We start from the raw sequence: 71,577 nt of genomic DNA on the forward strand, positions 1-71,577 counted from the left end.
TATAGAAACAAAAGGGCCGAACAGGCCTCCATTATCGTCGACAGGGCTGAAGTGGAGCGGGTCGAGAGTTTCAAGTTCCTTGGTGTCCACATCACCAATGAACTATCATGGTCCAAACACACCAAAACAGCTGTAAAGAGGGCACAACAACACCTTTTCGCCCTCAGGAGACTGAAAAGATTTGGCATGGGTCCCCAGATCCTCAAAGAGTTCTACAGCTGCACCATTGAGAGCATCCTGACCGGTTGCACACCGCCTGGTATGGCAACTGCTCGGCATCTGACAAGCTGGCCACACAGCTCACGTCAAACTTTGTTATATTTGTGACGCTCAACGCCTGCAAGTCCTGCCTCTCAAACCTCCTCATTGGTTTTTAGAAGCATACACCCACGTGCCATCTCCTCATTAGTTTGTAGGAGCATATACCCACGTGGGTGATTGAAATATGAGGTCCACACTCCAGTCAGTTGTAGTAATGCGCCGTAAAGTTGGTTGCCAACCGCCATATAAAGTCTAAAGAAGAAAAAGAAGCCTGAAGGAAAGTGGAGAGATGATGAGAAACTAATTCGGTTTACCGTTTTATCTGTGGATAAATTGTTGGATTAGAGGACCTTGTGAATTTCAGGTAAAATAACAACCCAATGTTTATATCCCAGGACAAATTAGCTAGCAACAGCAAGCTAGCTATCTAGCTAAATTGCCATAAATGTTTAATGCTTTTTGACCTGTCCCCAAATTAATATAATTGGTTCAGAGTTTGCTTTGATATTTCAACCTGCGTTTCCTGATCACCTCTGGTGTGGGGAGACAAAAATCAAAATGCGCGCGATGGCGCACGCAGACGCACACGAGCGGACTGGTCAGCATGTGACCGTAGGGCGCTACAGATGGTAGTGTGTAAGGCCCAGTACATCATGGAGCCAAGCTTCCTGACATCCAGGACCTATATACTAGGCGATGTCAGAGGAAGGCCCCAAAAATGTTTAAAGACTCCATCACCCAAGTCATAGACTGTTCTCTCTGCTACCGCACGGCATTCAGTACCGGAGTGCCAAATCTAGGACCAAAAGGCTCCTTAACAGCTTCTACCCTCAAGCCATAAGATTGCTGAACAATTAATCAAATGGCCACATGGGCTATTTACATTGACCCCCCAGGCTTTGTTTTTACACTGCTGCTACTTGCTGTTAATTATCTATGCAAAGTGACTTTACAAATTACCTCGACTAACCTGTACCCAGGTACATTGACTCGGTACCGGTACCCCCTGTATATAGCCTCGTTATTGTTATGTAATTTTCTTGTGTTATTTAAAAAATGTTTTACTTTAGTTAATTTACTAAATACTCTATTTATTGAACTGCATTGTTGGTTAAGGGCTTGTACGTAAGCATATTGCTGTAAGGTCTACACCTCTTGTATTCGGAGCATGTGACGAATAACATTTTATTTTATTTTATTTTATTTGACAATGAGCTTACTGACAGTAAGATCATGTCCAAAAGAGGGGGGAAGGCAAATCTTAGCATCATTTCAACGGCATACTCCAAAACTGGTTGGCTGACTTCAGCTTTTCAGCAGTCAGCCTTTATCTCGATTTACACACCCTGCATCTGAACTTCTGAACGGGGAGGGGCAACAGAAACAAATGACTGGAGAAAAAGAAACACTACTTAAGCAGCCATTTTGGATACAGTCACAGACGGTGTACTGTTTCATTGCATAACAGATTTACATTCAAGGAGATATCCATAGACAGACACGATTTAGCTTCCAAATCTCACATCCTGGGACTACGGTAAGGAAATAGCCTAATTTAACACGGAAGGCTTTTGGACAGTTTCCCATGTTTTAACAATGTTGAGCTATGCATGCTGACAGAGTAGCCTTTGTGAAACTGCAGATGACTGCAGTACTTGAGGGCCGTGTTGAATAGTCCTGGTAGCACAGCTAAAGAGGATGAAGAAAATGTATCTTTCTCTCTCCCCAGGTTAAACTACTAGCATGGCTGAGTCTGCAGCCTTGATTTCAGATGGTATGTGACATACTGGCTTTGTGATCAACTCTTAACTCACAAATGATACTGAACTATTTTCATATGGCAAAGGACATAACATTTATCCAAATATTGAATGATTTTATCATGTTTCTCCAAGAATGGTATATGGGAAAAGACAAAGGGAAAAGATTTCACTTTCGCTATTTGATAAAGAGAGGAAGTCCAGCGGCAAAGCAGAGGGAGAAGATGCAGCACGATAAAACTGGGTTGACATTCTGCTTATTTTCTCATAAATGAAACATCGGATCGCGACACAATTTGCCGTTCCCAAAACTAGAATGTGTTATGAACAGAGTGCACAAATTTTTTAGACTTGGGTCATTGCCAAACTCTCTAGAAATAATGTTATTTAGAAGGAGTGCAACGGTAGTTTCAAGTTCTGGCGTACAAACTCATACAGAGAGTAGGCGTTCCCTGAAGTAAATATGCAAATGCATGTTAAAATATGCCAATAGGATATTGCTAGCTCTGAGTGGAGCTTGGCTATGCCCACCTTGCCTCTTTTTCCCACAACATGACAACGATTTCCATTTTAAATAGCCCATATGAACTATCTTGGGTTAGCTGTAAGAATACGTCTATACATTGTAAATACAGTTAAATGCTACCATGTTTTGTACAAAATCAAAGCAATGATTGTCCTTAAAGATTAACGTTGTGCAGTAAACCGTGGGGTGTTGGGTTGAGTGTACAGAGATTAACACAGAGACAGGGAGGTTCTAGTCAGCAAACACGGCTTTACTAGGCAATAAAATACACATAACAACGAAATCACGTAGGTTTGGCTCGGCTCTTCTCAGCATCTGCTCTGTGTCGGTCCCTCTGTTCTCCCCCACAATGCTCCTTTTATGTGCCTCCACGGCTGGTTGGCACTTTCCCGTATTACCTCCACTTGGAGCCATGCGTGTCAGGGTGCCCAGCCCGTGTACTCCCAGCAGAGGGAGCCAACGTCGCAGGACATACCTCCCCTCTATTACCAACCGCCAGGGTAGAGTTCCCGGGGACCACAGTTGTTATAAACTGTCAGGAATGATGCCCTGCAATGTCAATCACAGAGACCATACCAGATACGTTGACAGATGTTTGTAAAGTCATATTTGTGAAACGTGATATTCTAATCTTTAAAGCTTCCCTCCTAGTCCTACCCACTTAGGAGCAGGTTCACAGAGATGATGTGATAACTTGGCTTGATAACTTTGCATCTCTCATATCTAACATCACTCCCAGATGCCCAGTTTGTGGATAAGCACAGGGCTGAGCTCATTCAGAGGATTATCATAGTGATGCCCATAGCAGATGACCTACTCCAGAGGTGCCTGATCCATGAGGAGGTGTACTCTAATATCCATGCTACCAGGACCAGCCAGGAACAAATGAGACTGCTGTATGAGGCCCTGAATTCTGGAGGGGTAAAGGTGAAATCAGCCTTTTACAGGATTCTACTGGAACAACAACCTCAACTAGTCCAAGATCTAGGTAAGATAATCTATCTCCCTCTGTGTGCTGCAGAAATACAATGTATAAAGTTGGGATATCTTGGCTTTTTACACGTTTGCTATTCATCACTGTCCCATGAGTTAAATCAAAGACAGTACCTCAATCGCAGCTCAGCCCAGATGCAATGTCATTGCTGCGGGTTAGGATAATGCTTACCATATGTAAGGATCAGTTGATTATGCATCAATTAAGACACTACAGGCAATGGTAAACAATGCTGAGTCTCTCTACATCCACACCAAAAAACAAAAACACTGATGAGAAGGCATTGGTTACTATTAATGATCTGTTGCTCTCTCATCCCAGGTGAACCCTCTGCAGTCCATGTCAGCACAACTCTGAATTCTAAAGACAAAGGTAAATTACATGAAATATTGGCTTCGCGATCATCAACACTTGATTGACTGACTTCCTACAAGATTAAACTGTGACCTGTGTTAAAATTGTTTAAAACGAACAAATATGTTTTGCGTTATTCACCAATGTTATTATTTTTCAGATGAGAATATTGAAATGTGCCAAACAGAATTGAAATCGTACCTGAAGAGAACATTTGAAAGAATATTTCCAGGAATAGCTACACAAGGACGTCCTACACTCCTAAATAAGATCTACACAGAGCTCTTCATCACAGAGGGTGGAAGTGGTGAGGTCGACAAAGAACATGAGGTGATGAAAATTGAGGCAGTATTAAGAAGACCAGCGACACAAGAGATACCAATCAAGTGCAACGACATCTTTAAACCCTTACCTGGACAGGACATGACTATCAGAACTGTACTCACAAAGGGAGTCGCTGGCATTGGAAAGACAGTCTCAGTGCAGAAATTCATTCTGGACTGGATTGATAGAGATGCTAATCAGGATATACAATTCATATTTCCAATTCCTTTTCGGGAGCTGAATTTGATGAAGGAAAAGACGCTCAGTTTGATTGACCTACTTCATGATTTTTTTGACGACATCAAAGAATCAGGACTTTCCAACTTTAAAAAAGTCAAAGTGTTGTTTATCTTTGATGGGTTGGATGAGTGTCAACTTCCTCTGAATTTCAACAGAAATGAGATCTGCTGTAATGTCACAAAGTCAACCACAGTGGATGTACTTCTGACAAACCTCATAAAGGGGAATCTGCTTCCTTCTGCTCTTCTCTGGATAACTTCACGACCAGCAGCTACCAATCGGATCCCTCCTGAGTGTGTTGACCAGGTGACTGAGGTACGAGGGTTTAGGGATGAACAGAAGGAGAAATACTTCATGAAGACAGTCAGTGATGAGAAACTAGCTGAAAGAATCATTGCACATATAAAGTCATCAAGGAGCCTTGACATCATGTGCCACATACCAGTGTTCTGTTGGATCTCAGCCACTGTTCTAGAGAAACTGTTGAGTAAAGCAGAAAGTGGAGACTTGCCCAAGACTCTGACACAAATGTTCTTACAGTTTCTGATCTTCCAAATAATACAGACAATGAGGAAGTATCATGAAGACCCTGACACAAATCTCCACTGGGATAAAGAGATCATTATGAAACTTGGAAAACTGGCCTTTGAACATCTTGAAAAAGGCAACCTGATCTTCTATGAGAAAGATCTGAAAGAGTTTGGCATTGATATCAGACAAGCTTCTTTGTGCTCAGGAGTGTTCACACAGATGTTAAGAGAAGAGTGTATGTTCCAGGAGGTGGTCTACAGCTTTGTTCATCTGAGCCTTCAGGAGTTCATTGCTGCTTTGTATGTGTTTCTTTCATTTGAAGACAACAATGAGGATGTTATAACACCCCAACTACCATCCTCCTCAACTGGAATTGTCTTGTATGAAGAAATTCGTCCTGACAACATCTACAAGAGCGCAGTGGATAAGGCCTTAACGAGTCAGAGTGGACACCTGGACCTGTTCCTGCGCTTTCTTCTTGGCCTCTCACTGAAGTCCAACCAGACACTCCTTCGAGGCCTACTGACACAGACAGAAGGCAGCTCACAGAGCAACAAGGGCACAGTCGACTTCATTAAGGACAGGATCAGGAAAAATCCCTCTCCAGAGAGGTGCATCAACCTGTTTCACTGTCTGAATGAGCTGAACGACAATTCTCTGGTGGAGGAAATCCAAATCTACTTGAAGTCAGGAGGTGTTTCGGAGGTTGAACTCTCATATTCTCATTGGTCTGCTCTGGCCTTTGTTATGTTGTCCTCAGATGAGGAGCTGGATGTATTTGAGCTGAATAAATTTGTCAGATCAGACGAAGGCGTTATGAGGCTGTTGCCAGTGATCAAAGCCTCTAAAACGGCTCTGTAAGTACTCTGCTTTTTGTCTCTCCCTCCCTCTACTTCCCATAAACATTCAACAAGTGACAGGTAGTCCTATCTCAGATTCAGATACATGTTCAAAACATACAAACCTGGGCTGGGCTATGGACTAAAGTTGAGAAACACTGGACTAAAACAGAGTGGTATTTTCAAATGTTCCTTATTTCCCCAAGGATGAATTCTTGCAATATCACTTGGAGATGTTGTGAGAATCTGGCCTTGTCTTTCGGATCATGTACCTCAAGTTTGAGAAAGCTGGACCTGAGTCACAATGGCCTGACTGATTCAGGGGTGGAACTGCTCTGTCTTGGACTGGGCAATCCACTCTGTAAATTGGAAACACTGAAGTGAGTATTATGACTATTACATGATATTATTGTTATTTAGGTAACACATCTATATCCAATTTATTAATTCTGTCTCGTAAAACAAATTATTGTGTAACTTCTCAGCTATTTGTTGTGTGTCCTGAAAGAGTAAAACCCTTTGTACTTATCTGCAGGCTGTCAGGCTGTAAAGTCCAAGAGGAAGGCTGTGCTTCTCTGGCTTCAGCTCTGAGGTCAAACCCATCACACCTGAGAGAGCTGGATCTGAGTTCCAATAACCTAGGAGATTCAGGAGTGAAGCAGCTCTCTGCTGCGCTGGAGGTTCAACACTGTAAATTGGAGACACTGAGGTAAGTATTCTCTCCACTCAACAGGTTACGTTGTTAACTTTAGAGTAATATTTGATTAAATATACAGGACCAATGTTCTTTTTTCAGTCTGTTTGAGTGCAGCTTAACTGGGACATGTTGTGAAGCCCTGGCCTCAGCTCTGTGCTCAAGCTCTTCAAGTCTGAGAGAGTTGGATCTTAGTCGCAATGACCTGCACAGTATTGGGCTGGAGCTGCTCTCTGCTGGACTGAGAAGCACCAATTGTAACCTAGAAACGCTGAGGTGATAATTATGTTTAATCGTTTGTATTTCATAAATTGTAAACATTGTAAAAAAATCTCTTTTAAATAATTACAGAAGATGATATTTCACAAAGCAGAATGAATGACTCAGTCTAAGATTCTCTTTATTTTAAGCCTTTTCATTAATTATAATTGATTGATTTCTGTACATGACCCTTTCTGTTATTAAACACGATAAACTTGGTTGTGGTAGACATGTTGAGTAAAACAAATTATTGTGTAGCTTCTCAGCTCTTCGGTATGTATGCTGAAAGAGTGGAACTCTTTTCTACTTCTCTGCAGGCTGTCAAACTGTGAAATCGAAGAGAAAGGCTGTGCTTCTCTGGCTTCAGCTCTGAGGTCAAACCCCTCACACCTGAGGGAACTGGACTTGAGCTACAATCATAACCTGCAGGATGCAGGAGTGGCCAATCTTTCTGCTGCACTGGGGAATCCACTTTGTAATCTGGAGTCACTGAGGCAAGTGCTGATAAAGAATAGTGTTGTTAAATCTTGTTCCTGGAGACACCATCTGAGTTTCAGATAGTTGAGATACTGATGGTTGACACTCAAACTGTACAGACTCAGCTGAAACAGAAAAAACATATCCCTCTCTTATCTGAAGGCTTGAAACCTGTGGAGTCACAGAAGAAGGCTTTTCTTCACTAGCCTCTGCTCTGAAGTCCAACCCTTCACACCTGAGACAGCTGGACCTGAGCAGCAATAAAGCAGGAGATACAGGAGCAAAGCTTCTCTCTGCTGCACTGGAGCATCCAGGTTGTGAACTATTGAAATTGAGGTTAGTCTTTTTGTAACAATTTGTAACTAAACAGGAAAGGGGTTTAGATTTTTAGCTAAAGTTACTGTCACAGCTGGTATCAAGATGGAGTGAAGGCCTCTTCCCTTCCTTTGTGCAGGCTGTCATTCTGTCGTGTCCACGGGGACGGTTGCTGTTCCCTAGTTTCAGCTCTGAGGTCAAACCCCACACACCTGAGACAGCTGGACCTGAGTAACAATATCCTAGGAGACTCAGGAGTGAAGCTGCTCTCTGCTTTACTGGAGGACCCACACTGTGAAATCAAGACACTGAGGTACAGTTATACGACTTACAACAATACTTCATTCATATAATTCCTTATTATATTTGGAAAGAGTCAAACTGTGAAGTTCTGTGGCTCTAAGCTATGCGTTTAAAATTAGGATGAGGCTGCGTGACTGAAGTTAATTGCCCTGTTCTTCCTCATCCAGCACCACTGGAAGCATCTTCCTCAGAGCTAAAGAACCAAATTAGAGTCTATGCATGTGTTACGACCATTAAATCGCTATTTAGACTGCCTGTCTGTGTTGAGCTTAGGTTGTAATAGCCCACAGACAAAGAAGTTTGTTGTACAACATGTCGATCGTGTCTTTTGTGCAACATGTCGAAATTTATAGGCTATACCAGACAAAAATGCCTGACCAAAGAAAATGCCCCCGAAGGGGATGGCCACTGTTTTCGGGCTCCTAACCAACTGTGCTATTGTGTTATTTCGCATTGTTTCTAACTTATTTTGTACATAAGGTTGCTGCTACAATCTCTTATGACCCAAAATAGCTTCTGAAAAGCAGAACAGCAATTAATTACCTCGAACTGGACAAAGTGTTTTTCTTTAATGAGTCCACGCAAAGGATATACTGTTTCTCCGAGACCAGGCCCAAATCCCCGCCACTCATGTGAAAAAAAGACGGAGGTACAGGGGGCGGAGATTGGGGTGCCTTATGGGAATTCATCAGCGAGTGGGTAACCCGTCTCTACCATCCGTTCTATTGGCCAACGTGCAATCACTGGAAAATGACCTGGATCAGCTCCTTTCAAGACTATCCTACCAACGGGACATTAAACTGTAACATCTTGTGTTTCACCGAGTCGTGGCTGAATGACGACACAGATAATATGCAGTTGGCTGGGTTTTCCATGCATCCTCAAGACAGAACGTAGATGTTCTGTGTTTATTTGTCAATAACTGCTGGTGCTCAATGTCTAATATTAAGGAAGTGTGGTGGATATTATAATTTAAGGATTTGCTGGAGTCCAAGTCAAACTAAGATTCTATATTTTTCTGAGCTCAGGAGAATAACATAGTTACACTGTGCAGTGCAGTGCAGACATTCTGAATTCCGAAACATTGGGTGATAAGCACAAATCTCTACAGTTCCCTGTTCTTTTGAGGAATTTCAGTTCTCCTTTTATCTATACAAGGACATAGGAGCAAGCTGGTTTGCAACCCAGTTATACTCAGAAAAACAGGAGATTATAATAGTACAGTTTCACAAGGTTAGTCACATACTCAGTTATGTGGACACATACAATTAAAATGTCCCATAACAGAAGTCTTGCGGTATTGCTCGCCTGAGAAAGAGTACCTCATGTTAAGTTGTAGACCACACTATCTACCAAGAGTTTTCATCTATTTTTCTTAGCCGTCTATTTACCACCACAAACCAATGCTGGAACTAGGACCGCACTCAACAAGCTGTATAAGGCCATAAGCAAACAAGAAAATGTTCATCCAGAAGTGGCACTCCTAGTGGCCGGGGACTTTAACCCCTGGTCGGGCTCCGTCCCATATGTGAGATCCAGAGAAAAATCCTATCGCCATTAGCATAACGATTTATTTTTTATTTTTTCAAATATAGGACTATGTTATATCGTTTTTATAGATGCACCTCTCCTGAATCGAACGACGTTGTCCGATTTCAAAAAGGCTTTACAGCAAAAGCAAAACATTAGATTATGTTAGAGGAGTATATCGTAAAAGTAGCCATTTTCCGACCAACCACATGCATCACAAATAACCAAAAAACAGCTAAATGCAGCACTAACCTTTGACAATCTTCATCAGATGACACCCCTAGGACATCATGTTACACAATACATGCATTCTGTTGTTCGATAAAGTTCATATTTATATATAAAAACAGCATTTTACATCGGCGCGTAACGTTGACTAACTATTTCCCCTCAAATGCATCCGGTGAAACAGCGCTACAATTTACTAAATTACTATTCGAAAACATTTTTAAAATGTAATATTGTCATTCTAAGATTTATAGATGAATATCTCTTGAAAGCACCTGTAATGCCAGATTTAAAAATAACTTTACTGGGTAATCACACTTTGCGATACTCAGAAAATAGGCTACCGTTACAGGTCAGCGCCATCTTGGAACAATCGCATATCAAATCTAGTCTTGTATACTATTGTCAATAATCCCTTACCTTTGATTATCTTCATCAGAAAGCACTTCTAGGAATCCCAGGTCCACAACAAATGTATTTTCGTTCGAAAAAGTTAATCCTTTATGTTCCAATAGCTTGTTCTTGTTAGCGCGTTCTGAAGGCTGCACCAAAAGTTCTGTCGTGCGCGGGACTCCACTTTTGAAAAAATGCATTTTTTTTTATTTAGGTTCGTTCAAACATGTCAAACGTTGTATAACGTAAATCTTTAGGGCCTTTTTCAACCAGAGCTCCAATAAGATTCAAGGGGGACGATTGCATTGTGTTTCAAAACGTTTCGAAAGGGGAGGGTAGCCAGGGGCGCCGGCGTCAAAATGGTGATGGCCCTCTCCGTGTGACCACGTTCCACTGCGTCTCATTCATTCAGTTTTCACAGTAGAAGGCTCAAATCACTTTGTAAAGACTGGGGACATCTAGTGGAAGCAATAGGAAATGCTCAATGAACCATTGCTCACTGTGTGATTTACAGGCAAACTGATGAAGTTGAGTCCGCAATTCAGAATTCCACTTCCTGTTACGATCGGTCTCGGGGTTTTGACTGCCATATGAGTTCTGTTATACTCACAGACACCATTCAAACAGTTTTAGAAACTTTAGGGTGTTTTCTATCCACAAGTATTAATTATATGCATATCCTAGCTTCTGAGTTTGAGTAGGAGGCCGTTTAAAATGGGCGCTTTTTTTTTTCAAAAATCGCTGTAGCGCCCCCTATCCTAGGCGAACGACAAGAGGTTAATGCACGCAAACTTAAATCCTTTTTACCTCATTTCTACCAGCATGTCACATGTGCAACCAGAGGGGAAAAAACTCTAGACCACCTTTACACCACACACAGAGACGCATACAAAACTCTCCCCCTCGCCCTCCATTTGGCAAATCTGACCATAATTCTATCCTCCTGATTCCAGCTTACAAGCAAAAACTAAAGCGGGAAGTACCAGTGACACGCTCAATACGGAATTGGTCAGATGAAGCGGATGCTTCACTACAGGACTGTTTTGCTAGCACAGACTGGAATATGTTCCAGGATTCATCCAATGGCATTGAGGAGAATACCACCTCAGTCACCGGCTTCATCCATAACTGCATCGACGACGTCATCCCCACAGTGAACGTACGTACGTATCCCAACCTTGGATTACAGGCAACATCCATACCGAGCTAAATGCTAGAGCTGCTCCTTTCAAGGAGAGGGACACTAATCCGGACGCTTATAAGAAATCCCGCTATGCCCTCAGACGAACCATCAAACAGGTAAACTGTCATTATAGGACTAAGATTGACTCCTACTACACCGGATCTGACGCTCGTCAGATGTGGCAGGGCTTGCAAACTATTACAGACTACAGGCGAAAACCCATCCGCGAGCTGCCCAGTGATGTGAGCCTAACAGACGGACTAAATGCCTTTTATTGTTGCTTCGAGGCAAGCAACACTGAAGCATGCATGAGAGCACCCGCTGTTCCGGACGACTGTGTGATTAAGCTCTCCGTAGCCGATGTGAGCAAGACCTTTAAACAGGTCAACGTTCACAAGGCTGCAGGGCCAGACAGATTATCAAGACGTGTACTCAGAGCATGCGCAGACCAACTGACAAGTGTCTTCACTGACATTTTCTGTAATACCTACAGTTGAAGTCAGAAGTTTACATTCAACTTAGCCAAATACATTTAAACTCAGTTTTTCATAATTCCTGACATTTAATCTGAGTAAAAATTCCCAGTCTTAGGTCAGTTAGTCTCACCACTTTATTTTAAGAATGTGAAATGTCAGAATAATAGTAGAGAGAATGATTTATTTCAGCTTTTATTTCTTTTATCACATTCCCAGTGGGTCTGAAGTTTACATACACTCAATTAGTATTTGGTCGCATTTCCTTTAAATTGTTTAACTTGGGTCAAACATTTTGGGGAGCCTTCCACAAGTTTCCCACAATAAGTTGGGTGAATTTTGGCCCATTCCTCCTGACAGAGCTTGTGTAACTGAGTCAGGTTTGTAGGCCTCCTTGCTCGTACACGCTTTTTCAGTTCTGCATAAATGTTCTATAGGATTGAGGTCAGGGCTTTGTGATGGCCACTCCAATACCTTGACTTTGTTGTCCTTAAGCCATTTTGCCACAACTTTGGAAGTATGCTTGGGTTTATTGTCCATTTGGAAGACCCATTTGCGACCAAGCTTTAACTTACTGACTGATGTCTTGATGTTGCTCTATTTTGTGAAGTGCACCAGTCCCTCCTGCAGCAAAGCACCCCCACAACATGATGCTGCCACCCCCGTGCTTTCACGGTTGGGATGTTGTTCTTCGGCTTGCAAGCCTCCCCCTTTTCCCTCCAAACATAACGATGGTCATTTTGGCCAACAGTTCTATTTTTGTTTCATCAGACCAGAGGACATTTCTCCAAAAAGTATGATCTTTGTCCCCATGTCCAGTTGCAAACCGTAGTCTGGCTTTTTTATGGCGGTTTTGGAGCAGTGGCTACTTCCTTGCTGAGCGGCCTTTCAGGTTATGTCAATATAGGACTCGTTTTACTGTGGATATAGATACTTTTGTTCCTGTTTCCTCCAGCATCTTCACAAGGTCCTTTGCTGTTGTTCTGGGATTGATTTGCACTTTTTGCACCAAAGTACGTCTCTACATCCTGAGTGGTATGATGGCTGCGTGGTCCCATGGTGTTTATACTTCCGTACTATTGTTTGTACAGATGAATGTGGTACCTTCAGGCATTTGGAAATTGCTCCCAAGGATGAACCAGACTTGTGGAGGTCTGCAATTTGTTTTCTGAGGTCTTGGCTGATTTCTTTAGATTTTCCCATGATATCAAGCAAAAAGACACTGAGTTTGAAGGTAGGCCTTGAACTACATCCACAGGTACACCTCCAATTGACTCAAATGATATCAATTAGCCTATCAGAACCTTCTAAAGCCATGACATCTTTTTCTGGAGTTTTCCAAGCTGTTTAAAGGCACAGTCAACTTAGTGTATGTAAACTTCTGACCCACTGGAATTGTGATACAGTGAATTATAAGTCAAATAATCTGTCTGTAAACAACTGTTGTAAAAATTACTTGGTCATGAACAAAGTCGATGTCTTATCCCACTTGTCAAAACTATAGTTTGTTAACAAAAAATTTGTGGAGTGGTTGAAAAACTGTTTTAATGACTCCAACCTAAGTATATGCAAACTTCCGACTTCAACTGTACATGTTTCAAGCAGACCACCATAGTCCCTGTGCCCAAGAAAGCGAAGGTAGCCTGCTTAAATGACTACCGCCCCGTAGCACTCACGTGGGTAGCCATGAAGTGCTTTCAAAGGCTGGTCATGACTCACATCAACACCATCATCCCCTCAGGCGTGCATCCTTAGTACACTCCTGTACTCCCTGTTCACCCACGACTGCGTGGTCAAGCACGACTCCATCACCATCATTAAGTTCGCTGACAACACAACAGTGGTAGACCTGATCACCGACAATGATGAGACAGCCTATAGGGAGGAGGACAGAGACAGGACAACAATGGAGCTGATCGTGGACTACAGGAAAAGGACTGCCGAACACGTCCCCATTCACAGCGATGGGGCTGTAGTGGAGCGGGTCAAGAGTTTCAAGTTCCTTGGTGTCCACAACTCGCCTTTTCCCCCTCAGGAGACTGAAAAGATTTGGCATGGGTCCCCAGATCCTCAAAATGTTCTACAGCTGCACCATCGAGTATTCTCACCGCCTGGTATGGCAACTGCTCGGTGTCTGACCGTAAGGCGCTACAGAGGGCATTGCATATGGCCCAGTACATCACTGGGGCCAAGCTTCCTGCCATGCAGGACCTGTATACTAGGTGGTGTGAGAGGAAGGCCCAAAAAATGGTCAAAGACTCCAGTCACCCAAGTCATGGACTGTTCCCTCTGCTACCGCACGACAACCGGCACCAGAGCGACAAGTCTTTGTCCAAAAGGCCCTTAACAGCTTCTACCCCCAAGACATAAGACCGCTGAACAATTAATCAAATGGCCACACAGACTATTTACATTGATTACCCCCCCCCTTTGTTTTAACTCTGCTGCTACTCGCTGTTTATTATCAATGCATAATCACTTTACCTTTACCTACGTGTTCAAATTACCTTGACTAACCTGTACCCCCGCACATTGACTTGGTACCGGTACTCCCTGTATATACCCTCGCTATTGTTATTTTATTGTGTTCATTTTTATTTTTACTTTCGTTTATTGAGTAAATATTTTCTTAATTATATTTCTTGAACTGCATTCTTGGTTAAGGGCTTGTAAGTAAGCATTTCACGGTAATACCTGTTGTATTCGGCAAATGTGACATACTATTTTATTTTATTTGAATCTGTGTATAGAAAATCCGGCACATGCACAGAAACCTTTTTTCCTATCGGGAAGAGCATTCCAGAGAATTCAGCAATGCAGCCACTCCTTTGACGTTATAACATTATATTTCTTTCTGCAGGCTTACAGACTGTTACATTTCAGAGGAAGCATTTGTTTCTCTGGCTTCAGCCCTGAAATCAAACCCCTCACACCTGAGAGAGCTGGACCTGACCAGGACGTATGGAGGAGACTCAGGAGTGAAGCTGCTCTGTGCTGGACTGAAGGATCCATGCTGTAAACTGGAGAAACTGAGGTGAGTTTTATAATCGGCAGTGTTTAACTAATTACTGTGGTTAAGAGAGAATTCTGTTTCTCATTATCTGTTGACATTTTTACCAGCCTGTTTTGTTGTAAACTGAGTTGGGAATGCTGTGAGGCAATGGCAGCAGCTCTCAGCTCAACCTCAAGTCTGAGAGAGCTGGACCTGAATCACAATTATCTGGGGAATTCAGGAGTGATGATGCTCTCTGCAGGATTAGGCAATCCTCACTGTAAACTGATGATTCTGAGGTATTGGATTTAATTGAACCATTTTTATTGATTTTAAAGTCACCAATTATTTGTCTTATTTTAGATTTTCTCAACCTTTGAATTGAATTTCAGAAATGGCTAAGTGAATTACTTTCATCCTCTGCAGGCTCTGTAATTGTGGTATGAAAGAAGAAGGCTGTGCTTCTCTGGCCACAGCGCTGAGGTTAAATCCCTCTCACCTGAAAGCTCTTGACCTGAGTTCCAATTCTCCAGGAGACCCAGGAATGAATCTGCTCTTTGCTGTGCTAGTGGATCCCTGTTGTAAACTGGAGATTTTGACGTGATTAATCATGACAAACCTTTGTGACATTACAATCACTGCAATTTGCTTATTCCATGTTGTGGGTTTGATTTATTTAACGCTATGGTTATAGATGTATTATACAAACTAGAAAGTCATTCCTATCATATTACAGTTGTCATCCTAAGTTTCAGTGTTTTTGTTTTCCCTCCAGTCTGCATAACTGTAACCTCACCGAGAATTGCTGTGCAGCACTGGCCACTGCTCTCAGCTCAAACTCCTGTAGTCTGAAAAACCTGAACCTGAGTGACAATAACCTATATGATTCAGGAGTACAGCTACTCTCAGCTGGACTGAAGAAAACACAGTGTAAACTGGAGACACTGAAGTAGGTTTACATGGCTTAGCCTTAGCCAATGCAGATTTGGGCTTTATACTGAAAAGTTTTATACAATCATTTTTGATCTGACATGGAATAACTGGATTCTCTTCCTGTAGGGTAGCAAACTGTAAGTTCAAAGAGGATGGCTGTGTTGCTCTGGCCTCAGCTCTAAGCTCCAACCCCTTCCACCTGACAGAGCTCGATCTGAACCAGAACAGGTATGGGCGTGGAAAAGCCTTGCTCAAAGCACTGCAGAAGGATCCACACTGTAAACTAGAGAAAGTGGGGTGAGTGGTATAGTTGTGGTATAGTGTCAAGAGTATCACAAATGTCATTCAATATGTGTTTGTGTTTGTTAATATTGCAAGTCATTGAGTTTCATTGATAATGCAAGGTGACTGAAAACAAATATACCTTAATAGTGGCACAGTAAAATGATAAAGAGCTTGTGTTGCACTCTTTATTACACCGTATGTTTCTTTCCGATGATCCTGTATTTAGCTCTCCTGTATACATACGACTCATTATTGTTCTGCAAAATCCTTTCTTTTTTTAGATTGGTCCCAATGTGAAAGAGCCATCTTCGTACAGGACATAGTAATCAGCCGCATTCTGAAGAGACAGTCAAGAAGTGACGTGGACACAGTGCTCAACCGTTCTTGAAACCACTGAACTGAAAACATGCTGTGTGTAGACCAAATAGACCAAACAGATGCAGCGTAGCATTAAAAACAAGTGAGATTAATACACTTTTTGATTATGCTTTATCATTTTGAAGACGCTCAACACCTACTTTACAAATATAATGCATTTGTATGCAGTACAGTACTGATCTTTGAAAAATATATAGGCGTATGTATTTTCCTGGATATATGTGTACATATTTACAAGGTTTTATACACATTGTATAAGGGGATTGATTGTCAATGTTCTATTTAATGTCATAGGAATAAAATACAATGTTAGAATGGTACATCATTGTGCATATTCTTAGACATCCTCATCAAATGAATATCTTAAGATAGTTTGACGTACATGCGCGCGCACACACACACACACACACAGGTCTGCTGGTTTAAAGGCTTTATTCTCCTGTTTCCATTAGGGGCCTCATTAGTGTCCTCATCCGGGCCCTGTGAAAAAGAGACTGTTTGTATAGTAAGTCCAGTGCAGCTAGATATGTGACCATGTCAATATGTATTTGATTGTGTGAGTGTGTATTCGGCCAGGTGCATATGTGCGTCCATGCGTATGTGCTAGTGTTTGTATATGTGTATATGCTGCTGTGTGTGTGTGTGTGCGTGTGCTGACATTTGCGTGCATTTGATCTTGCCTGTGCTAGATGGTTGTAGGTCTGAGTGTGGGGGGCCGCTGTACCGTCGTAGACCTCTCCAGAACAGGAAGAGAGTCTAGACAGAGGCCAGCAGACACTACTGTGAACATGATAGAGCTGCCCTTGACTATGTACACACCCGCACGCTGAGGGAGACGACGGAGGGAGAAAAAGAAAGGAGGGGGTTATACACAGAGATAGAGACACACGCACATACACAGACAGTACAACACACCTGTTGGTCTGTGTAGAGTGCTGTAGCCTGTGTAGGAATGAGGCTGTAGGCCAGCAGAGCACAGCACCCCAGCAGTAGGCTGAATATGTTCAGGCCTATCAGTGTGGTCAGCTGTTCAACACGTTAACAGAACAGTGAGCATAACTACTTAACTTAAAATAACAAATGGTGAAACACTTCACAATCACAGAAGCAATGAATTTAGCGACTCACTACTAACTGTGGCGAACAACACAAAAGATTCACTAGGGTGAGACTTCAAAATTAGGATAATAAATTCTAAAATATATCATACATTTTTTGATTAATCAGATCGCTCATTGAATAAAGCACTTGTGATATATGCCTAGTTAAATAAAGGTTATATAAAAAATAAATACAACTATATATACTCACATTGAGTTTGTTGGGTTTCTTCTGAACTTCCATTGCCAGCCCTCCAGTGGCCAGATACTGTAACAACACAATAACCAGCCTAGTGACATCATCTATACCAGGGTCGTGTTCAGTGGGCACATCATGGGAAAAACATTTTGAAACAGGTAGTGACAACATAGACAGTGTCAACCGGGGATGCCTAGGCATTACCTCAGTGGGCTAACACAGTCTTGCATAAGATAGTGAAAAGTGAGGTCTCACAAACAGGCCGGACCAGACTGTTGTAGTCAAGGAGACGGAACATTTGAAGCTCACGCAGGCGTAGGTTACTGTGGTTAGGATGGAAGCCAGAGTTTATTGGCAGGATGCATACCCTGGCGTGGTAGATCCCTCCACCAATTCATGGCTCGCTATTGAACAAGATAATACACAACACCTTTCTTCCAGCACTTCTCTTTTCATCAACTAAATCCCCTACAGGTATTACTGCCAACAACTTCATGCAAAAAAAAATCATAAAATTTTTTTATCAAATAAGGAAAACATTCGGTCTTCCGGAGACCTCTGTCTGTACTCCTATTTGCCATAACCATGCCCCCCCCCCCACTAACTGACAATACTTTTCTATAAACTCCCAACACCAACTTATTCAATACAAAGTGATTCACAGACTACACTATTTCACTATTACAAATTACACTCGTTTTACCCCTCGGTCTCTCTGATATGTTACTCAAAAGTATACAGCTGCAGTGGCGATTTTAACATGTAAATCTTTGTGGGTCCAACATTTTTTTTTTACAAACTATGGCGTAAGAGGACAACAAGCGGATAAGAGGCAATCCGTAATTTAAAGAAATTGAACCCTGTGGCACCCCCATAGAGAATGCCAGTCCGGACCTCTGGCAGTCTCTATGGGGGTGCCACAGGGTTCAATTCTCGGGTCGACTCTCTTCTCTGTATACATCAATGATGTCGCTCCCGCTGCTGGTGATTCTCTGATCCACCTCTACGCAGACGACACCATTCTGTATACTTTTGGACCTTTGGCAGTTTCAATGCAATAATTTCAATATTTCAAACATACGACTATTTTACACCATTTGAAAGATAAGACTCTCGTTAATCTAACCACATTGTCCGATTTCAAAAAGGCTTTACAGCGAAAGCAAAACATTAGATTATGTTAGGAGAGTACATAGACACAAATAACCACACAGCCATTTTCCAAGCAAGCATATATGTCACAAAAACCCAAAACACAGCTAAATGCAGCACTAACCTTTGATGATCTTCATCAGATGACACTCCTAGGACATTATGTTATACAATACATGTATGTTTTTTTCAATCAAGTTCATATTTATATCCAAAAACAGCTTTTTACATTGGCGTGTGATGTTCAGAACATGCATTCCCAGCAAAAACTTCCGGTGAATTTACAAAATTACTCATGATAAACATTGACAAAATACATAACAATTATTTTAAGAATTATAGATACATAACTCCTTTATGCAATTGCTATGTCAGATTTTAAAATAGCTTTTCGGCGAAAGCACATTTTGCAATATTCTGAGTACATAGCTCAGCCATCATGGCTAGCTAATTTGACACCCGCCAAGTTCGGGGCACACTAAACTCAGAATTAGTATTAGAAACATTTTATTACCTTTGCTGTTCTTCGTCAGAATGCACTCCCAGGACTGCTACTTCGACAAGAAATGTTGTTTTTGTTCCAAATAATCCGTAGTTATGTCAAAATACCTCAGTTTTGTTTGTGCGTTCAGGTCACTATCCAAAGGGTAACGCGCAAGCGCATATCAAGACAAAAAAAATCTAAATGTTCCATTACCGTACTTAGAAGCATGTGAAACGCTGTTTAAAATCAATTTTTATGGTATTTTTCTCGTAAAATAGCGATAATATTCCAACCGGACAATAGTGTATTCATTCAAAAAGGAAAATAAAAAATGGCGTGGTCTCGTGAATGCGCATTTCCAATCTCTTAGTCACCAGGCAGACCACTGACAAACTGAGTTGATATACTCTGCCCAGAGACAGGAGATGCCTCAATCTGGTTTCAGAAGGCTTTAGAGAGTCAATGGAAGCCTTTGAAAGTGTCACGTAACCCCACAGATCCTGTAGTTTTGATAGAAAAGCAAAAGGAGAACTACAAATTGTCACACAGGCCACTTCCTGCTTGGAATTTTCTCAGGTTTTTGCCTGCCATATGAGTTCTGTTATACTCACAGACACCATTCAAACAGTTTTAGAAACTTCGGAGTGTTTTCTATCCGAATCTACTAATAATATGCATATTCTCGTTTCTGGGCAAGAGTAGTAACCAGTTTAAATCGGGTACCTTTTTTATCCGGCCGTGAAAATACTGCCCCCTAGCCCAGACAGGTTAAGACATTGAGAATTAATGTATGCTTTTGTACAGTCTGATGTGACCATTGTATCTGTGTTGGACAGTAACTTAAAGGTTCATGCGAACTGGAAGTGTGACTTCTTTCCCAAATGATTTCGTAAAGTTTTAGGCATTTCGTCATCAGTTTTTCCATACCAAGAATAGATGAGGCTTGATGGCAACAAAACCACACACAACTGCAATGCAACTAATCAATCACAATGACTATCTGCAGACTAATGTGTCCCTAAAGGCACCCTATATAATGTTCTACTTTGACCGAAGCCCAGTGGGCCATGGTTAAAATGAGTGCAATATCTATTGGGAATAGGGTGCCATTTGGGATGCATCCCGCCTGTCACTGAAGTCCCCTGATGGCTGCATACCGATGGTCCATCTCTCTACTCATGGATTGGTGTAAGCATTGCATTGGTGTAAAGAATCACAATGTATTTCAAGCACTGTAGTTGGTCAGTAAAACATCCAAAGAATGCAGGTAAACAACACCCCCCTCAGGAAAAAAAATATTATATTGAGAACTGTCTGGAATCTGTTGTTTCCCTGTTCGCTACTCAAACATATTTTACTTAGTCATAGACTAAATTAACTACACAGAACCATCGTGGAAAAATGAAAGACCTGTCTCAATAATAATATGTGTCCCAGTGCTCAAACGTCAACATGCCTAGCTCCTCCCACTGGAGCGTTGTTTACATATCACATTTTGCAATAACAGGCACTCATAACATCTTGATCCAGTCGCGAGTTGTCTTATCACATTGGCTGCGCTTGAGAAAAAATACATTTAAAAAGGTTAATCTAAAAATGTACTGGTTATAGCATTGGCCATATGTAGGTCAATCTTGTTGACCCCTAAACTTACACTTAGTTTAAACTGAAGCTGTAAACATTTCTGTGAGTTTTGGAAACTTCCAGATTGGCAGTACATCATGGACCCAATGACATTTGGAAACAAACCAATCAAACGACAGAATCATTCACAGTCAATTTGGCTGGTCATGACTCACATCAACACCACTGTAAACCCTAGACCCACTCCAATTCGCATACCGCCCCAACAGATCCACAGATGACGCAATCTCAATTGCACTCCACACTGCCCTTTCCCACCTGGACAAAATAAACACCTATGTGAAAATGCTGCTCATTGACTACAGCTCAGCGTTCAACACTATAGTTCCCACAAAGCTCATCACTAAGCTAAGGACCCTGGGACTGAACACCTCCCTCTGCAACTGTGTCCTGGACAACCTGACGGGCCGCCCCCAGGTGGTAAGAGTAGGCGACAACACATCTGCCATGCTGATCCTCAACACAGGGGCCCCTCAGGGTGCGTGATTAGTCCCCTCCTGTACTCCCTGTTCACCCACGACTGCGTGGGCAAACACGACTACAACGCCATCATTAAGTATTCTGACGACACAACAGTGGTAGGCCTGATTACCGACAACGATGAGACAGACTATAAGGAGGTCAGAGACCTGGCAGTGTGGTGCCAGGACAACAACCTCTCCCTCAATGTGAGCAAGATTGATCGTGGACTATAGAAACAAAAGGGCCGAACAGGCCTCCATTATCGTCGACAGGGCTGAAGTGGAGCGGGTCGAGAGTTTCAAGTTCCTTGGTGTCCACATCACCAATGAACTATCATGGTCCAAACACACCAAAACAGCTGTAAAGAGGGCACAACAACACCTTTTCGCCCTCAGGAGACTGAAAAGATTTGGCATGGGTCCCCAGATCCTCAAAGAGTTCTACAGCTGCACCATTGAGAGCATCCTGACCGGTTGCACACCGCCTGGTATGGCAACTGCTCGGCATCTGACAAGCTGGCCACACAGCTCACGTCAAACTTTGTTATATTTGTGACGCTCAACGCCTGCAAGTCCTGCCTCTCAAACCTCCTCATTGGTTTTTAGAAGCATACACCCACGTGCCATCTCCTCATTAGTTTGTAGGAGCATATACCCACGTGGGTGATTGAAATATGAGGTCCACACTCCAGTCAGTTGTAGTAATGCGCCGTAAAGTTGGTTGCCAACCGCCATATAAAGTCTAAAGAAGAAAAAGAAGCCTGAAGGAAAGTGGAGAGATGATGAGAAACTAATTTGGTTTACCGTTTTATCTGTGGATAAATTGTTGGATTAGAGGACCTTGTGAATTTCAGGTAAAATAACAACCCAATGTTTATATCCCAGGACAAATTAGCTAGCAACAGCAAGCTAGCTATCTAGCTAAATTGCCATAAATGTTTAATGCTTTTTGACCTGTCCCCAAATTAATATAATTGGTTCAGAGTTTGCTTTGATATTTCAACCTGCGTTTCCTGATCACCTCTGGTGTGGGGAGACAAAAATCAAAATGCGCGCGATGGCGCACGCAGACGCACACGAGCGGACTGGTCAGCATGTGACCGTAGGGCGCTACAGATGGTAGTGTGTAAGGCCCAGTACATCATGGAGCCAAGCTTCCTGACATCCAGGACCTATATACTAGGCGATGTCAGAGGAAGGCCCCAAAAATGTTTAAAGACTCCATCACCCAAGTCATAGACTGTTCTCTCTGCTACCGCACGGCATTCAGTACCGGAGTGCCAAATCTAGGACCAAAAGGCTCCTTAACAGCTTCTACCCTCAAGCCATAAGATTGCTGAACAATTAATCAAATGGCCACATGGGCTATTTACATTGACCCCCCAGGCTTTGTTTTTACACTGCTGCTACTTGCTGTTAATTATCTATGCAAAGTGACTTTACAAATTACCTCGACTAACCTGTACCCAGGTACATTGACTCGGTACCGGTACCCCCTGTATATAGCCTCGTTATTGTTATGTAATTTTCTTGTGTTATTTAAAAAATGTTTTACTTTAGTTAATTTACTAAATACTCTATTTATTGAACTGCATTGTTGGTTAAGGGCTTGTACGTAAGCATATTGCTGTAAGGTCTACACCTCTTGTATTCGGAGCATGTGACGAATAACATTTTATTTTATTTTATTTTATTTGACAATGAGCTTACTGTTGGTAAATGGAATGAGTAGAAGGGAGAGTCGGTCAAGGACTGATTCGGACAAGGCGCTAAATTATATGACAAGCGATAGTTTATTCAGAGTGAAGATATTTGGTACAGCGTGCACGGACTCGTTCCAGTAGCTCTGAGGGAGCCAGCGGAAGAGAGCCCCTAAAACAGTTTGTTTACATGTTTTATACAACACAGAAAGTAGGTTGAGTCTTGAAGTCCTGGTCCTCTGGTTGGCTCAGGTCCAGGTGTTGTCACCGTCGATTGGCTCCATCTGTTCATGCGTCTTCCTGCGATCTTGCGCAATGTTCTGATGATGTTGAGTTTCTATCAAAGCTCTAAATCTGGGTGTGAGTGCCTTGGATAAGCTATGGCATATATGTGTGTGTGTGTGTTCCTGTTTTCACAGGGTCGAGCATGCCAGACACTGTTGCTGTTATCACGAGATGGGGCCCCCGTAGGCTTGTGGTTGGGCCAGTTCCTGTTATGTGCTGCAAGTGGAAACATCAGTTTGCTTGTGTAAGCTGCATTGAGACATAACTAGTTGGTTAGTGGAAAACATGTGTAATAGCTGCAATTCATGGTAATAACGTTTGTTAGCTTGGTGCATGTTAGAGGCACACTAAGTAGAAAATCTTACAAATTCTTACAAATCCCTCTCTTCACGTCTCCAAAGAGACGTGACATAAGCAGCTATAAGTAAAAACCCTCAGGCTCTTCCCAGTCTAAACTATTGTACCAGGTGGGCTCGTTATCACCCGGGAACTTAAAACCTTCACATTGAGGAGAGCCAACATTCATTTAATGCCCAGTATAAGGTAACTTTTCTGAGGCGTGACAGAAACAATGAAGCCCATGGCCAATATAAGGGAACTTTTTCTTAGGGAAAAAGTTTTAGATTCCCTCTCTTCACGTCTCAACCGAGACGTGACATAAAGTTAGACGTCTGAGTCCCCCACACCATGGTACGCAGATTCGTCCCCACTTCCCAGATCATCATAGTCCTCCCTCTCCCCTTCGGCTATCGCGTCGGGTTGCCTTCCCAGTTTCCTCAGCCAACAGGAGCCAGTTGTTAGAGGACCCGGAGATACCGGTAGCTATCTGGATGGTATCATCCACAGTTGGCGGGGAGGTAGCCAAACCGGACCCCATGCTCCATCCTTCCTAGGCGCTGCCTCAGGAGATGAAATGTTGTCCTTCACCGTGATTGCTGTGTTGGAGTGCATGGTTTGTCAGTGTAGTCAGTGGAGCGTTTGTGGATCCTGTGGTTGGTGGGTTGTTGCACCAGCCATGTGAGATTTCCTAAGGATACTCCAGTAATTATTATAAAAATAACAAACAGGGGAGCTGATATCCCCAGCCGCTCCCAGGGAGTAAGGTACCCCTTCCCTGGGCTAGACGCCTTAGGACGTGGAAAAGGGGGCTGTGGCCCCATTTCCCTCGTCTACTGGATCAGTGGTTGGGGTCGAATTAAGGGCGCTTAAGTCGGCCCTGGTTTCAGTCAAAGTTCTGGAAGGGGTTGGGGCTGGTGTGCAATGTGTCAGGTGGTGCCAAGGTGCGCCTGATTTACCTTTGACCTGGACTGAGTGTGAAGTAACCTCCTTCACTTCGTACGGTCCAGTCCACCTGGGATCCTGCCACTTTCTCTTGTGGACCTTGATCCTTACCCAGTCACCAACTTTTACCCTTGGTGGTTCCGGCTCTCCCGACAGCTCCCCCTCTTGGACACGGTGTATCTGTTTGGAGAGAGCTGCAGACAATTCCGTCAATTTCCTCACATAGTCTGTCATACCTATCTGGTGCACATCAAGAGGGGGCATATGACCTCCCTCTCTTGGTGGGCCTGGCATAACCCTTCCTTTTTAAACAAATGACTCTTGTTCTTCTCTACCTCCCCGTCTCTGGCTTCCTGCACTGCCTCTCTCAACCCACTCTCCATCGTGCTCAACTGGACCCTAGTCGGTGGCCCCCCTCCTAGATAACCTGCCTGCGTCCACTTCAACTTCAACCCCTCCCTAACCTTCTTTATCGACTTCCACTGTTCTTTTCCCCCTGACCTGTCCTGCATTTTCTGATCCAGAAAATCATTAAATTTCAGTTTAGGAGTATTAGGGATCGCCATATTTAATTAATTTCGGTGTGGATGTGATATCAGTATATATGTTAGACTATCTGACTACACTTAGCCCGTCACTGGAAGTTATTTCAGCGATGTATCCTTGGAGACAATTACTCTGCCTTAGCTCAGAGCTCCTCCCTCGTGCATTCAGAATTTATGTGGTGTTAATTGTTAGAGGCAGACGTTATGGAGCATGCAATTTACCCTCACTCTCATACATTTCCACAGTTATTCAACATATTACATCAATTTAACATTTTTACACATACATTTTATCAGTTACATCAGTTTAAACACTTCTTAACATGTATTTTGTCTATTCCTCATCGGTCACAGCCGAACTATATGGAATAATTTTTGTCCAAATTGAGTCTATTCCTCATCGGTCACAGCCGAACTATATGGAATAGTGCATCCTAAATACTGGCGTATCTAACCCCAGGACGTATCTAACGTCAACACATAATACTGGCGTCTCTAACCCCAGGACGTATCTAACGTCAACACATAATACTGGCGTCTCTAACCCCAGGACGTATCTAACGTCAACACAAAATACTGGCGTCTCTAACCCCAGGACGTATCTAACGTCAACACATAATACTGGCGTCTCTAACCCCAGGACGTATCTAACGTCAACACATAATACTGGCGTCTCTAACCCCAGGACGTATCTAACGTCAACACAAAATTTTGACCCGATATCCTTACTTCACTATCACATTGTCATTTCATGCATAAATTTAAACAAGAATTCTTACCCATACTCGGTACCACTGATCAAAATTTAGATATATCTATTCGACAATATGCAAAGTTTGATTTAACAGGTTTTGCTTACCTTTGTTTTAAGCTGGCCAGGTGATCAGTTTCCCGAGTTGAGTAGAATGGTTGTCCTCCCCCGTAATTTCACCCGTCCTCCACGAACCGTCCTTGCCTCAATTCGCCCTCTCTCATCCACTCCAACCAGTCTGGTTCAATTGTTTAGTGAACCATCCTCTGCTACCAAGTTTCTGTTGGTAAATGGAATGAGTAGAAGGGAGAGTCGGTCAAGGACTGATTCGGACAAGGCGCTAAATTATATGACAAGCGATAGTTTATTCAGAGTGAAGATATTTGGTACAGCGTGCACGGACTCGTTCCAGTAGCTCTGAGGGAGCCAGCGGAAGAGAGCCCCTAAAACAGTTTGTTTACATGTTTTATACAACACAGAAAGTAGGTTGAGTCTTGAAGTCCTGGTCCTCTGGTTGGCTCAGGTCCAGGTGTTGTCACCGTCGATTGGCTCCATCTGTTCATGCGTCTTCCTGCGATCTTGCGCAATGTTCTGATGATGTTGAGTTTCTATCAAAGCTCTAAATCTGGGTGTGAGTGCCTTGGATAAGCTATGGCATATATGTGTGTGTGTGTGTTCCTGTTTTCACAGGGTCGAGCATGCCAGACACTGTTGCTGTTATCACGAGATGGGGCCCCCGTAGGCTTGTGGTTGGGCCAGTTCCTGTTATGTGCTGCAAGTGGAAACATCAGTTTGCTTGTGTAAGCTGCATTGAGACATAACTAGTTGGTTAGTGGAAAACATGTGTAATAGCTGCAATTCATGGTAATAACGTTTGTTAGCTTGGTGCATGTTAGAGGCACACTAAGTAGAAAATCTTACAAATTCTTACATTACTGACAGTAAGATCATGTCCAAAAGAGGGGGGAAGGCAAATCTTAGCATCATTTCAACGGCATACTCCAAAACTGGTTGGCTGACTTCAGCTTTTCAGCAGTCAGCCTTTATCTCGATTTACACACCCTGCATCTGAACTTCTGAACGGGGAGGGGCAACAGAAACAAATGACTGGAGAAAAAGAAACACTACTTAAGCAGCCATTTTGGATACAGTCACAGACGGTGTACTGTTTCATTGCATAACAGATTTACATTCAAGGAGATATCCATAGACAGACACGATTTAGCTTCCAAATCTCACATCCTGGGACTACGGTAAGGAAATAGCCTAATTTAACACGGAAGGCTTTTGGACAGTTTCCCATGTTTTAACAATGTTGAGCTATGCATGCTGACAGAGTAGCCTTTGTGAAACTGCAGATGACTGCAGTACTTGAGGGCCGTGTTGAATAGTCCTGGTAGCACAGCTAAAGAGGATGAAGAAAATGTATCTTTCTCTCTCCCCAGGTTAAACTACTAGCATGGCTGAGTCTGCAGCCTTGATTTCAGATGGTATGTGACATACTGGCTTTGTGATCAACTCTTAACTCACAAATGATACTGAACTATTTTCATATGGCAAAGGACATAACATTTATCCAAATATTGAATGATTTTATCATGTTTCTCCAAGAATGGTATATGGGAAAAGACAAAGGGAAAAGATTTCACTTTCGCTATTTGATAAAGAGAGGAAGTCCAGCGGCAAAGCAGAGGGAGAAGATGCAGCACGATAAAACTGGGTTGACATTCTGCTTATTTTCTCATAAATGAAACATCGGATCGCGACACAATTTGCCGTTCCCAAAACTAGAATGTGTTATGAACAGAGTGCACAAATTTTTTAGACTTGGGTCATTGCCAAACTCTCTAGAAATAATGTTATTTAGAAGGAGTGCAACGGTAGTTTCAAGTTCTGGCGTACAAACTCATACAGAGAGTAGGCGTTCCCTGAAGTAAATATGCAAATGCATGTTAAAATATGCCAATAGGATATTGCTAGCTCTGAGTGGAGCTTGGCTATGCCCACCTTGCCTCTTTTTCCCACAACATGACAACGATTTCCATTTTAAATAGCCCATATGAACTATCTTGGGTTAGCTGTAAGAATACGTCTATACATTGTAAATACAGTTAAATGCTACCATGTTTTGTACAAAATCAAAGCAATGATTGTCCTTAAAGATTAACGTTGTGCAGTAAACCGTGGGGTGTTGGGTTGAGTGTACAGAGATTAACACAGAGACAGGGAGGTTCTAGTCAGCAAACACGGCTTTACTAGGCAATAAAATACACATAACAACGAAATCACGTAGGTTTGGCTCGGCTCTTCTCAGCATCTGCTCTGTGTCGGTCCCTCTGTTCTCCCCCACAATGCTCCTTTTATGTGCCTCCACGGCTGGTTGGCACTTTCCCGTATTACCTCCACTTGGAGCCATGCGTGTCAGGGTGCCCAGCCCGTGTACTCCCAGCAGAGGGAGCCAACGTCGCAGGACATACCTCCCCTCTATTACCAACCGCCAGGGTAGAGTTCCCGGGGGACCACAGTTGTTATAAACTGTCAGGAATGATGCCCTGCAATGTCAATCACAGAGACCATACCAGATACGTTGACAGATGTTTGTAAAGTCATATTTGTGAAACGTGATATTCTAATCTTTAAAGCTTCCCTCCTAGTCCTACCCACTTAGGAGCAGGTTCACAGAGATGATGTGATAACTTGGCTTGATAACTTTGCATCTCTCATATCTAACATCACTCCCAGATGCCCAGTTTGTGGATAAGCACAGGGCTGAGCTCATTCAGAGGATTATCATAGTGATGCCCATAGCAGATGACCTACTCCAGAGGTGCCTGATCCATGAGGAGGTGTACTCTAATATCCATGCTACCAGGACCAGCCAGGAACAAATGAGACTGCTGTATGAGGCCCTGAATTCTGGAGGGGTAAAGGTGAAATCAGCCTTTTACAGGATTCTACTGGAACAACAACCTCAACTAGTCCAAGATCTAGGTAAGATAATCTATCTCCCTCTGTGTGCTGCAGAAATACAATGTATAAAGTTGGGATATCTTGGCTTTTTACACGTTTGCTATTCATCACTGTCCCATGAGTTAAATCAAAGACAGTACCTCAATCGCAGCTCAGCCCAGATGCAATGTCATTGCTGCGGGTTAGGATAATGCTTACCATATGTAAGGATCAGTTGATTATGCATCAATTAAGACACTACAGGCAATGGTAAACAATGCTGAGTCTCTCTACATCCACACCAAAAAACAAAAACACTGATGAGAAGGCATTGGTTACTATTAATGATCTGTTGCTCTCTCATCCCAGGTGAACCCTCTGCAGTCCATGTCAGCACAACTCTGAATTCTAAAGACAAAGGTAAATTACATGAAATATTGGCTTCGCGATCATCAACACTTGATTGACTGACTTCCTACAAGATTAAACTGTGACCTGTGTTAAAATTGTTTAAAACGAACAAATATGTTTTGCGTTATTCACCAATGTTATTATTTTTCAGATGAGAATATTGAAATGTGCCAAACAGAATTGAAATCGTACCTGAAGAGAACATTTGAAAGAATATTTCCAGGAATAGCTACACAAGGACGTCCTACACTCCTAAATAAGATCTACACAGAGCTCTTCATCACAGAGGGTGGAAGTGGTGAGGTCGACAAAGAACATGAGGTGATGAAAATTGAGGCAGTATTAAGAAGACCAGCAACACAAGAGATACCAATCAAGTGCAACGACATCTTTAAACCCTTACCTGGACAGGACATGACTATCAGAACTGTACTCACAAAGGGAGTCGCTGGCATTGGAAAGACAGTCTCAGTGCAGAAATTCATTCTGGACTGGATTGATAGAGATGCTAATCAGGATATACAATTCATATTTCCAATTCCTTTTCGGGAGCTGAATTTGATGAAGGAAAAGACGCTCAGTTTGATTGACCTACTTCATGATTTTTTTGACGACATCAAAGAATCAGGACTTTCCAACTTTAAAAAAGTCAAAGTGTTGTTTATCTTTGATGGGTTGGATGAGTGTCAACTTCCTCTGAATTTCAACAGAAATGAGATCTGCTGTAATGTCACAAAGTCAACCACAGTGGATGTACTTCTGACAAACCTCATAAAGGGGAATCTGCTTCCTTCTGCTCTTCTCTGGATAACTTCACGACCAGCAGCTACCAATCGGATCCCTCCTGAGTGTGTTGACCAGGTGACTGAGGTACGAGGGTTTAGGGATGAACAGAAGGAGAAATACTTCATGAAGACAGTCAGTGATGAGAAACTAGCTGAAAGAATCATTGCACATATAAAGTCATCAAGGAGCCTTGACATCATGTGCCACATACCAGTGTTCTGTTGGATCTCAGCCACTGTTCTAGAGAAACTGTTGAGTAAAGCAGAAAGTGGAGACTTGCCCAAGACTCTGACACAAATGTTCTTACAGTTTCTGATCTTCCAGATAATACAGACAATGAGGAAGTATCATGAAGACCCTGACACAAATCTCCACTGGGATAAAGAGATCATTATGAAACTTGGAAAACTGGCCTTTGAACATCTTGAAAAGGCAACCTGATCTTCTATGAGAAAGATCTGAAAGAGTTTGGCATTGATATCAGACAAGCTTCTTTGTGCTCAGGAGTGTTCACACAGATGTTAAGAGAAGAGTGTATGTTCCAGGAGGTGGTCTACAGCTTTGTTCATCTGAGCCTTCAGGAGTTCATTGCTGCTTTGTATGTGTTTCTTTCATTTGAAGACAACAATGAGGATGTTATAACACCCCAACTACCATCCTCCTCAACTGGAATTGTCTTGTATGAAGAAATTCGTCCTGACAACATCTACAAGAGCGCAGTGGATAAGTCCTTAACGAGTCAGAGTGGACACCTGGACCTGTTCCTGCGCTTTCTTCTTGGCCTCTCACTGAAGTCCAACCAGACACTCCTTCGAGGCCTACTGACACAGACAGAAGGCAGCTCACAGAGCAACAAGGGCACAGTCGACTTCATTAAGGACAGGATCAGGAAAAATCCCTCTCCAGAGAGGTGCATCAACCTGTTTCACTGTCTGAATGAGCTGAACGACAATTCTCTGGTGGAGGAAATCCAAATCTACTTGAAGTCAGGAGGTGTTTCGGAGGTTGAACTCTCATATTCTCATTGGTCTGCTCTGGCCTTTGTTATGTTGTCCTCAGATGAGGAGCTGGATGTATTTGAGCTGAATAAATTTGTCAGATCAGACGAAGGCGTTATGAGGCTGTTGCCAGTGATCAAAGCCTCTAAAACAGCTCTGTAAGTACTCTGCTTTTTGTCTCTCCCTCCCTCTACTTCCCATAAACATTCAACAAGTGACAGGTAGTCCTATCTCAGATTCAGATACATGTTCAAAACATACAAACCTGGGCTGGGCTATGGACTAAAGTTGAGAAACACTGGACTAAAACAGAGTGGTATTTTCAAATGTTCCTTATTTCCCCAAGGATGAATTCTTGCAATATCACTTGGAGATGTTGTGAGAATCTGGCCTTGTCTTTCGGATCATGTACCTCAAGTTTGAGAAAGCTGGACCTGAGTCACAATGGCCTGACTGATTCAGGGGTGGAACTGCTCTGTCTTGGACTGGGCAATCCACTCTGTAAATTGGAAACACTGAAGTGAGTATTATGACTATTACATGATATTATTGTTATTTAGGTAACACATCTATATCCAATTTATTAATTCTGTCTCGTAAAACAAATTATTGTGTAACTTCTCAGCTATTTGTTGTGTGTCCTGAAAGAGTAAAACCCTTTGTACTTATCTGCAGGCTGTCAGGCTGTAAAGTCCAAGAGGAAGGCTGTGCTTCTCTGGCTTCAGCTCTGAGGTCAAACCCATCACACCTGAGAGAGCTGGATCTGAGTTCCAATAACCTAGGAGATTCAGGAGTGAAGCAGCTCTCTGCTGCGCTGGAGGTTCAACACTGTAAATTGGAGACACTGAGGTAAGTATTCTCTCCACTCAACAGGTTACGTTGTTAACTTTAGAGTAATATTTGATTAAATATACAGGACCAATGTTCTTTTTTCAGTCTGTTTGAGTGCAGCTTAACTGGGACATGTTGTGAAGCCCTGGCCTCAGCTCTGTGCTCAAGCTCTTCAAGTCTGAGAGAGTTGGATCTTAGTCGCAATGACCTGCACAGTATTGGGCTGGAGCTGCTCTCTGCTGGACTGAGAAGCACCAATTGTAACCTAGAAACGCTGAGGTGATAATTATGTTTAATCGTTTGTATTTCATAAATTGTAAACATTGTAAAAAAATCTCTTTTAAATAATTACAGAAGATGATATTTCACAAAGCAGAATGAATGACTCAGTCTAAGATTCTCTTTATTTTAAGCCTTTTCATTAATTATAATTGATTGATTTCTGTACATGACCCTTTCTGTTATTAAACACGATAAACTTGGTTGTGGTAGACATGTTGAGTAAAACAAATTATTGTGTAGCTTCTCAGCTCTTCGGTATGTATGCTGAAAGAGTGGAACTCTTTTCTACTTCTCTGCAGGCTGTCAAACTGTGAAATCGAAGAGAAAGGCTGTGCTTCTCTGGCTTCAGCTCTGAGGTCAAACCCCTCACACCTGAGGGAACTGGACTTGAGCTACAATCATAACCTGCAGGATGCAGGAGTGGCCAATCTTTCTGCTGCACTGGGGAATCCACTTTGTAATCTGGAGTCACTGAGGCAAGTGCTGATAAAGAATAGTGTTGTTAAATCTTGTTCCTGGAGACACCATCTGAGTTTCAGATAGTTGAGATACTGATGGTTGACACTCAAACTGTACAGACTCAGCTGAAACAGAAAAAACATATCCCTCTCTTATCTGAAGGCTTGAAACCTGTGGAGTCACAGAAGAAGGCTTTTCTTCACTAGCCTCTGCTCTGAAGTCCAACCCTTCACACCTGAGACAGCTGGACCTGAGCAGCAATAAAGCAGGAGACACAGGAGCAAAGCTTCTCTCTGCTGCACTGGAGCATCCAGGTTGTGAACTATTGAAATTGAGGTTAGTCTTTTTGTAACAATTTGTAACTAAACAGGAAAGGGGTTTAGATTTTTAGCTAAAGTTACTGTCACAGCTGGTATCAAGATGGAGTGAAGGCCTCTTCCCTTCCTTTGTGCAGGCTGTCATTCTGTAGTGTCCACGGGGACGGTTGCTGTTCCCTAGTTTCAGCTCTGAGGTCAAACCCCACACACCTGAGACAGCTGGACCTGAGTTACAATTTCCTAGGAGACTCAGGAGTGAAGCTGCTCTCTGCTTTACTGGAGGACCCACACTGTGAAATCAAGACACTGAGGTACAGTTATACGACTTACAACAATACTTCATTCATATAATTCCTTATTATATTTGGAAAGAGTCAAACTGTGAAGTTCTGTGGCTCTAAGCTATGCGTTTAAAATTAGGATGAGGCTGTGTGACCGTAGTTAATTGCCCTGTTCTTCCTCATCCAGCACCACTGGAAGCATCTTCCCCAGAGCTAAAGAACCAAATTAGTCTATGCATGTGTTACGACCATTAAATATCTATTTAGACTGCCTGTCTGTGTTGAGCTTAGGTTGTAATAGCCCACAGACAAAGAAGTTTGTTGTACAACATGTCGATTGTGTCTTTTGTGCAACATGTCGAAATGTATAGGCTATACCAGACAAAAATGCCTGACCAAAGAAAATGCCCCCGAAGGGGATGGCCGCTGTTTTTCGGGCTCCTAACCAACTGTGCTATTGTGTTATTTCGCATTGTTTCTAACTTATTTTGTACATAAGGTTGCTGCTACAATCTCTTATGACCCAAAATAGCTTCTGAAAAGCAGAACAGCAATTAATTACCTCGAACTGGACAAAGTGTTTTTCTTTAATGAGTCCACACAAAGGATATACTGTTTCTCCGAGACCAGGCCCAAATCCCCGCCATTCATGTGAAAAAAAGACGGAGGTACAGGGGGCGGAGATTGGGGTGCCTTATGGGAATTCATCAGCGAGTGGGTAACCCGTCTCTACCATCCGTTCTATTGGCCAACGTGCAATCACTGGAAAATGACCTGGATCAGCTCCTTTCAAGACTATCCTACCAACGGGACATTAAACTGTAACATCTTGTGTTTCACCGAGTCGTGGCTGAATGACGACACAGATAATATGCAGTTGGCTGGGTTTTCCATGCATCCTCAAGACAGAACGTAGCTGTTCTGTGTTTATTTGTCAATAACTGCTGGTGCTCAATGTCTAATATTAAGGAAGTGTGGTGGATATTATAATTTAAGGATTTGCTGGAGTCCAAGTCAAACTAATATTCTATATTTTTCTGAGCTCAGGAGAATAACATAGTTACACTGTGCAGTGCAGTGCAGACATTCTGAATTCCGAAGCATTGGGTGATAAGCACAAATCTCTACAGTTCCCTGTTCTTTTGAGGAATTTCAGTTCTCCTTTTATCTATACAAGGACATAGGAGCAAGCTGGTTTGCAACCCAGTTATACTCAGAAAAACAGGAGATTATAATATTACAGTTTCACAAGGTTAGTCACATACTCAGTTATGTGGACACATACAATTAAAATGTCCCATAACAGAAGTCTTGCGGTATTGCTCGCCTGAGAAAGAGTACCTCATGTTAAGTTGTAGACCACACTATCTACCAAGAGTTTTCATCTATTTTTCTTAGCCGTCTATTTACCACCACAAACCAATGCTGGAACTAGGACCGCACTCAACAAGCTGTATAAGGCCATAAGCAAACAAGAAAATGTTCATCCAGAAGTGGCACTCCTAGTGGCCGGGGACTTTAACCCCTGGTCGGGCTCCGTCCCGTATGCGAGACGGACAACCAGCGAAAAATCCTATCGCCATTAGCATAACGATTTATTTTTATATTTTTTCAAATATAGGACTATGTTATATCGTTTTATAGATGCACCTCTCCTGAATCGAACGACGTTGTCCGATTTCAAAAAGGCTTTACAGCAAAAGCAAAACATTAGATTATGTTAGAGGAGTATATCGTAAAAGTAGCCATTTTCCGACCAACCACATGCATCACAAATAACCAAAAAACAGCTAAATGCAGCACTAACCTTTGACAATCTTCATCAGATGACACCCCTAGGACATCATGTTACACAATACATGCATTCTTTTGTTCGATAAAGTTCATATTTATATATAAAAACAGCATTTTACATCGGCGCGTAACGTTGACTAACTATTTCCCCTCAAATGCATCCGGTGAAACAGCGCTACAATTTACTAAATTACTATTCGAAAACATTTTTAAAATGTAATATTGTCATTCTAAGATTTATAGATGAATATCTCTTGAAAGCACCTGTAATGCCAGATTTAAAAATAGCTTTACTGGGTAATCACACTTTGCGATACTCAGAAAATAGGCTACCGTTACAGGTCAGCGCCATCTTGGAACAATCGCATATCAAATCTAGTCTTGTATACTATTGTCAATAATCCCTTACCTTTGATTATCTTCATCAGAAAGCACTTCTAGGAATCCCAGGTCCACAACAAATGTATTTTCGTTCGAAAAAGTTAATCCTTTATGTTCCAATAGCTTGTTCTTGTTAGCGCGTTCTGAAGGCTGCACCAAAAGTTCTGTCGTGCGCGGGACTCCACTTTTGAAAAAATGCATTTTTTTTTTATTTAGGTTCGTTCAAACATGTCAAACGTTGTATAACATAAATCTTTAGGGCCTTTTTCAACCAGAGCTCCAATAAGATTCAAAGGGGACGATTGCATTGTGTTTCAAAACGTTTCGAAAGGGGAGGGTAGCCAGGGGCGCCGGCGTCAAAATGGTGATGGCCCTCTCCGTGTGACCACGTTCCACTGCGTCTCATTCATTCAGTTTTCACAGTAGAAGGCTCAAATCACTTTGTAAAGACTGGGGACATCTAGTGGAAGCAATAGGAAATGCTCTATGAACCATTGCTCACTGTGTGATTTACAGGCAAACTGATGAAGTTGAGTCCGCAATTCAGAATTCCACTTCCTGTTACGATCGGTCTCGGGGTTTTGACTGCCATATGAGTTCTGTTATACTCACAGACACCATTCAAACAGTTTTAGAAACTTTAGGGTGTTTTCTATCCACAAGTATTAATTATATGCATATCCTAGCTTCTGAGTTTGAGTAGGAGGCCGTTTAAAATGGGTGCGAATTTTTTTCAAAAATCGCTGTAGCGCCCCCTATCCTAGGCGAACGACAAGAGGTTAATGCAGGCAAACTTAAATCCTTTTTACCTCATTTCTACCAGCATGTCACATGTGCAACCAGAGGGGAAAAAACTCTAGACCACCTTTACACCACACACAGAGACGCATACAAAACTCTCCCCCTCGCCCTCCATTTGGCAAATCTGACCATAATTCTATCCTCCTGATTCCAGCTTACAAGCAAAAACTAAAGCGGGAAGGACCAGTGACACGCTCAATACGGAATTGTTCAGATGAAGCGGATGCTTCACTACAGGACTGTTTTGCTAGCACAGACTGGAATATGTTCCAGGATTCATCCAATGGCATTGAGGAGAATACCACCTCAGTCACGGGCTTCATCCATAACTGCATCGACGACGTCGTCCCCACAGTGAACGTACGTACGTATCCCAACCTTGGATTACAGGCAACATCCTCACCGAGTTAAAGGCTAGAGCTGCTGCTTTCAAGGAGAGGGACACTAATCCGGACGCTTATAAGAAATCCCGCTATGCCCTCAGACGAACCATCAAACAGGCAAACCGTCATTATAGGACTAAGATTGACTCCTACTACACCGGATCTGACGCTCGTCAGATGTGGCAGGGCTTGCAAACTATTACAGACTACAGGCGAAAACCCATCCGCGAGCTGCCCAGTGATGTGAGCCTAACAGACGGACTAAATGCCTTTTATTGTCGCTTCGAGGCAAGCAACACTGAAGCATGCATGAGAGCACCAGCTGTTCCGTACGACTGTGTGATTAAGCTCTCCGTAGCCGATGTGAGCAAGACCTTTAAACAGGTCAACTTTCACAAGGCTGCAGGGCCAGACAGATTACCAAGACGTGTACTCAGAGCATGCGCAGACCAACTGACAAGTGTCTTCACTGACATTTTCTGTAATACCTACAGTTGAAGTCAGACGTTTACATTCACCTTAGCCAAATACATTTAAAATCAGATTTTCATAATTCCTGACATTTAATCCGAGTAAAAATTCCCAGTCTTAGGTCAGTTAGTCTCACCACTTTATTTTAACAATGTGAAATGTCAGAATAATAGTAGAGAGAATGATTTATTTCAGCTTTTATTTCTTTTATCACATTCCCAGTGGGTCAGAAGTTTACATACACTCAATTAGTATTTGGTAGCATTGCCTTTAAATTGTTTAACTTGGGTCAAACATTTTGGGGAGCCTTCCACAAGTTTCCCACAATAAGTTGGGTGAATTTTGGCCCATTCCTCCTGACAGAGCTGGTGTAACTGAGTCAGGTTTGTAGGCCTCCTTGCTCGTACACGCTTTTTCAGTTCTGCACAAATGTTCTATAGGATTGAGGTCAGGGCTTTGTGATGGCCACTCCAATACCTTGACTTTGTTGTCCTTAAGCCATTTTGCCACAACTTTGGAAGTATGCTTGGGTTCATTGTCCATTTGGAAGACCCATTTGCGACCAAGCTTTAACTTACTGACTGATGTCTTGATGTTGCTTCAATAAACCCACATAATTTTCCTTCCTCTATTTTGTGAAGTGCACCAGTCCCTCCTGCAGCAAAGCACCCCCACAACATGATGCTGCCACCCCCGTGCTTTCACGGTTGGGATGGTGTTCTTCGGCTTGCAAGCCTCCCCCTTTTCCCTCCAAACATAACGATGGTCATTTTGGCCAACAGTTCTATTTTTGTTTCATCAGACCAGAGGACATTTCTCCAAAAAGTATGATCTTTGTCCCCATGTCCAGTTGCAAACCGTAGTCTGGCTTTTTTATGGCGGTTTTGGAGCAGTGGCTACTTCCTTGCTGAGCGGCCTTTCAGGTTATGTCAATATAGGACTCGTTTTACTGTGGATATAGATACTTTTGTTCCTGTTTCCTCCAGCATCTTCACAAGGTCCTTTGCTGTTGTTCTGGGATTGATTTGCACTTTTTGCACCAAAGTACGTCTCTACATCCTGAGTGGTATGATGGCTGCGTGGTCCCATGGTGTTTATACTTCCGTACTATTGTTTGTACAGATGAATGTGGTACCTTCAGGCATTTGGAAATTGCTCCCAAGGATGAACCAGACTTGTGGAGGTCTACAATTTGTTTTCTGAGGTCTTGGCTGATTTCTTTTGATTTTCCCATGATATCAAGCAAAAAGGCACTGAGTTTGAAGGTAGGTAGGCCTTGAACTACATCCACAGGTACACCTCCAATTGACTCAAATTATATCAATTAGCCTATCAGAAGCTTCTAAAGCCATGACATCATTTTCTGGAGTTTTCCAAGCTGTTTAAAGGCACAGTCAACTTAGTGTATGTAAACTTCTGACCCACTGGAATTGTGATACAGTGAATTATAAGTCAAATAATCTGTCTGTAAACAACTGTTATAAAAATTACTTGGTCATGAACAAAGTAGATGTCTTATCCCACTTGTCAAAACTATAGTTTGTTAACAAGAAATTTGTGGTGGTTGAAAAACTGTTTTAATGACTCCAACCTAAGTATATGCAAACTTCTGACTTCAACTGTACATGTTTCAAGCAGACCACCATAGTCCCTGTGCCCAAGAAAGCGAAGGTAGCCTGCCTAAATGACTACCGCCACGTAGCACTCACGTGGGTAGCCATGAAGTGCTTTGAAAGGCTGGTCATGACTCACATCAACACCATCATCCCCTCAGGCATGCATCCTTAGTACACTCCTGTACTCCCTGTTCACCCACAACTGCGTGGTCAAGCACGACTCCACCACCATCATTAAGTTTGCTGACAACACAACAGTGGTAGACCTGATCACCGACAATGATGAGACAGCCTATAGGGAGGAGGACAGAGACAGGACAACAATGGAGCTGATCGTGGACTACAGGAAAAGGACGGCCGAACACGCCCCCATTCACTGCGATGGGGCTGTAGTGGAGCGGGTCAAGAGTTTCGAGTTCCTTGGTGTCCACAACTCGCCTTTTCCCCCTCAGGAGACTGAAAAGATTTGGCATGGGTCCCCAGATCCTCAAAATGTTCTACAGCTGCACCATCGAGTATTCTCACCACCTGGTATGGCAACTGCTTGGTGTCTGACCGTAAGGCGCTACAGAGGGCATTGCATATGGCCCAGTAAATCGCTGGGGCCAAGCTTCCTGCCATGCAGGACCTGTATACTAGGCGGTGTCAGAGGAAGGCCCAAAAAATGGTCAGACTCCAGTCACCCAAGTCATGGACTGTTCTCTCTGCTACCGCACGACAACCGGCACCGGAACGACAAGTCTTCGTCCAAAAGGCTCCTTATCAGCTTCTACCCCCAAGACATAAGACTGCTGAACAATTAATCAAATTGCCACACAGACTATTTACATTGATACCCCCCCCCCCCCTCCCCCTTTGTTTTAACTCTGCTGCTACTCGCTGTTTATTATCAATGCATAATCACTTTACCCTTACCTACATGTTCAAATTACCTTGACTAACCTGTACCCCCGCACATTGACTCGGTACCGGTACTCCCTGTATATAGCCTCGCTATTGTTATTTTATTGTGTTCATTTTTATTTTTACTTTCGTTTATTGAGTAAATATTTTCTTAATTATATTTCTTGAACTGCATTCTTGGTTAAGGGCTTGTAAGTAAGCATTTCACGGTAATACCTGTTGTATTCGGCTAATGTGACAAATAAAATAAAATAATATTTGAATCTGTGTACAGAAAATCCGGCACATGCACAGAAACCTTTTTTCCTATCGGGAAGAGCATTCCAGAGAATTCAGCAATGCAGCCAATCCTTTGACGTTATAACATTATATTTCTTTCTGCAGGCTTACAGACTGTTACATTTCAGAGGAAGCATTTGTTTCTCTGGCTTCAGCCCTGAAATCAAACCCCTCACACCTGAGAGAGCTGGACCTGACCAGGAATAATGGAGGAGACTCAGGAGTGAAGCTGCTCTGTGCTGGACTGAAGGATCCATGCTGTAAACTGGAGAAACTGAGGTGAGTTTTATAATCGGCAGTGTTTAACTAATTACTGTGGTTAAGAGAGAATTCTGTTTCTCATTATCTGTTGACATTTTTACCAGCCTGTTTTGTTGTAAACTGAGTTGGGAATGCTGTGAGGCAATGGCAGCAGCTCTCAGCTCAACCTCAAGTCTGAGAGAGCTGGACCTGAATCACAATTATCTGGGGAATTCAGGAGTGATGATGCTCTCTGCAGGATTAGGCAATCCTCACTGTAAACTGATGATTCTGAGGTATTGGATTTAATTGAACCATTTTTATTGATTTTAAAGTCACCAATTATTTGTCTTATTTTAGATTTTCTCAACCTTTGAATTGAATTTCAGAAATGGCTAAGTGAATTACTTTCATCCTCTGCAGGCTCTGTAATTGTGGTATGAAAGAAGAAGGCTGTGCTTCTCTGGCCACAGCGCTGAGGTTAAATCCCTCTCACCTGAAAGATCTGGACCTGAGTTTCAATTCTCCAGGAGACCCAGGAATGAATCTGCTCTTTGCTGTGCTAGTGGATCCCTGTTGTAAACTGGAGATTTTGACGTGATTAATCATGACAAACCTTTGTGACATTACAATCACTGCAATTTGCTTATTCCATGTTGTGGGTTTGATTTATTTAACGCTATGGTTATAGATGTATTATACAAACTAGAAAGTCATTCCTATCATATTACAGTTGTCATCCTAAGTTTCAGTGTTTTTTGTTTTCCCTCCAGTCTGCATAACTGTAACCTCACCGAGAATTGCTGTGCAGCACTGGCCACTGCTCTCAGCTCAAACTCCTGTAGTCTGAAAAACCTGAACCTGAGTGACAATAACCTATATGATTCAGGAGTACAGCTACTCTCAGCTGGACTGAAGAAAACACAGTGTAAACTGGAGACACTGAAGTAGGTTTACATGGCTTAGCCTTAGCCAATGCAGATGTGGGCTTTATACTGAAAAGTTTTATACAATCATTTTTGATCTGACATGGAATAACTGGATTCTCTTCCTGTAGGGTAGCAAACTGTAAGTTCAAAGAGGATGGCTGTGTTGCTCTGGCCTCAGCTCTAAGCTCCAACCCCTTCCACCTGACAGAGCTCGATCTGAACCAGAACAGGTATGGGCGTGGAAAAGCCTTGCTCAAAGCACTGCAGAAGGATCCACACTGTAAACTAGAGAAAGTGGGGTGAGTGGTATAGTTGTGGTATAGTGTCAAGAGTATCACAAATGTCATTCAATATGTGTTTGTGTTTGTTAATATTGCAAGTCATTGAGTTTCATTGATAATGCAAGGTGACTGAAAACAAATATACCTTAATAGTGGCACAGTAAAATGATAAAGAGCTTGTGTTGCACTCTTTATTACACCGTATGTTTCTTTCCGATGATCCTGTATTTAGCTCTCCTGTATACATACGACTCATTATTGTTCTGCAAAATCCTTTCTTTTAGATTGGTCCCAATGTGAAAGAGCCATCTTCGTACAGGACATAGTAATCAGCCGCATTCTGAAGAGACAGTCAAGAAGTGACGTGGACGCAGTGCTCAACCGTTCTTGAAACCACTGAACTGAAAACATGCTGTGTGTAGACCAAATAGACCAAACAGATGCAGCGTAGCATTAAAAACAAGTGATATTAATACACTTTTTCATTATGATTTATCATTTTGAAGACCCTCAACACCTACTTTACAAATGTAGTGCATGTGTATGTAGTACAGTACTGATCTTTGAAAAATACAGTACCAGTCAAGTTTGGACACACCTACTCATTCAAGGGTTTTTCTTTATTTTTGCTATTTTCTACATTGTAGAATAATAGTGAAGACATCAAACATATGGAATCATCTAGTAACCAAAAAAGTGTTAAACAAATCAAAATACATTTTAGATTCTTCAAAGTAGCCACCCTTTGCCTTGATGACAGCTTTACACACTCTTGACATTCTCTCAACCAGCTTCACCTGGAATGCTTTCCAACAGTCTTTAAGGAGTTCCCATATATGATGAGCACTTGTCAGCTGCTTTTCCTTCACTCTGCGGTCCAACTCATCCCAAAACATCTCAATTGGGTTGTCAGTGTCTCCAGCAAAGCACCATCACACCACCTCTTCCATGCTTCATGGTGGGAACCACACATGCGGAGATCATCCGTTCACCTACTCTGCGTCTCACAAAGAAACGGAGGTAGGAACCAAAATATCAAATTTGGACTCATCAGACCAAAAGACAGATTTCCATTGCTCATGCTTCTTAGCCCAAGCAAGTCTCTTATTATTGGTGTCCTTTAGTAGTGTTTTCTTTGCAGCAATTCAACCATGAAGGCCTGATTCATGCAGTCTCCTCTGAACAGTTGATGTTGAGATGTGTCTGTTACTTGAACTCTGAAGCATTTATTTGGGCTTCAATTTCTGAGGCTGGTAACGCTAATGAACTTATCTTCTCCAGCAGAGGTAACTCTGGGTCTTCATCAGTTTCATCATAGCGCTTGATGTTTTGGGCGACTGCACTTGAAGAAACTTTCAAAGTTCTTGAAGTGTTCTGCATTGACTGACCTTCATGTCTTAAAGTAATGATGGACTGTCATTTCTATTTGCTTATTTGAGCTGTTCTTGCCATAATATGGACTTCATCTTTTACCAAATAGGGCTATCTTCTGTATACCACCCCTACCTTGTCACAATGTGCTCAAACGCATTTAAAAAGGAAAGAAATTCCACAAATGAACTTTTAACAAGTCACACCTCTTAATTGAAATGCATTCCAGGTGACTACCTCATATAGCTGGTTGAGAGAATGCCATGTGTGTAAAGCTGTCATCAAGGCAAAAAGTGGCTATTTTGAAGAATGTGAAATCTATTTTGATTTGAAGAATCTAAAATGTATTTTGATTTAACACGTTTTTGGTTACTAGATTCCATATGTTTGATGTCTTCACTATTATTCTACAATGTAGAAAATAGTAAAAATAAAGAAAAGCCCTTGAATGAGTAGGTGCATCCAAATTTTTGACTGGTACTTTATATAGACTATCTTTTTCCTGGATAGATGTGTACATATTGTCATGTCCTGACCAGTATAAGGGTTATTTGTTATTGTAGTTTGGTCAGGACGTGGCAGAGGGTATTTGTTTTATGTGGTTCGGGGTGGTGGTTTATTTAGTAGGGCGTTTGATTTATTATTTCTGGGTTTTTGGGTAATGTTCTGTTTGTATTTCTATGTGGTCTCTGGTCTTTTGTATTTCTATATCTGGTTTATTAGGGTTGGACTCTCAATTGGAGGCAGGTGTTTTCTCGTTGCCTCTGATTGGGAGTCCTATATATGGGTATTTGTTTGGTGTAGTGTTTGTGGGAGATTGTTTCTTGTTTTGCCTGTGTGAGCCTGACAAGACTGTTTTGTTATTTGTGTTCTTTTTATTTAAAATAAATAACAAGATGAGCATCCACATTCCTGCTGTGTTTTGGTCCTCTATTCCAGACGACAACCGTTGCACATATTTACAATTCAATTGGTTTTGTTGAAACTCAGTGACTAAGACAAAATGGGATTGATTGTCGATGCTCTATTTTATGTCATAGGAATGAAATACAATGTTAGTATGGTACATCATTTTGCATATTCTTTGACATCCTCATCAAATGAATGTCTTAAGATAGTGTGTCATACACACATGTGCACACACACTCATAGGTCTGCTGGTTCAGAGGCTGAATTCTCCTGTTTCCATTAGGGGCTCATTAGTGTCTTCATCCAGGCCCTGTGAAAAAGAGTGTTTGTTTAGTGAGTCCAGTTCAGCTCAATGTTTGTTTAGTAAGTCCAGTGCATCTAAACATGTGACCATGTCAATATGTATTTGATTGTGTGAGTGTATTCGGCCAGGTGCATATGTGCGTCCATGCGTATGTGCTAGTGTTTGTATATGCTGCTGCTGTTGTGTGTGTGCGTGTGCTGGCATTTGCGTGCATTTTATCTTGCCTGTGCTAGACGGTTGTAGGTCTGAGTGTGGGGGCCGCTGTACCGTCGTAGACCTCTCCAGGACAGGAAGAGAGTGTAGACAGAGGCCAGCAGACACTGTACTGTGAACATGATAGAGCTGCCCTTCGCTATGTACACACCTGCACGCTGAAAGGGAGACGACGGAGGGAGACAAAGAAAGGAGGGGGTTACACACAGAGAGAAAGACAGACACACACACACACACACACACACAGACAGACAGTACAACACACCTGTTGGTCTGTGTAGAGTGCTTTAGCCTGTGAAGTGATGACGCTGTAGGCCAACAGAGCACAGCACCCCAGCAGTAGGCTGAAGATGTTCAGGCCTATCAATGTGGTCACCTGTTCAACACATTAACAGAACAGTGAGCATAACAACTTAACTTAAAATAAAAAATGGTGAAACACTTCACAATCACAGAAGCAATGAATTTAGCGACTCACTACTAACTGTGGCGAACAACACAAAAGATTCACTAGGGTGAGACTTCAAAATTGGGATAATGAATCCAAAAAGTATATCGTACATTTTTTTATTAATCAGATCGCTCATTGAATAAAGCACTTGTGTTATATATGCCTAGTTAAATCAAAAATAAATAGAACTATATATACTCACATTGAGTTTGTTGGGTTTCCTCTGAACTTCCATTGCCAGCCCTCCAGTGGCCAGATACTGTAACAACACAATAACCAGCCTAGTGACATCATCTATACCAGGGTCGTGTTCAGTGGGCACATCATGGGAAAAACATTTTGAAACAGGTAGTGACAACATAGACAGTGTCAACCGGGGATGCCTAGGCATTACCTCAGTGGGCTAACACAGTCTTGCATAAGACAGTGAAAAGTGAGGACTCACAAACAGGCCAGACCAGACTGGTGTAGTCAAGGAGACGGAACAGTTGAAGCTCACGCAGGCGTAGGTTACTGTGGTTAGGATGGAGGCCAGGGCACCAAAGACCTGCAAAACCTTAGAGTGACAGAGAGAGAGGGGGGTGCGGCAGAGACAGAGACAGGAGAAGTACCTTAGAGGGATGGTTTTGGGTAACACTTTATTTCACAGGAAATGGTAACGTATTTACGAAACTACATGGTAAAATCATAATAACTGATTAATAACAGTATTTGGTCACAGGGCACTGATTAGGAACCACAGGGTTGTTTTTTGTTTTCCTCATCTCACCCCAGTGACAAGGAGGCGGGTGTTAACGACTGTCCCAAACCAGCGTCCAATCCGCACATCTTTAAATTCTTCCTGATTGGTGGTTACAGTGAGTGGGTGGCCCGAGGTGCGGTCCTTAAAAAAAACATGGTACAGACCCTCTTGGAACATGTTCTGAGTCATCTGAGAAAGGCAGACAACAAACATATGTTGCAGTCTGATGATGTAAGAGACATGTCGCTGTTTGATGATGTAATAGCTTCAGCTGAAGATATTAGGAAAACGTATCCCATCTAATGGGCATATAAGGCTACACACACACACATTCACATACACACACCCATACACACACACACACACACTGTCACATTCAGACACACTCTGATCACAGCCTTTCTCTCTCTATCTTACCTTCAGCAGCAATGGGTCCACAGCCTGGCTTCCTCATGAACAACTTTCATATCCACAAAGAATAGAATCAGCCATCTAAACCTCATAGAGGGAAAAAAGAGAGGGACCTGAAATCATAAAGGCTTTGTGTTGGTCAGTCATTCACAGCGTCTCACTCTTCCGCCCTCACCACCACAGACTGACACGGTCAAAGTTCACCTGAAGCATAGTTTACTTCCAGGCTGATATGGCCCACCTCTAAGGAAGGGATAATGTGTTCTGATTGGCCACAGAGAGAGAGAGACTTGATCAATGAGGGGATCTGATTAATCTGGCCAGGACGCCCGGTTGGGCGCGTTTTGCACCTGGTGAAAGTTGATTGCATTCCTTTTGGAACCGGGCTGGCTCCAGGGTGTGAGCCAGGTGCTCACTTCAAAACCCATGGCAAAGTCAGCTCAGAATATAATTAAACATGTGGAGTAATGATTAGGATTAATTGCCTTTCCAATGAAAACTAGTTTGAAAATTCAAACAACAGTCAAAAGTTTGGACACACCTATAATTCAAGGGTTTATCTTTATTTGTACGTTTTTTTACATTGTAGAGTAATAGTGAAGATATCAAAACTATGAAATAACACATATGGAATCATGTAGTGACGAAAAAAGTGTTAAACAAATCAAAATATATTTTAGATTTTAGATTCTTCAAAGTAGACTTGAAAACAGCTCTGCACACTCTTGGCATTCTCTCAACCAGCTTCTCTTGGAATGCTTTTACAACAGTCTTGAAGGAGTTCCAACATATGCTGAGCACTTGTTGGCTGCTTTTCCTTCACTCTGCAGTCCAACTCATCCCAAACCATCTCAATTGGGTAAAGGTAGGGTGATTGTGGAGGCCAGATCATCTGATGCAACACTCCATCACTCTCGTTCTTGGTCAAATAGCCCTTACACAGCCTGGAGGTATGTTGAGTCATTGTCCTGTTTAAAAACAAATGATAGTCCCACTTAGGGCAAACCAGATGGGATGACGTACCGCTGCAGAATGCTGTGGTAGCCATGCTGGTTAAGTGTGCATTGAATTAAAAAAAAAATCACTGACAGTGTCACCAGCAAAGCACCCCCACACCATCACACCTCCTCCTCCTTCAAGGTGGTGACTACAAATGCGGAGATCATCCGTTCACCTACTCTGCGTCTCCCAAAGACATGGCGGTTGGAACCAAATATCTCAAATTTGGACTCAACAGACCAAAGGACACATTTCCTCCAGTCTAATGTCCATTGCTCGTGTTTCTTGGCTAAAGCAGGTCTCTTCAAATTGGTATTCTTTAGTAGTGGTCTCTTTGCAGCAATTCGACCATGAAGGTCTGATTCATGCAGTCTCTGAACAGTTGAGGTTGAGATGTGTTTGTTACTTGAACTTTGTGAAGCTTTTATTTGGGATGCAATTTCTGAGGCTGGTAATTCTGATTAATTTATCCTCTGCAGCAGAGTAACTCTGGGTCTTCCTTTCCTGTGGCGGTCCTCATGAGAGCCAGATTCATCATAGCGCTTCATGGTTTTTGCGACTGCACTTGAAGAAACTTTCAAAGTTCTTGACATTATCCTGATTGACTGACCTTAATGTCTTAAAGTAATGACGGACTGTTGTTTCTCTTTGCTTATTTGAGCTGTTCTTGCCATAATATGGACTTGGTCTTTTACCAAATAGGGCTATCTTCTGTATACCACCCCTACCTTGTCACAACACACCTGATTGGCTCAAAGGCATTAAGAAGGAAAGAAATTATACAAATTAACTCCAATACCTTGACTTTGTTGTCCTTAACCTGTTATGGATAGGGGGCAGTATTTTCACGGCCGGATAAAAAACGTACCCGATTTAATCTGATTATTACTCCTGCCCAGAAACTAGAATATGCATATAATTATTAGATTTGGATAGAAAACACTCCACAGTTTCTAAAACTGTTTGAATGGTGTCTGTGAGTATAACAGAACTCATTTGGCAGGCCAAAACCTGAGAAGATTCCTTACAGGAAGTGCCCTCTCTGACCATTCTTTGGCCTTCTACACTCTCTTTATTGAAAACTGACGATCTCTGCTGTAACGTGACACTTCCTACGGCTCCCATAGGCTCTCAGAAGGCGGCAAAATGTTGAATGATGGCTTTGCAGGCCCTGGCTGAAAAACAGTAGCGCATTTGGATAGTGGTCGATCAGAGAACAATGAGACTGGGGCGAGTGCACGAGGCGACACCATGTTTTTATTTTTTCGTCTTTGAACGAAAACAGGGTTTCCCGGTCGGAATATTATCGCTTTTTTAGGAGAAAAATCGCATAAAAATTGATTTTAAACAGCGGTTGACATGCTTCGAAGTACGGTAATGGAATATTTCGATTTTTTTTTGTCACGAAACGCGTCAGGCACGTAACCCTTCGTCACCCTTCAGATAGTGTCTTGAACGCACGAACAAAACGCCGCTATTTGGATATAACTATGGATTATTTGGAACCAAACCAACATTTGTTATTGAAGTAGAAGTCCTGGGAGTGCATTCTGACGAAGAACAGCAAAGGTAATCCAATTTTTATTATAGTAAATCGGAGTTTGGTGAGTACCAAACTTGGTGGCTGTCAAAATAGCTAGCCATGATGGCCAGGCTATCTACTCAGAATATTGCAAAATGTGCTTTCACCGAAAAGCTATTTTAAAATCGGACACCGCGATTGCATAAAGGAGTTCTGTATCTATAATTCTTAAAATAATTGTTATGTTTTTTGTGAACGTTTATCGTGAGTAATTTAGTAAATTCACCGTAAGTGTTCGGTGGGAATGCTAGTTCTGAACGTCACATGCTAATGTAAAAAGCTGGTTTTTGATATAAATATGAACTTGATTGAACAAAACATGCATGTATTGTATAACATAATGTCCTAGGAGTGTCATCTGATGAAGATCATCAAAGGTTAGTGCTGCATTTAGCTGTGGTTTTGTTGTTTGTGACATTATATGCTAGCTTGAAAAATGGGTGTCTGAATATTTCTGGCTGGGTACTCTGCTGACATAATCTAATGTTTTGCTTTCGCTGTAAAGCCTTTTTGAAATCGGACAGTGTCGTTAGATAAAGGAGAGTCTTGTCTTTAAAATGGTGTACAATAGTCATATGTTTGAAAAATGGAAGTTTTTGGATTTTTGAGGAATTTGTAATTCGCGCCACGCCTATCATTGGATATTGGAGCAGGTGTTCCGCTAGCGGAACATCTAGCCATTTTGCCACAACTTTGGAAGTATGCTTGAGGTCATTGTCCATTTGGAAGACCCATTTCAGACCAAGCTTTAACTTCCTGACTGATGTCTTGAGATGTTGCTTCAATATATCCACATAATTTTGCATCCTCATGATGCCATCTATTTTGTGAAGTGCACCAGTCCCTCCTGTAGCAAAGCACCCCCACAACATGATGCTGCCACCCCCGTGCTTCACAGTTGGGATGGTGTTCTTTGGCTTGCAAGCCTCCCCCTTTTTCCTCCAAACACAACGATGGTCATTATGGCCAAACAATTCTATTTTTGTTTCATCAGACCAGAGGACATTTCTCCAAAAAGTACGATCTTTGTCCCCATGTGCAGTTGCAAACTGTAGTCTTGCTTTTTTAATGGCAGTTTTGGAGCAGTGGCTTCTTCCTTGCTGAGCGTTATGTCGATATAGGACTCGTTTTACTGTGGCTATAGATACTTTTGTACCTGTTTCCTCCAGCATCTTCACAAGGTCCTTTGCTGTTGTTCTGGAATTGATTTGAACTTTTCGCAACAAAGTACGTTCATCTCTAGGAGACAGAACGCGTCTCCTTCCTGAGCGGTATGATGGCTGCATGGTCCCATGATGTTTATACTCGCGTACTATTGTTTGTACAGATGAACGTGGTACCTTCAGGCGTTTGGAAATTGCTCCCAAGGATGAACCAGACTTGTGGAGGTCTACAATCTTTTTTCTGAGGTCTTGGCTGATTTCTTTTGATTTCGCCATGATGTCAAGCAAAGAGGCACTGAGTTTGAAGGTAGGCCTTCAAATACATCCACAGGTACACCCCCAATTGACTCAAATGATGTTAATTAGCCTATCATGACATCATGATAAAACAATGACATCATTTTCTGGACTTTTCCAAGCTGTTTAAAGGCACAGTCAACTTAGTATATGTAAACTTCTGACACACTGGAATTGTGATACAGTGAATAATAAGTGAAATAATCTGTCTGTAAACAATTGTTGGAAAAATTACTTGTGTCATGCATAAAGTAGATGTCCTAACCGACTTGGCAAAACTATAGTTTGTTAACCTAGAAATTTGTGGAGTGGTTGAAAAACGAGTTTTAATGACTCCAACCTAAGTGTATGTAAACTTCCGACTTCAACTTTATATCTCAAAAGACCCGACTGAATATTACACTCCGAAAGCTTGTCAACAACTTGTGGTGGAGTGAGTAAGCAAAGCATCAGTGCCATATGTATGTATGTATTAACAGTGAGAAGGCTAGGCAGTGTGCTAATGTTAGGCAATTATGCTGGCACAAACAGAGTGAAGGGTTTCTCTGAATTGCTCCTCCTAGGCTAGTTAAAGGTTAACACTAGTTAACCATTACAACTACAGTATACAGTATGTGTCCAGTAAACAAGGTAGTCCCCGCCCCAAGAGATTAGACTTTCCTTGGAGCAGTAACACAGAGAATAACTAGGACAGCGTCATCATTTCTGCACTACAGGAACTATATGTTACCTTGGCAGTTACCCTATCAGCATTTATCAACATTGTCAACGTTATCAGCCAAGACACTTTGACACTAAAAGGGTAATTCATGCGTAAATTAAATGTTGCAATTTGCCAGATCACAGTTTGGATTTAGCTTCTTCTTGTTGCAGGTAAGGCCAGAGTAATCATTTACAAGTCACTGTTGATCTCATAAGCTTTTTTTTAAATTGTAACTGGTGTGGAGTTGTGCTTTTAGAAATATTTGTTCCTAAATGCATGTTTGCCCACTTGTCACCTGTTGTGGTTCCTCTTAATTCTGTGAGGGTCGTATTAAACTTCCCAGAGTTTTGATATTTCTACACTTGTAATCCTTTATTTTGGTCAAGTTTCAACCACTGAGTTTTAATTGGTGTGCACTGTGTAGGTATTCTTCTCTCATCACATTGTCATGGAAAGTCTTGCACAGGGACACTCAAAGTCAACCTTAATCATTGTTTATTGTAAGCATGCTGGAGAGGTTCCAACAAAGTTGATGCACCATAGTGAACGTCTGTCAGGAGCTCTTCCGGGGCAGTCCCGTTAGTTCCTTTATATACTGCAGACAGGTCATATTTGCATGATTTAGCTTTTTCATAAGTAATTCATCATTAACGTTTGCTTCATTCATGTTGTCACGCCCTAACCATAGAGAGCCCTCTGGGTTCTCTATGGTGTATAGGTCAGAGCGTGACTAGGGGCTTTCTAGCGTTTCTATTTCTATGTTGGTATTTGTATGGTTCCCAATTAGAGCCAGCTGATTATCGTTGTCTCTAATTGGGGATCATACTTAAGTTGACCATTGTTCCCACCTGTGTTGTGGGATATTGTTTTCAGTTAGTGCCTAAGTGCGCTCTGTACTGGACGTTTGTTTATTCTTTGTTGTTTTTGTTAAGTTTCACTTTGTAATAAAGTATGTGGAACTATACGCATGCTGCGCCTTGGTCTGCTCCTTTTGACGAACGTGACACGTGACCAACCAATACTGGGTCATCTATGTGACAGACCAATACCTCACAAGGCTTCTTCTCTCAGCTAAGACCTTGAAACGGAGATATCTTTTGTTCTCAAAACAAGGGTCTGGGCGTACTGCCAAATAGCAGATATTGAGGAAATTTCCATCACAACCTACTATTTCAGACACTTTGCCCCTGTTAAATGTACTGGATGTGCGTATGCTGCTGTCACCCTTTTAGGTTATCATCCCCCCAGGACTGTGTGGAAAGGACAAGCGTTGTAGGGCAGATTTCAGTTCAGAACACTTCATCTTTAGAGTGGACACCAGACACCTCCCCAGAGACAGAGCTCTTGGCAAAGGTCAAATCAAATCAAACAGTGACATCCATTACAGACACTAATAATAAGAATAACTGGTCATAACTTGGTGAAAATTGTATTTAAACTTCATAAAAGCAGACTTTATAGAACTCAACGCCATTAGTTTAATGACATAGAGAGTCATCGTGGTAAGAGTTTATTCACAATAAAAAGTTAAATGAATATGAATGGTGTTTGAATGAGCACAGGATTTGAATGTTATGGACACGCTCCCTAATTGGTGGAAATTATGTTTATGGTCTAACAGGTCTGCTAAAACAGATAAAGGTTAGAAGGGAAGGGATTATTTGAGTATTATATCAATTTCAAGTCAGAAGTCCTCGTCAATACTAAAGCCTACTCAGTCATCATTCATGTCAAGGTCTGAGTAGTCCATCAGGCATAGTCAGATCCCTCAGCTATCCACAACATTGTAGAGTGGGTCTTTCCTACTGTCAGGAATTCAGCTCCTCAGACATCCACTTCAAGGTTGTGTCAGAGTTCACAGAGCTCTGAAACTGGGGGACAAACCCAGTCAGGGTCTACCTCCTGGGGTCAAAGGGTCACTGCAGCCCAGATACTGGTGACCTATAACCCTGAGGATCATTGTGATCATCATCACCATGGAAAAGTGGGCAGATTGCCTGGTCCAGTTCAGGTGTGATTTTCTTTCATGTTTGTAGCATTTTATTTCTACCTTTATTTAGCTAGGCAAGTCAGTTAAGAATAAATTCTCATTTACAATGACGGCCTAGGAACAGTGGGTTAACGGCCTAGTTCAGGGGCAGAACGACAGATTTTTACCTTGTCAGCTCGGGGATTCAATCTAGCAACCATTCAGTTACTGGCCAAATGCTCTAAACACTAGGCTACCTGCCACCCCAAAGCATAATGTATCTTAATGTTTATGTGGTGTCTTGTTGTAACTTGACATGCTACACTCTGAGAATAAAGGGATAGGTTAGGTTACAAAATTGTTCGCTGTGTACAAAAATATCAAAATGCACATAATGTTCCTTCAGAGGTACACATATGATCTCTCATGGTACTGTTCAGTACCTTTTAGGGAACATGTACGGATAATCTAGTACAGAGGTCATCAACCTTTTCTGAGCCAAGATTCCATTCTACCGCTCAGACTTAAAAAAAAAACATTACTTAAAAAACTTAAGCCTATGCAACCTTAACCTATTAAAATATTTATGTTGCAATGAAGTTTGTGCAGTAGGCTATAGGCTCAATACGTTACCACTGCATATTGGCAATTCTTGAATTGCCCTGCCAATGTTTCAAAATGTGAGGTCTATGATCACAATGGTAATTGATCATTTGTTGTATTACTTGTGAAGCATAAATATAAATCCTTTGCATTTTTTTTATTGCACTGGACTGATTTTTTCTATTTAACTAGGCAAGTCAGTTAAGAACAAATTCTTATTTACAATGACAGCCTACCCCGGCCAAACCCAGATGACGCTGGGCCAATTTGGACTCCCAATCACAGCCAGATGTCACTAGCCACTTTAAACAATGTTTTCATAACCTACATTACTCATCTCATATGTATATACTGTACTCTATACCATCTACTACATCTTGCCATCCTGATGTATTGTATCACTAGCCACCTTAAACAATGCCGCTTTATATGTTTTCATACCCTACATTACTCATCTCATATGTATATACTGTACTCCATACCATCTACTGCATCTTGCCTATGCCGTTCAGCCATCACTCATTTATATATTTTTATGTACATATTCATATTCATTCCTTTACACTTGTGTGTACAAGGTAGTTGTTGTGGATTTGTTAGGTTATATTACTTGTTAGATATTACTGCATGGTCAGAACTAGAAGCACAAGCATTTCGCTACATTTGCATTAACACCTGCTAACCATGTGTATGTGACAAATAGATTTGATTTGATTTGATTTGCAGCCTCTTGCACTAACTTAGACCAGTGATAGAGAGAGAGAGAGAGAGAGAGAGAGAGAGAGAGAGAGAGAGAGAGAGAGAGAGAGAGAGAGAGAGAGAGAGAGAACCTTATTGGCTGCCTCTCAACATCCCTAAGCTCTTCCTCCGCTAACTAAACAAAAAGCGACACCTTCCAGCTGATGCCGAAACTCGAGCCACACTTCGTTACTTCTGACTCGTGCACCAATTCGTATGACCAGAGAACGTCGCTAATAACAACACAAGTCTATCGATACACATTGTATCACGAGTGGATAGGGAGAAGGAGTTTTATGGCTTATAAAAGTGTTGAATAAAGTGTTGACAGTGCTGAATAAAATCTTATACATTAACTCACTCATAAAAACAGCAGATATTTTCTGTATTTGTTGACAGTCTTAAAGATTTGAAATCTCACACAGTGAGTTGACAATTAACTTCGCAGTGGGCTCGTGGAAGCTGCAGACACAGTGATCTGAGCTATCTGATTGGCCAGCGGTAGGCCTATAAGTGCACTTGATTGCTCTCCATGCCCGCCGGGTAGGCAGAGTTTGTACCTTCAGACGCATGAAATAGTTCAAAATGGGAACACCAACCACTTCAGCTGAATCCAAATACCTCATCCCCATACTGTATTTATTTATTTATTTTCCTCCTTTGCACCCCAGTATCTCTACTTGCACTTTCATCTTCTGCACATCTCTCACTCCAGTGTTTAATTGCTATATCGTAATTACCTCGCCACTATGGCCAATTGTATTGCCTTACCTCCCTTATCTTACCTCATTTGCACACACTGTATATAGATTTTTCTATTGTGTTATTGATTGTATGTTTGTTTATTCCATGTGTAACTCTGTGTTGTTGTTTGTGTCAAACTGCTTTGCTTTATCTTGGCCAGGTCGCAGTTGTAAATGAGAACTTGTTCTCAACTAGCCTACCTGGTTAAATAAAGGTTAAATTAAAAATAAATAATGCACCTAATGCAAACAACGTGAACCAAATAAAAAAAATAGGAAAACAAGGCTTTATTGTTGGGCATTTTACAGAAATGTTTGCTGATCGACTAGGAAAGCCTCTGGTACAATGGTACATTTTTTATACCAATATTTTTAATATAAAGGTACAATCAAACACATTCCCCCCCAAAACATTTTTTCCCGATCTTAATCCAACACTGAGCGAACTTGTCAAGATTTCCCCAATCCTATAGTGCAGGTATGTGTCTGTTGCACACACACAAACACACACTGCTGTGTGTTTCTTGTGTTGTTCAGATCAGGTCCAGTAACGATAAGGCAGTGGAAATGCTTTTTCGGTGAACCCCCCCCACGGGACAGTTGAGCTAACGTGCCTAATGTGATCAGCATGAGGTTGTAAGTAACAAGAAAAATTCCCAGGACATAGGCATATCTGATATGGGCAGAAAGCTTAAATTCTTGTTAATCTAACTGCACTCTCCAATTTACAGTAGCTATTACAGTGAAAGAATACCATGCTATTGTTTGAGGAGAGTGCACAGTTATGAACTTGAAAATGTATCAATTAACCAATTAGGCACATTTGGGCAGACTTGAAACAACATTTTGAACAGAAATGCAATGGTTCATTGGATCCATCTAAAACGTTGCACATATACTGCTGCCATCTAGTGGACACAATCTAAATTGCACCTAAACTGGAATAATACATTGTGGCCTTTCTCTTGCATTTCAAAGATGATGAAAAAAAATCATGTTTTTTTCTTTTGTATTATCTTTTACCAGATCTAATGTGTTATATCTTCCTACATTCATTTCCACAAACTTCAAAGTGATTCCTTTCAAATGGTATCAAGAATATGCATATGCTTGCTTCAGGTCCTGAGCTACGGGCAGTTAGATTTGGGTATGTCATTTTAGGCAAAATAACTGTAAAAAGGGTCCGATCCTTAAGAGGTTTTAAGATCACAGACCAGGGGGCAGACCAGCCTCCAATTGGCCAATTTAGGATTGAGAGGAACACTGGTTGGCTGTCTGTCACGGAACCCTTGGACCGGGAGCAAAAGGCCAAACAGACCGTATGGTAACACCATGGCACTCTGTTATAGGAAAACAAAATGGAGGAATCCCATTTACTTTCATCAGTGTGACAGTATTGACAGTGACAGTAATGGCAGTAGTGTATTGTGACTGATGTAGTGTACTGACTGTGTAGACCTTCACAGTATGAGTGATACTGACTGATATAGACTTACATTTACATTTTTTACATTTTTTGTCATTTAGCAGACGCTCTTATCCAGAGCGACTTACAGTAGTGAATGCATACATTTCATAAAAATTTTTTTTCCGTACTCCCATCTATTTGACTTGGGACCAGACATACAGTACTTACAGTATGCCAGTTAATGTAGCATGGATGTTTAGATATTTGTGTAAAGTGTGATGTATGTATCATGTAGATATACACTACCGTTCAAAAGTTTGGGGTCACCCAGAAATGTCCTTGTTTTTGAAAGAAAAGCCCATTTTTTTGTCCATTCAAATAACATCAAATTGATCAGAAATACAGTGTAGATATTGTTAATGTTGTAAATGACTATTGTAGCAGGAAACGGCAGATTATTTTATGGAATATCTACATAGGCGTACAGTGGCCCATTATCAGCAACCATCACTTCTGTGTTCCAATGGCACGTTGTGTTAGCTAATCCATGTTTATAAGTTTAAAAGGCTAATTTATCATTAGAAAACCCTTTTGCAATTATGTTAGCACAGCTGAAAACTGTTGTCCTGATTAAAGAAGCAATAAAACTGACCTTCTTTTATACTAGTTGAGTATCTGGAGCATCAGCATTTGTGGGTTCGATTACAGGCTCAAAATGTCTAGAAACAAAGTACTTTCTTCTGAAACTCATCAGTCTATTCTTGTTCTGAGAAATGAAGGTTATTCCATGCGAGAAATTGCCAAGAAACTGAAGATCTCGTACAGCGCTGTGTACTGCTCCCTTCACAGAACAGCGCAAACTGTCTCTAACCAGAATAGAAAGAGGAGTGGGAGGCCCCGGTGCACAACTGAGCAAGAGGACAAGTACATTAGAGTGTCTAGTTTGAGAAACAGACGTCTCACAAGTCCTAAACTGGCAGCTTTATTAAATAGTACCCGCAAAACATCAGTCTCTACGTCAACAGTGAAGAGGCGACTCCGGGATGCTGTCCCTTTCTGGGCAGCGTCGCTGAGGCTGCACAGATATTAATTTATATAACTCTGTAAGTGTACAAGTCCAACAACACTGGGACAAATCAGTTTACCCAATTAGAATTTCCTGGGATTATCATCATCTGCTTGCATTCAAGAAACTCTCCTGTTAATCACCCACCCTGTCTCCCATCTATTTGCCAGTACACATCCTCAGTCCCAGAGAACCAGATGCCTGCCTTAGTGGTGGTGATGGCAGTGACAGATGCTGACTACCCCATTCACCATCCTGGAGGAGCCGGTTCAGAACTGTACAGGGAGACACCGATGGCAAGTTCAACAACTCCACTGGACCCACTGGAGACCAGGGAATCATCACCACCGCCAAGGATAACAATGTTATATAACAATGTTCTATGACCGGTTATTTATTCATTATTTATTCATTCTGAAAGGTATGCCCTATGTGGTCATTTAGACAATTCTTTCTCTCTTTTTATGTCTCTCAGGATTTGGACTATGAGAGTGTTACTGTGTTCAGTCTGTTGGTGGTGGTGGAGAATGAGGTGGTGGTCTCTTGTAGACAGTGATCTGCATGTGGACAGTGACCTGGTCCTCTATACAGCCACTGACCCAGACACCACCATGACACAGACAGTCAGGTATATAATATATGTGAACAACTGGGTTTGAACATGGGTCGTCTGGGCTACACAAGACTATAAATCCACTGAGCTAAAGCCTATCTCTATTTTAGTGTGTGCGTGTGCGTGTGCGTATGCGTATGCGTGCATGTGTGTTTCAGGTACAGGATGGCCAGTGAACGTAGTGGGTGGCTGAGCCTCAACGAGACCACTGGTCAGCTCCAGATCAGGAATCCTATGGACAGAGAGTCTCCTTTTGTTACAGATGGCACATACACAGCTCTCATCCTAGCCATTGATAATGGTACGGAAATATTCACACAATATCTTCTATGCAGACATCTAGTCAGACATTTATTATAATAGATACAGTAATAGATGGATGCTGGCAGCAACTCTCACAGACACACATTCCCTTACTGTCTCTCTCTCTTCCAGGTGAGGTCCCAGCCACAGGCACATGGTCCCTAGTGATTAAGCTGGAGGATGTAAACGACAATGCTCCGACCATTGACCCTCTGCAGCCGGCAGCCCCAGTCGCAGGACATCTCCGTCAGAGACCCCGACGGGCCCAGCCCTTCAAAACAGAGCAAGTGGGTCTGTCCCAGAAATACTGGAGCGCCCGCATGAACGACAGCCATGAGTGAATGACTGAGTGAGTGACTGAGCGAGTGCATGTGTGTCTGATTTTATTGTAACTGTTGTGTTGTGGGTTTTGGGTATTGCCATATAAAAACTGGCATTCAACTTTGTGGGGTTTTATGTGTTGTCAGAGAGCAGTGTCATTCTGAGTATGAGGTAATCTCTAAAGGTGGGCCTTTATGACCTGGTACTGAGGGTTTACGACAATGAGGGCCTCTAACAGGACACCTCATTACATTCACAGGTACATTATAAATTACAGTTTCCTAAAAATAATATACATATACTCTGTATTTATACATCCAGAGTTACAGAGCAGATGATAAAAAATAGAGATAGAGAATAAAGTTCTTAAAGTGTACAGGCACTAGGAGTCATCATTCTACAACAATACAATTATAAATCAAGATAACTCATGCGTCTCTGTGTTTCCCCGATCCTTTTTTCATTTTATCCAAGAGCAGGAATGAACACATACAGGCAGTTATTGTTGAAACATGATAAACAGGTGAGAAGGTGGCCGGCTTCGTCATCAAATCAAATCAAACTTTATTTGTCACATGCGCCGAATACAACATGTGTAGACCTTACCGTGAAATGCTTACTTATAAGCCCTTAACTAACAGTGCAGTTCAAGAAAGATTTAAGAAAATATTTACCAAATAAACTAAAGTAAATAATAATAAAAAGTAACACAATAAAATAACAATAACGAGGCTATGTACAGGGGGTACCGGTACCGAGTCAATGTGCGGGGGTACAGGTTAGTTGAGGTAATCTGTACATGTAGGTAGGGGTGAAGTGACTATGTATAGATAATAAACAGCGAGTAGCAGCAGTGTACAAAACAAATGGGGGGGGTGTCAATGTAAATAGTCCGGTGGCCATTTGACTAATTGTTCAGCAGTCTTATGGCTTGGGAAAAGGTGTTGTCGTGCCCTCTTCACAACTGTCTTGGTGTGTTTGGACCATGATAGTTCGTAATGGTGATGTGGACACCAAGGAACTTGAAACTCTCGACCCGCTCTACTACAGCCCTGTCGATGTTAATGGGGCTTGTTCGGCCCTCCTTTTTCTGTAGTCCACAATAAGCTTCTTTGTCTTGCTTACATTGAGGGAGAGGTTGTTGTCCTGGCACCACACTGCCAGGTCTCTGACCTCCTCCCTATAGGCTGTCTCATTGTTGTCGGTGATCAGGCCTACCACTGTTGTGTCGTCAGCAAACTTAATGATGGTGTTGGAGTCGTGTTTGGCCACGCAGTCGTGGGTGGACAGGGAGTACAGGAGGGGACTACGTACACACCCCTGAGGGGCCCCAGTGTTGAGGATCAGCATGGTAGACGTGTTGCTGCCTACCCTTACCACCTGGGGGCGGCCCGTCAGGAAGTTCAGGATCCAGTTGCAGAGGGATGTGTTTAGTTTCAGGGTCCTTAGCTTAGTGATGAGCTTTGTGGGCACGATGGTGTGAACGCTGAGCTGTAGTCAATGAACAGCATTCTCATGTAGGTGTTCCTTTTGTCCGGGTGGGAAAGGGCAGTGTGGAGTGCAACTGAGATTGCGTCATCTGTGGATCTGTTGGGGTGGTATTCGAATTGGAGTGGGTCTAGGGTATCCGGGAAGATGCTGTTGACCAGCCTTTCAAAGTCCTTTAAAAGCACTTCATGGCTACCGACGTGAGCGCTACGGGGCGGTAATCATTTAGGCAGGATACCTTCACTTCCTTGGGCACAGGGACTATGGGAGTCTGCTTGAAACATGTAGGTATTACAGACTCGGTCAGGGAGAGGTTGAAAACGTCAGTAAAGACACATGCCAGTTGGTCTGCGCATGCTTTGAGGACACATCCTGGTAATCCGTCTGGCCCCACGGCTTTGTGAATGTTGACCTGTTTAAAGGTCTTGCTCACATTCGCTACCGAGAGCGTTGTCACACAGTCGTCCAGAACAGCTGGTGCTCTCATGCATGCTTCAGTGTTGCTTGCCTCGAAAGCGAGCATAAAAGGCATTTAGCTCGTCTAGTAGGCTCGCATCACTGGGAAGCTCGCATATGGGTTTCCCATGTGGCTCAGTTGGTAGAGCATGGTGTTTGCAACACCAAGGTTGTAGGTTTGATTCCCATGTGGGACCAGTATGGAAGAAAAAAAATATATGAAATGTATGCATTCACTACTGTAAGTCGCTCTGGATAAGAGTGTCTGCTAAATGACTAAAATGTAAAATGTAAAAATGTAGTCCGTAACAGTTTTCAAGCCCTGCTACATCCGACGAGTGTCAAAGTAGGATTCAATCTTAATCCTGAATTGACGCTTTGTTTGTTTGATGGTTTGTCTGAGGGCATAGCGAGCTTTCTTATAAGCGTCCTGATTAGTGTCCCGCTCCTTGAAAGCGGCAGCTCTAGCCTTATGCTCGATGCAGATGTTGCCTGTAATCCTTGGCTTCTGGTTGGTATATGTACGTATGGTCACTGTGGGGACGACGTCGTCGATGCAATTATTGATGAAGCCGATGACTGTGGTGGTATACTCCTCAATGCCATTGGATGAATCCCGGAACATATTCCAGTCTGTGCTATCAAAACAGACCTGTAGCATAGCATCCGTGTCATCTGACCACTTCCGTATTGAGAAAGTCACTGGTACTTCCTGCTTTTCAGCAAAACAGGTTACCCATCCCTTGCAATTCAGATGACATTTCTATAACCCTACTATCCAAATAGAATTATCTCCAGTCGTACATAGCCACAGGAAGTATGGGTGCTGAAGGTGCTGCAGTACTCCATGGTGGTGATGTGCTAAAACTGTAACAATTAGTGTTGCATTATTGATCTAAATGATAATGGGATTGGGGTAGGGGAGAGAAAAAAAACATAGAATATTTATATATGGGCCCCATTGTGCATGGAGAGCTCTCAGCTCTGTTTTTTAAGCGGTGTGCACATGATATGCTCTTATCTATTCAGTTGTGGGGGTTTGGAGTCGGACACTCTCTCTGCTGTTTAGACAGTTTAGTTTGAATTAGGTCAGGTCTCTCTCTCTATCTGTCCCTCTTCCCTTTCTCTTCTCTCCCACTTGTGGTGGATATCAAGTGATCTGGAACAGTGCTTGCAATTAGTTCTTCACTTTTTTCTATTAGTTTACAATTCTAAACTTGGTGTAAAGGGAACGGGAAAAATATAAAATAAGGAACATAGCATTCTGTTGCCCTCGGCTTGCAGGCCTGCTCATGCCCATAGCAAGCAAGACGCATAGCTGACTATTTGTGCACAGTTTTAATAGGCACAATCTTAGTGACAACACACCTTCTCCTTATCTCTCTCACACACACCCATTGTAATTATGCAGTACAAAGCAATGTGCTCTCTGTTCACAATGGTCTGTTCCTAGTGAGTGAGTTTCAAGTTTGAGGAAGCTTACAATTGGTTTTACCATTTCTACCGATCTACCTGCCAGTTGAGATTTTCATATGCGCATATTTGTTGAACAATTCAATTTCAATAATAATGTTTTTGTTTCTCAAAATCATTGCATGTGGTTAATGTAATGGGGAAAATAAACAATCAAAGGGCAAACAATTAACACTATAAAACAATGACTGTGTGTCAAGGGATAAGACGTACTCATCCTTAAAAATGTCGTACTGGAGAGAAGAGGACCAAAACGCAGCAGGTATGTGCAGGCTCATCTTGACTTTTATTAACTATCAAAAATGAACACCCAAAATAACAAAGAACTCACGAGAATGAATGAATGACCGAACGAACAACCAACAGTCTGGCAAAGCATAGGCTCAACACAGAACAATTCCCCACAACCCCAAAGACAAACACACACACCTATATAGGACTTCCAATCAAAGGCAACTATACACACCTGCCTTCAATTGGAAGTCCCAATCATCAACCCAACATTTAACAAACACAAACCCCCTGCCACATCCTGACCTAGACTAAGCAATACGCCCTCTGCTGGTCAGGACGTGACAGTACCCCCCCCTCAAGGTGCAGACTCCAGGATGCACCTAAAAAAGAAAAACAAGAAAATCCCCAATACCCCAACAAAAACCCAACAAACAATAACCCCTAAACCATAAGGGAGGGAAGGGAGGGTGGCTGCCGTCCACGACGGCACTGTGCTACACCCTCCCTCCCCAACCCACCTATCCTGGACGGTGGCTCAGGTGCAGGCCGTTCCAGGCAGTCGGGGCAGTCTGGCAGCTCGGGTCAGTCTGGGTTAGTCTGGCAGCTCGGGACAGTCTGGGCAGTCTGGCAGCTCGGGACAGTCTGGGCAGTCTGGCAGCTCGGGACAGTCTGGGCAGTCTGGCAGCTCGGGACAGTCTGGGCAGTCTGGCAGCTCGGGACAGTCTGGGCAGTCTGGCAACTGGGGACAGTCAGGGCAGTCTGGCCACTCCGGCAGATCAGGGCAGTCTGGCCACTCCGGCAGGTCCGGGCAGTCTGGCCACTCCGGCAGGTCCGGGCAGTCTGGCCACTCCGGCAGTTCCGCGCAGTCTGGCCACTCCGGCAGTTCCGCGCAGTCTGGCCACTCCGGCAGTTCCGCGCAGTCTGGCCACTCCGGCAGTTCAGCGCAGTCTGGCCACTCCGGCAGTTCAGCGCAGTCTGGCCACTCCGGCAGTTCAGCGCAGTCTGGCCACTCCGGCAGTTCAGCGCAGTCTGACCTCTCTGGCAACTGTTGACTGGCGGGCAGCTCTGACGACTGTTGACTGGCGGGCAGCTCTGACGACTGTTGACTGGCGGGCAGCTCTGATGACGACTGTTGACTGGCGGGCAGCTCTGATTACGACTGTTGACTGGCGGGCAGCTCTGATGACGACTGTTGACTGGCGGGCAGCTCTGGCGACTGTTGACTGGCGGGCAGCTCTTGCCCCGTCAAACAGCCCTTGTGCCCCCCCCTAAAAAATTATTGGGGGTGTCTCTCGGTCTCCCTTACCTCGCCAGCCTTCTTCCGCTGCTTGGTCCTTTGTTGGTGGGGAATTCTGTCATAAAATAAGTCGTACTCATCCTTGAAAATGTCGTACTGGAGAGAAGAGGACCAAAACGCAGGTATGTGCAGGCTCATCTTGACTTTTATTAACTATCAAAAATGAACACCCAAAATAACAAAGAACTCACGAGAATGAACGAACAACCAACAGTCTGGCAAAGCATAGGCTCAACACAGAACAATTCCCCACAACCCCAAAGACAAACACACACACACCTATATAGGACTTCCAATCAAAGGCAACTATACACACCTGCCTTCAATTGGAAGTCCCAATCATCAACCCAACATTTAACAAACACAAACCCCCTGCCACATCCTGACCTAGACTAAGCAATACGCCCTCTGCTGGTCAGGACGTGACACTGTGCAAGAATTGGTGGGAGACAACGCAGCGCATTATGGAGAGCAGAGCGCATTCTGGAGCGAGATGAGCCTATATCTTTGCCATTCACCCCCCTCCCGTTCTTCTTGTCTCAACATTTCAAATTATACTGAAGACACTATCTTTACACATATTTTAGATGCATTGCTTTTCACTGGCAGCCACATCTCAATAATCAGCCAAGCCCTTTCCCCTATTGCCACGCACGCTTCCCAAACTGGGTATATAGGCCTACACGCTTGTGATTTGAAACGATCCACAGCTTAAAAAAAGCTAATGATCCTCTGTGGCTTAGTCATGCTCCTTGGTGAAGTATTATTTTATTTATTTATGTCTAGACAGGAGTAATTATACACTGCTCAAAAAATAAAGGAAACACTAAAATAACACATCCTAGATCTGAATGAATGAAATAATCTTATTAAATACTTTTATCTTTACATAGTTGAATGTGCTGACAACAAAATCACACAAAAATAATCAATGGAAATCCAATTTATCAACCCATGGAGGTCTGGATTTGGAGTCACACTCAAAATTAAAGTGGAAAACCACACTACAGGCTGATCCAACTTTCATGTAATGTCCTTGAAGCAAGTCAAAATGAGGCTCAGTAGTGTGTGTGGCCTCCACGTGCCTGTATGACCTCCCTACAACGCCTGGACATGCTCCTGATGAGGTGGCGGATGGTCTCCTGAGGGATCTCCTCCCAGACCTGGACTAAAGCATCCGCCAACTCCTGGACAGTCTGTGGTGCAACGTGGCGTTGGTGGATGGAGCGAGACATAATGTCCCAGATGTGCTCAATTGGATTCAGGTCTGGGGAACGGGCGGGCCAGTCTATAGCATCAATGTCTTCCTCTTGCAGGAACTGCTGACACACTCCAGCCACATGAGGTCTAGCATTGTCTTGCATTAGGAGGATCCCAGGGCCAACCGCACCAGCATATGGTCTCACAAGGGGTCTGAGGATCTCATCTCGGTACCTAATGGCAGTCAGGCTACCTCTGGCGAGCACATGGAGGGCTGTGCGGCCCTCCAAAGAAATGCCACCCCACACCATGACTGACCCACCGCCAAACCGGTCATGCTGGAGGATGTTGCAGGCAGCAGAACGTTCTCCACGGCGTCTCCAGACTGTCACGTCTGTCACATGTGCTCAGTGTGAACCTGCTTTCATCTGTGAAGAGCACAGGGCGCCAGTGGCGAATTTGCCAATCTTGGTGTTCTCTGGCAAATGCCAAACGTCCTGCACGGTGTTGGGCTGTAAGCACAACCCCCACCTGTGGACGTCGGGCCCTCATACCAGCCTCATGGAGTCTGTTTCTGACCGTTTGAGCAGACACATGCACATTTGTGGCCTGCTGGAGGTCATTTTGCAGTGCTCCTCCTTGCACAAAGGCGGAGGTAGCGGTCCTGCTGCTGGGTTGTTGCCCTCCTACGGCCTCCTCCACGTCTCCTGATTTGACCCCAATAACTACCGTGTGATATGCGTCAACAGCAACCTTGGGAAAATCCTCTGCATTATCATTAACAGCAGACTTGTACATTTCCTCAGTGAAAACAATGTACTGAGCAAATGTAATGTCGGGGAGTCCTCGAGCGCCAGGGGGGAAGAGCGAGAGCAGGCTTGACAACAATGGTGTTTGTTCTTCACTGATTGCCCCTTTCTTGTGGTAACAGGTTACAAATTTTGCTGCTGTGATGGCACACTGGTATTTCACCTAATATATATGGGAGTTTATCAAAATTGGATTTGTTTTCTAATTCTTTGTGGGTCTGTGTGTCTCTAATATGGTCATACATTTGGCAGTAGGTTACAATGTGCAGCTCAGTTTCCATCTCATTTTGTGGGCAGTGTGAACATTCCTTTTATTTTTAATTGAACCTTTATTTAACTAGGCAAGTCAGTTAAGAACAAATTCTTATTTACAACAACAGCCTAGGAACAGTGGCTTAACTGCCATGTTCAGAACAACAGATTTTTACCTTGTCAGCTCGGGGATTTGATCTAGCAACCATTCAGTTACTGGCCAAATGCTCTAACCACTAGGCTACCTGCCACCCCAATACACCTGACCACAACTGGTGTGTGTGTGTGTGTGTGTGTGTGTGTGTGTGTGTGTGTGTGTGTGTGTGTGTGTGTGTGTGTGTGTGTGTGTGTGTGTGTGTGTGTGTGTGTGTGTGTGTGTGTGTGTGTGTGTGTGTGTGTGTGTGTGTGTGTGTGTGTGTGTGTGTGTGTGTGTGTGTGTGTGTGTGTGTGTGTGTGTGTGTGTGTGTGTGTGTGTGTGTGTGTGTGTGTGTGTGTGTGTGTGTGTGTGTGTGTGTGTGTGTGTGTGTGTGTGTGTGTGTGTGTGTGTGTGTGTGTGTGTGTGTGTGTGTGTGTGTGTGTGTGTGTGTGTGTGTGTGTGTGTGTGTGTGTGTGTGTGTGTGTGTGTGTGTGTGTGTGTGTGTGTGTGTGTGTGTGTGTGTGTGTGTCCTATATGTGCTTCATCACACTCTGTTTGCGACCTACACTACCGGTCAAACGTTTTAGAACACCTACTCATTCAAGGGTTTTTCTTTATTCTTGCAATTTTAATAGTGAAGACATCAAGACTATTAAATAACCCATATTGAATCATGTTATAACCAAAAAAGTGTTCAAATATATTTTATATTTTATATTTTTCAAATAGCCACCCTTTGCCTTGATGACAGCTTTGCACACTCTTGGCATTCTCTCAACCATCTTCACATGGAATGCTTTTCCAACAGTCTTGAAGGAGTTCCAACAATATGCTGATCACTTGTTGGCTGCTTTTCCTTCACTCTGCGGTCCGACTCATCCAAAACCATCTCAATTTGGTTGAGGTCGGGGGAATGTGGAGGCCAGATCATCTGATGCAGAACTCCATCACTCTCCTTCTTAGTAAAATAGCCCTTACACAGCCTGGAATTGTGTTGGGTCATTGTCCTGTTGAAAAACAAATGATAGTCCCACTACGCCCAAACCAGATGGGATGGCGTATCGCTGCAGAATGCTGTGGTAGCCATGCTGGTTAAGTGTGCATTGAATTCTAAATAAATCACTGACAGTGTCACCAGCAAAGCACCCCCACACCATAACACCTCCTCCTCCATGCTTTACGGTGGGAAATACACATGCGGAGATCATCCATTCACCCACATCGCATCTCACAAAGGCACAGAGGTTGAAACCAAAAATCTCCAATTTGGACTCCAGTCCAAAGGACAAATTTCCACCGGTCTAATGTCCATTGCTCGTGTTTCTAGGCACAAGCAAGTCTCTTCTTCTTATTGGTGTCCTTTAGTAGTGATTTCTTTGCAGCAATTCCACCATAAAGGCTTGATTCACACAGTCTCTGAACAGTTGATGTTGACATGTCTATTACTTGAACTCCCGTGAAGCATTTATTTGGGCTACGATTTCTGAGGCTGGTAACTCTAATGAACTTATTCTCTGCAGCAGAGGAAACTCTGGGTCTTCCTTACCAGTGGCGGTCTTCATGAGAGCCAGTTTCATGATTGATCTTGATGTTTTTTGCGACTGCACTTGAAGAAACTTTCTAAGTTTGTGACATTTTCCGTGTTGACTGACCTTCATGTCTAAAACTAATGACGGACTGTCATTTCACCTTGCTTATTTGAGCTGTTCTTGCCATAATATGGACTTGGTCTTTTACCAAATATGGCTATCTTCTGTATACCACCCCTACCTTGTCACAACACAACTCATTGGCTCAAACGCATTAATAAGGAAAGAAATTCCACAAATTAACTTTCAAGAAGACACACCTGTTAATTGAAATGCATTCCAGGTGACTACCTCATGAAGCTGGTTGAGAGAATGCCAAGAGTGTGCAAAGCTGCCATCAAAATATATTTTGATTTGTTTAACACTTTTTTGGTTTCTACATGGTTCCATATATATTTCATAGTGTTGATGTCGTCACTATTATTCTACAACGTAGAAAATAGTAACAATAAAGAAAAACCCTTGAATGAGTAGGTGTTCTAAAACTTTGGACCGGTAGTGTATGTCTGCATCCGTAGCTCTATAGTTGGCTACAACACTCCTCACAGCCACCATCATCAACAGACTGAACACAGCAACATTCTCATAAGACTGCTGAACTCTCATAAGACTGCTTAACAATTAATCAAATGGCCACCGGACTATTTACATTGACACCCCCCTCCCCCCCATTTGTTTTGTACACTGCTGCTACTCGCTGTTACTCGCTGTTATCTATATATATATATATATATATATATATATATATATATATATATATATATATATATGTACATAGTCAATTCACCCCTACCTACATGTACAAATTACCTCGACTAACCTGTACGCCCACATATTGACTCGGTACCGGTACCCCCTGTATATAGCCTTGTTATTGTTATTTTATTGTGTTCTTTTTTTTTACTTTAGTTTATTGGTAAATATTTTCTTAACTCTTCTTGAACTGCACTGTTGGTTAAGGGCTTGTAAGTAAGCATTTCACGGTAAGGTCTACACTTGTATTCGGCGCATGTGACAAATAAAGTTTGATTTGATTGTCCGACTCCTGGAGAGAGGAGAGAGAAAATGTGATATTAGAAGCTGGTGTACATCTGTTGTCGCTTGCACTCTTACATGGCCAGAAGTTGATGACCATTTGCTTACGTTACATATGTGTGTAAGTGTGTGTGTGCATGCATACGTTTGTGTGTGTATTAGTCTTGAAGCTAGGTGGACTGGTAGCTCCTCTATCGCCGCATCTTGAAGCTAGGTCAACTGGTAGCTCCTCTATCGCCTCATCTTGAAGCTAGGTCAACTGGTAGCTCCTCTATCTCCTCATCTTGAAGCTAGGTCGACTGGTAGCTCCTCTATCTCCTCATCTTGAAGCTAGGTCGACTGGTTGCTCCTCTATCTCCTCATCTTGAAGCTAGGTGGATTGGTAGCTCCTCTATCTCCTCGTCTTGAAGCTTAGTTGACTGGTAGCTCCAGTATTTACTCATCTTGCAGCTAGGTCGACTCGTAGCTCCTCTATCTCCTCATCTTGAAGCTAGGTCGACTGGTAGCTCCTCTATCTCCTCATCTTGAAGCTAGGTCGACTGGTAGCTCCTCTATCTCCTCATCTTGAAGCTAGGTCGACTGGTAGCTCCTCTATCTCCTCATCTTGAAGCTAGGTCAACTGGTAGCTCCTCTATCTACTCGTCTTGAAGCTAGGTCAACTGGTAGCTCCTCTATCTACTCATCTTGAAGCTAGGTTAACTGGTAGCTCCTCTCCCTGTGCTGATACTGTGTTGACCGGTGGTTTTAGATCAAATGAGCGTAAAGCTGATGGGAAACAAAGGAGAAGGTAAAGGTACAGTGAGGGAAAAAAGTATTTGATCCCCTGCTGATTTTGTACGTTTGCCCACTGACAAAGAAATTATCAGTCTATAAATTTAATGGTAGGTTTATTTGAACAGTGAGAGACAGAATAACAACAAACAAATCCTGAAAAACGCTTGTCAAAAATGTTATAAAATGACATGCATTTTAATGAGGGAAATAAGTATTTGACCCCTCTGCAAAACATGACTTAGTACTTGGTGGCAAAACCCTTGTTGGCAATCACAGAGGTCAGACGTTTCTTGTCGTTGGCCACCAGGTTTGCACATATCTCAGGAGGGATTTTGTCCCACTCCTCTTTGCAGATCTTCTCCAAGTCATTAAGGTCTCGAGGCTGACGTTTGGCAACTCGAACCTTCAGCTCCTTCCACAGATTTTCTATGGGATTAAGGTCTGGAGACTGGCTAGGCCACTCCAGGACCTTAAGGTGCTTCTTCTTGAGCCACTCCTTTGTTGCCTTGGCCGTGTGTTTTGGGTCATTGTCATGCTGGAATACCCATTCACGACTCATTTTCAATGCCCTGGCTGAGGGAAGGAGGTTCTCACCCAAGATTTGACGGTACATGGCCCCGTCCATCGTCCCTTTAATGCGGTGAATTTTTCCTGTCCCCTTAGCAGAAAAACACCCCCAAAACATAAAGTTTCCACCTCCATGTTTGACGGTGGGGATGGTGTTCTTGGGGTCATAGGCAGCATTCCTCCTCCTCCAAACACGGTGAGTTGAGTTGATGCCAAAGAGCTCCATTTTGGTCTCATCTGACCACAACACTTTCACCCAGTTGTCCTCTGAATCATTCAGATGTTCATTGGCAAACTTCAGACAGGCATGTATATGTGCTTTCTTGAGCAGGGGGACCTTGCGGGCGCAGGATTTCAGTCCTTCACGGCGTAGTGTGTTACCAATTGTTTTCTTGGTGACTATGGTCCCAGCTGCCTTGAGATCATTGACAAGATCCTCCCGTGTAGTTCTTGGCTGATTCCTCACCGTTCTCATAATCATTGAAACTCCACGAGGTGAGATCTTGCATGGAGCCCCAGGCCGAGGGAGATTGACAGTTCTTTTGTGTTTCTTCCATTAACGAATAATCGCACCAACTGTTGTCACCTTCTCACCAAGCTGCTTGGCGATGGTCTTGTAGCCCATTCCAGCCTTGTGTAGGTCTACAATCTTGTCCCTGACATCCTTGGAGAGCTCTTTGGTCTTGGCCATGGTGGAGAGTTTGGAATCTGATTGATTGATTGCTTCTGTGGGCAGGTGTCTTTTATACAGGTAACAAACTGAGATTAGGAGCACTCCCTTTAACGTCTCTAGGGTATGTGGGACGAAATCGTCCCACCTACTCAACAGCCAGTGGAATCCCGTGGCGCGATATTCAAATACCTTAGAAATGCTATTACTTCAATTTCTCAAACATATGACTGTTTTACACCATTTTAAAGACAAGACTCTCGTTAATCTAACCACACTGTCCAATTTCAAAAAGGCTTTACAACGAAAGCAAAACATTAGATTATGTCAGCAGAGTACCCAGCCAGAAATAATCAGACACCCATTTTTCAAGCTAGCATATAATGTCACAAAACCCAAAACCACAGCTAAATGCAGCACTAACCTTTGATGATCTTCATCAGATGACACTCCTAGGACATTATGTTATACAATACATGCATGTTTATATTTATATCAAAAACCAGCTTTTTACATTAGCATGTGACGTTCAGAACTAGCATACCCACCGCAAACTTCCGGTGAATTTTCTAAATTACTCACGATAAACGTTCACAAAAAACATAACAATTATTTTAAGAATTATAGATACAGAACTCCTTTATGCAATCGCGGTGTCCGATTTTAAAATAGCTTTTCGGCAAAAGCACATTTTGCAATATTCTGAGTAGATAGCTCGCCATCACGGGCTAGCTATTTTGACACCCACCAAGTTTGGCACTCACCAAACTCAGATTTACTATAAGAAAAATTGGATTACCTTTGCTGTTCTTCATCAGAATGCACTCCCAGGACTTCTACTTCATCCACAAATGTAGTTTTGGTTCAAAATAATCCATAGTTATGTTCAAATATCCTCTGTTTTGTTCTTGCGTTCAAGACACTATCCGAACGGTGACGCGTGGACGCGTATCGTGACAAAAAAATTCTAAATATTCTATTACCGTACTTCGAAGCATGTCAAACGCTGTTTAAAATAAATTTTTATGCGATTTTTCTCGTAAAAAAGCGATAATATTCCGACCAGGAAACGTCCTTTCCGTTCAAAGACTCAAAATCTAAAATGGACTCTTCACGTGCACCCGCGCAACCGTCTCATTGTTCTCAGATCGACCACAATCCAAATGCGCTACTGTTTTTCAGCCATGGGCTGCAAAGTCATCATTCAACGTTCTGGCGCCTTCTGAGAGCCTATGGGAGCCTTAGGAAGTGTCACGTTACAGCAGAGATCCTTTGTTTTCAATAAAGAGAGTGTAGAAGGCCAAGAAATGGTCAGAGAGGGCACTTCCTGTACATAATCTTCTCAGGTTTTTGCCTGCCATATGAGTTCTGTTATACTCACAGACACCATTCAAACAGTTTTAGAAACTTTAGGGTGTTT

At 42.6% G+C, this 71,577-nt stretch overlaps 4 protein-coding genes and 1 long non-coding RNA gene across 7 annotated transcripts; 3 read left to right on the forward strand and 2 right to left on the reverse strand.

Annotated features, from left to right (window-relative positions):
• The first annotated feature begins 1,491 nt into the window (after positions 1-1,491).
• On the forward strand, positions 1,492-16,594 carry LOC106597893 (NACHT, LRR and PYD domains-containing protein 12). 3 transcript variants are annotated; one of them, XM_045697122.1, is made up of 17 exons: positions 1,492-1,798; positions 1,991-2,035; positions 3,287-3,535; positions 3,863-3,913; positions 4,056-5,847; positions 6,036-6,209; positions 6,365-6,538; positions 6,626-6,799; positions 7,102-7,278; positions 7,424-7,597; positions 7,716-7,889; positions 14,547-14,720; positions 14,807-14,977; positions 15,105-15,278; positions 15,454-15,627; positions 15,738-15,908; positions 16,178-16,594. In XM_045697122.1, exons 2-17 carry the CDS (start codon positions 2,005-2,007, stop codon positions 16,191-16,193), a joined length of 4,050 nt encoding a protein of 1,349 aa, XP_045553078.1. In that variant the 5' UTR covers positions 1,492-1,798; positions 1,991-2,004; the 3' UTR covers positions 16,194-16,594. The 3 variants fall into 3 exon arrangements, 2 of the variants coding, with proteins under 2 accessions (XP_045553078.1, XP_045553079.1); XM_045697123.1 differs by lacking the exon at positions 1,991-2,035 and having other exon boundaries at positions 1,658-1,798; XR_006759720.1 differs by lacking the exons at positions 15,738-15,908; positions 16,178-16,594 and having other exon boundaries at positions 15,105-15,339.
• Positions 16,595-23,084: 6,490 nt separating this feature from the next.
• On the reverse strand, positions 23,085-26,273 carry LOC123727806 (uncharacterized). The gene is made up of 2 exons (XR_006759722.1): positions 25,985-26,273; positions 23,085-24,774 (listed from the first exon to the last, which is right to left on the reverse strand). It is a non-coding gene; the product is annotated as an uncharacterized lncRNA (long non-coding RNA).
• Positions 26,274-26,839: 566 nt separating this feature from the next.
• On the forward strand, positions 26,840-41,955 carry LOC106573481 (NACHT, LRR and PYD domains-containing protein 12-like). Its single transcript, XM_045697124.1, is given in 18 exon segments — positions 26,840-27,129; positions 27,322-27,366; positions 28,619-28,867; positions 29,195-29,245; positions 29,388-30,446; positions 30,449-31,178; positions 31,367-31,540; positions 31,696-31,869; positions 31,957-32,130; positions 32,433-32,609; positions 32,755-32,928; positions 33,047-33,220; positions 39,924-40,097; positions 40,184-40,354; positions 40,482-40,655; positions 40,832-41,005; positions 41,116-41,286; positions 41,553-41,955. Coding segments are annotated over 17 exon segments (4,047 nt in total). The 5' UTR covers positions 26,840-27,129; positions 27,322-27,335; the 3' UTR covers positions 41,569-41,955.
• Positions 41,956-43,648: 1,693 nt separating this feature from the next.
• Positions 43,649-45,892, reverse strand: tmem253 (transmembrane protein 253). Its single transcript, XM_014148566.2, has 7 exons — positions 45,676-45,892; positions 45,286-45,447; positions 44,962-45,072; positions 44,719-44,775; positions 44,331-44,441; positions 44,077-44,223; positions 43,649-43,858 (listed from the first exon to the last, which is right to left on the reverse strand). Exons 2-7 carry the CDS (start codon positions 45,445-45,447, stop codon positions 43,802-43,804), a joined length of 645 nt encoding a protein of 214 aa, XP_014004041.2. The 5' UTR covers positions 45,676-45,892; the 3' UTR covers positions 43,649-43,801.
• Positions 45,893-50,251: 4,359 nt separating this feature from the next.
• On the forward strand, positions 50,252-58,595 carry si:dkey-30c15.12 (cadherin-1). The gene is made up of 5 exons (XM_014148636.2): positions 50,252-50,583; positions 57,111-57,304; positions 57,416-57,568; positions 57,712-57,854; positions 57,989-58,595. The coding sequence occupies exons 1-5, from the start codon at positions 50,533-50,535 to the stop codon at positions 58,195-58,197; spliced, it is 750 nt and encodes a 249-aa protein (XP_014004111.2). The 5' UTR covers positions 50,252-50,532; the 3' UTR covers positions 58,198-58,595.
• The last annotated feature ends 12,982 nt before the right edge of the window (positions 58,596-71,577 follow it).

This window comes from Salmo salar, chromosome ssa16 (assembly GCF_905237065.1).
Source record: "Salmo salar chromosome ssa16, Ssal_v3.1, whole genome shotgun sequence".
Classification (NCBI taxonomy): Eukaryota; Metazoa; Chordata; class Actinopteri; order Salmoniformes; family Salmonidae; genus Salmo; species Salmo salar.

Coding starts and splice junctions, on each gene's coding strand:
- si:dkey-30c15.12 (XM_014148636.2), top strand. CDS start 50,533: ATGTTGCAATTTGCCAGATCACAGTTTGGATTTAGCTTCTTCTTGTTG. Junction 57,305..57,415: donor CCACCGCCAAGGATAACAAT/GTTATATAACAA, acceptor TATGTCTCTCAG/GATTTGGACTATGAGAGTGT. Junction 57,855..57,988: donor CATCCTAGCCATTGATAATG/GTACGGAAATAT, acceptor TCTCTCTTCCAG/GTGAGGTCCCAGCCACAGGC.
- tmem253 (XM_014148566.2), bottom strand. CDS start 45,447: ATGACTCAGAACATGTTCCAAGAGGGTCTGTACCATGTTTTTTTTAAG. Junction 44,442..44,718: donor GGAAACCCAACAAACTCAAT/GTGAGTATATAT, acceptor TGTGTTGAACAG/GTGACCACATTGATAGGCCT. Junction 43,859..44,076: donor CCTACAACCGTCTAGCACAG/GCAAGATAAAAT, acceptor TCTTTTTCACAG/GGCCTGGATGAAGACACTAA.
- LOC106597893 (XM_045697122.1), top strand. CDS start 2,005: ATGGCTGAGTCTGCAGCCTTGATTTCAGATG. Junction 3,536..3,862: donor TCAACTAGTCCAAGATCTAG/GTAAGATAATCT, acceptor CTCTCATCCCAG/GTGAACCCTCTGCAGTCCAT. Junction 14,721..14,806: donor TGTAAACTGGAGAAACTGAG/GTGAGTTTTATA, acceptor CATTTTTACCAG/CCTGTTTTGTTGTAAACTGA.